Source organism: Schistocerca nitens, chromosome 6, assembly GCF_023898315.1.
Source record: "Schistocerca nitens isolate TAMUIC-IGC-003100 chromosome 6, iqSchNite1.1, whole genome shotgun sequence".
Classification (NCBI taxonomy): Eukaryota; Metazoa; Arthropoda; class Insecta; order Orthoptera; family Acrididae; genus Schistocerca; species Schistocerca nitens.
This window is the reverse complement of record NC_064619.1, coordinates 327,136,757-327,208,845: the sequence shown is the minus strand read 5'-3', so window position 1 is coordinate 327,208,845 and position 72,089 is coordinate 327,136,757.

The following is a 72,089-nucleotide window of genomic DNA, read 5'->3' as shown; positions in this document are numbered from 1 at the left end:
TTTCATATTGTTCATTTCGACTGTTTTTCTATAGCCGTTTGTTACCAGAATGTATGCTTGTTCTGTTTTCTGCACTTATACCAAGTACGGTTCAGGAGCCGTGTTACATTTTGACTGAGAGCAGTTACATTGCTTGTGCGTCATTCGAAACAGACAGTAGTAAAACATGTCAGCAGTTCGCAGCGTGCTTAGCTATGGCGATAATTGTAATGTGAAGAGGTTATACAGGAATGAGAGAAAATATTCATTAATACAGGTAACGTTGAGAACAAAATACTGTAATATAGGTAACGCTGTGAACAAGATAATGTAGGTAATGTCGTTAAGAAAATAACATAGGTAACATTATTTCGTGAAACGAGGCAGCATAGACTGAAAAAAACAAAGAAGTTTTCGTTTCATTTCCAGCTTTCTTATCTATTAGCAGCAACATACGAAAAAGGGGAACAAAAGACAGCTACGCAATCTGCATCGCAGGCGGCAATAGCCGCGCGCGTTGCGCGTAGCTGCCATCTTGTCACGGAGAATCTCCGATATAGCCCACGATTTTTTCAAGACTGAAAGGAGGTATCTCTCTCTCTCCACGGTTAAAAACAATTTCGATATATCAGGTATATTTCGTATGCGGCAAGGTATGTCCTAAAACCCGCAGAACGTAAACTGGTCAGCGACTACTTTTTCACTGCAAACTTGTCAAAATATGCGTGGTGTCGTGCTTTACTTCGAAGTATCACAACAACAGTAGGATATAACGAAAAGAAAACAAGTTCATTATCAAGCTGCAATGTTTGACTACAGGACGTGGAAAGATAATATTTTACTATCGAATAGTTTCCTTAAAATCTGATGAGAAAGACTGCATAGCGGAGAACACGCGTGACTTCTAAAAGAGCGATTTTTAATTTTTACGCGAAAACTAAAAGAATAACTAGGAGCTAACTACAGAGAAAGATGTAGATTTGCTTTATCTACGTTAAACAATTTTTTCTTTAGGCAAATAGGATTATTTGAAATTTCACTCCTCATCTATGGTGCAAGCCGACGGCCTCGACGCAGTGGTAACATCGGTTCCCGTCAGATCACCGATGTTAAGCGCTGGCGGGCTCGGCTAGCACTTGGATGGGTGACCATCTGGTCCGCCGAGCGCTGTTGGCAAGCGGTGTGCACTCAGCCCTTCTGAGGCACACTGAGGAGCTACTTGATTGAGAAGTGGCGGCTCAGGTCTAGTAAACTGACATACTGCCGGGAGAGCGGTGTGCTGACCACATGCCCCTCCATATCCGCATCCAGTGACACCTGTGGGCTGAGGATGACACGACGGCCGGTCGGTACTGTTGGGCCTTCCAAGGCCTGTTCGGACAAAGTTTTATCAATCGTGTCATACCTGTTGTTTGGAGAGACTTGCATCTCAGTTGCGGGTACCCAGACTGAGGGGGAAGCTTAACACACCCCACACGGCCCGTCGTGGCGGTTTCCTAGAGCGGATGGAATGGATCGGCGCCCTTGGCGAAGAATCAGTCGCTACCTGGAGACGTAGCTGCCATATGCCGACAGCAAAGTGGCTCTCTCCAGACGGCTGCCGTTTGGGAAGAATGGCTATGTCCGCTCCTCAGATCGCCAGTCTGTCAAGCCAGTGTCGCTTTCAAGGGTCAGCTGAGTCTTGTCAGACGTATGCCTCAGCTTCACGTGGTTTTCGTGTGTCGTGCCTTACCCAAAAACCCTTCGAATGTTATTACTTGGTGACATTAGACATATAACAATAAGATTCACATAATGAATATACACAGTAACCAAATTCACATAAAATGATCAAGCCAGAAACTATTAATCACGGCTCTGGGCCTTCAACAAATGAAAAATTGAATAAATGCTGTGGGTGTTCGACCACATAACCATGCTATTTGAGGGCTTTTAGGGTAACGCAAGACATATGAACCGCACTTGAATGCGAGGCATACATCTGACCAGAGTTAGCTGACCTACGAAAACGACACGGGCTTGGTGTCCACTGTAGAATGGACACCATAAGATCGTGAAAAAGATCTCAACAGATGGGTTGAAACGTCAATTGTTTGAAGAAATATGACGCGCCCTAACAACCCAGAAGATTTTAACTTCACTATGTACATAATTTGCCGGCCGGTGTGGTCATGCGGTTCTAGGCGCTACAGTATGGAACCGCGCGGCCGCTACGGTCGCAGGTTCGAATCCTGCCTCGGGCATGGATGTGTGTGATGTCCTTAGGTTAGGTAGGTTTAAGTAGTTCTAAGTTCTGGGGGACTGATGACCTAAGATGTTGAGTCCCATAGTGTTCAGAGCCATTTGTACATAATTTTATAAATTAGTGGATACGCAATTAGCATATGTATACCACATAATTTCGAGGTTACACCCTTTCTGAGGTATCTGCAGATGCTAGATGGAATTCCTTGCTCATGAATTATATCTCCTTACATCCGAACTCCGACTTCATTAAGTTGACCGTAATTTATTGATCCTTGAGAGCACTAAGTAACTGCTCTAATACTGCACTGTCGTCTTCCCACGTCTTCTCTGAGAATTGTACGTCATCAATGTACAGCATCACTCTGTTACTTAGCGTTTCTGGGATCATGGAACCCAGACCTCTACTGAAAGCAGCTGACGACACATTTAGTCCAAATGGCAACTTCCTAAACTGGAAGCCCCTCATCTCTTACACACACACACACACACACACACACACACACACACACACACACACACGCACAGAGAGAGAGAGAGAGAGAGAGAGAGAGAGAGAGAGAGAGAGAGAGAGAGAGAGGGAGGGGGGGGGGAAGAGGGAACAGAAATGAACAGATGTTCGTTAGGCTGCCAACATGCACATAAACAAACCAAACAGGAAGAGACACAAAGCGTACCACTTTAAATCAAAGGTTTGATGAAGTTTGTTTAAACGCATGACTCCACAATGATCCACGTCATTGCATTTGAGAGCTGCCAGATGTGATGAACTGTGATCACTGCACCATTGTGCGCCATTTGCATGCCATGGAGAAGGTTAAAAAGTCTGATGTATGGTTACCGGATGCTCTAATCTAAAATCACAAATATCAGTGGTGCACCTCTTCTTGCCCGTCATCACTTGGCTCGTGAGCACCGACCATTCCTATCCTGTATCGTTACTGCTGACGAGAAATGGTGTCTTTATGCTAACATAAGGAAAAGAAAGGAATGGTTGAGCCCAGACAAAGCAGCAACTTGCCGTACAAAGACCTACACGCATTCAGAGAAGACAATGTTATGCATCTGGTCGAACAGCGATGGTGTGGTGTTCTAGAAATTGCTTCCCCGAGGCATAACCATCACTGCTTACAGTTACTGTCAACAACTGAGACGTCATGCCCGATGCAGTCTAACAACAACGAGCAGGAAGACTGTATGAAGTGATGCCACGACCACCTGCATTCTTCTAGACTGGCAAAAAGCACTGTACAGGAGTTGAGGTTGAGTTGGGAAGTCATTCCACATCCACCGTATTCACTTGATCTTACGTCCTCACATTTTCATCTTTTCCACTCCCTGTATAAAAACCTTCAAGGAACATCCTTTTCGGATGAAAATACGCTCCGAACATAGCTAGGCGAGTTCTTCGCCTCAAAACAGCGTGATTCCTACAGTTGCAGAACGGGAATGTTACTCCAGCGTTGGCAGACTGTTGTAAATAGTGAAAGGACAACATATTATTGATGATTAATGTTGCTCTCATGTGAAACTGTTGTGTTTATTAAACATATGGAAAATTACTGCGAACTAATGCACCAACCCATTGAAACACATCGCAGCAAGAAAAAGGCGTTTTTAATTTACAAAACGAATATTTCTGTGCCTACTGCGAATGATGGTCACGCAAACATACTTTTTAATTGTACTATCAGTTCAGTCGCACTAACTTCTGGAGCAATTGAAGTATTTTGTTGTGATGATCCTTTGTCAACATTTGTGAACATTCAGTGGACGTCTACTCGTCATAAGCTGGAAACAAAAGCGAAACTAATGGCAACATTAAAGTTTAATAGCTTACCTTACATGGGTAGACAAATGCGATGCTGTAGAATATTTTTGGATTAGAGCTGCCTCAGCAAAATTCGTTAATTCGCGCTCACTGTTAGTCACTATTCAGGCAAGGAAGGACGTTCTCTGAATGGACTGTACAAGTGCGGCTACCTGCTACTGCCGGTTACCTGGTCCCGCAGTAAGGTGACTTATGGCTTTGGTGTAAGGCTGCAACAAAAGTTGTTATTTATTTCCTGCTGCTATGGTAAACGGCATGAAACGGAAGCAGTGGTTGGGAAGGGACTGAGGCAGGGTTGTAGCCTATCCCCGATGTTATTCAATCGGTATGTTGAGCAAGCAGTAAAGGAAACAAAAATTCGGAGCAGGAATTAAAATCCACGGAGAAGAAATAAAAACTTTGAGGTTCGCCGACGACATTGTAATTCTATCAGAGACAGCAAAGGACCTGGAAGAGCAGTTGAACGGAATGGACAGTGTCTTTAAAGGAGGATATAAGATGAACATCAACAAAAGCAAACCGAGGATAATGGAATGTAGTCAAATTAAGTTGGGTGATGCTGAGGGCATTAGATTAGGAAATGAGACACTTAAAGTAGTAGATCAGTTTTGCTATTTGGGGAGCAAAATAACTGATGATGGTCGAAGTAGAGAGGACATAAAATGTTGACTGGCAATGGCAAGGAAAGCGTTTCTGAAGAAGAGAAATTTGTTGATATCGAGTATAGATTGAAGTGTCAGGAAGGCGTTTCTTAAAGTATTTGTATGGAGTGTAGCCATGTATGGAAGTGAAACATGGACGATAAATAGTTTAGACAAGAAGAGAATAGAAGCTTTCGAAATGTGTTGCTACAGAAGAATGCTGAAGATTAAATGGGTAGATCACACAACTAATGAGAAGGTATTAATAGAATTGGGGAGAAGAGAAATTTGTGGCACAACTTGAGCAGAAGAAGGGATCGGTTGGTAGGACATGTTCTGAGGCATCAAGGAATCACCAATTTAGTACTGGAGGGCAGCGTGGAGGGTAAAAATCGTGGAGGGAGACCAAGAGATGAATACATTAAGCAGATTCAGAAGGATGTAGGCTGCAGTAGGTACTGGGAGATGAAGAAGCTTGCACAGGATAGAGTAGCATGGAGAGCTCCATCAAACCAGTCTCTGGACTGAAGACCACAACAACAACACATGGAAAACGTACTCTTGGTTAAGATATATGACCAACTACAGATGCAGTACATAATTTTATGTTATCTCAACGCCATAAATAGCCTTAACAGTTTATAACGACAATCGCAGAGGCATAGTGCTATTGGTGGGAGCTAAGCAAGCGAGTCCGCTGCGCACTATACCGTTGAGCGCACAAATACGGAAATCTAAGCAGTGTAGTACCAGTGACAATGTGTAACTCTGTGGCATAACATTTTTGCCTGAGGTTCCGAGGGAGAGAAGAACATAATACAGCTAGGTAGACCTATGATTGAATCATGTATCATAACAAGAAATCATGCATACGACAATGAAATGGCCATCTTTCAATAGCAACAAGTGGCTACCAGGATGCTCTAACATGCAAAAGCTGAATAAAGGAATTTTATTGAATTTTTACATCTTCTTAGTGATACAACAAAAACTGAAACAGCATCTAGAACAACCTTCTTTGTTTACGGGAGCGTAAAATCTAATAGAAAATGACTTACTGCGTCTGTGTCAAACACGCTCATGAATAAAATAAGAATCGAATTTTGTGTCAGTTATTCTGCGTGAAGTAATTGATGTATGTAATTTCTCGCAGGTCTCTTCAGTACTTGACTATATCAAAGCTGCTTTGAAATCGATGGAAGATTTTTAACGTTGTTGAACATGACCAGGGTTATGACAGAGTAGCGGTTACTTTGAATGTATTGCGGTTCAGAAAGGTTCTATTGCAAAAAATGGTTCAAATCGCTCTACCATGGGACTTAACATCTGAGGTCATCAGTCCCCTGGACTTAAAACTACTTAAACCTAACTAACCTAAGGACATCACACACATCCAAGCCCGAGGCAGGATTCGAACCTGCGACCGTAGCAGCAGTGCTGTTCCGGACTGAAGCGCCTAGAACCGCTCGGCCACAGCGGCTGGCCTTCTGTTGCAACGTTCGTTCACTGTTTCACTCAGAACCTGAATTCAGTGCTATCACAGGTCCTGTCACAGGTCATAAAATTCTGCACATTTTTCATCATTTTGAATGGTCTTGCTACGTTTTTGTCGAGAAACACAGTCCAGGACCAGAAAATAAACAAAAGTCTGCCGAAAGCGAGGAGTTTGGTAAGAACCTTATATCGTAATCGCCAACGGCCTTGCCGCAGTGGTCATATTGGTTCTCATCAGATCACTGAAGTTAAGCGCTGTCGTGCTGGGCTAGCACGTAGATGGGTGACCGTCCGGGTTTGCCGAGCACTCTGGCAAGTGGGGTGCACCATAGCCCTTGTGATCCCATTTAAGAAGCTACTTGATTGTGAAGAAGTGGCTCTGCTCACGAAAAATTACAACGGCCTGGAGAGCGGTGTGCTGACCACATGCCCCTTCATATGTGCATCCAGTGTATCCTATGGGTTGAGGGAGGCACGGCGGTCGGTAGGTGGCTTTGGCCCTTGAAGGTCTGTTCGGACTGTGTTTATATCGCAGTCAACTGGTCTGGCTTTAAAGAAGATAACAGATGCAGGTAAGTGGGACGAAGGAGCCTCTGCTGTTGCTTGCGGATTTGAAATCGTGATTCAAGATCTGAGTTTGTATCACTCTACGTACTTTTGCAGACATTCTTCGTTTCAGTGATGCCTTTTTTTGGTATATTGGAAGCCAGAGAGTACAGCATCAGCTAAGGCGAGACAAAAATTAACGAATTCCAGGATGCGTTGAAAACCAACCGTGACGGATTTGAAAGAATATGGGAAAGAGTCATTCATGGCCATGATTGACCCAGCAGTTAAATCTCCTTAAAAAGATTCTGCAGTCAGTTTGGAAACAGATATTGTAAGAATATACTGTAAGATTTTGGAGACAGTGATGAGATGGTTATAAGGTAGATTAAGTAACTTGGACTTTTTTGGAAATTTTAAATGTACGTACTTTTGATTAATATAAATAATGTTCCGTGGAAGTTGCACAGAATCACTAAAATATAGATGTGGATCATATATTTGTGAGCCAGCCCATAGGCGATTCCAAAGATTTGCTTCGGCCTCTTGGATGCGTGGCATTACTGCCCGCCAGGAGGCGGACGGACTACGCTATCGATAGTTGGTACTCGGGCTGGCTCGGAGGGAGTCTGCTGGCGTGCTATGCTGGCTGAAGTTTTACCCAGGCGTGAATGCTTTCGTTTGGAGTTGATGAAGTCCTGCCAGGCTCGGTGTGGTGTGGGGCCTGTACTGGGGCACGGTGTGCTGTATACCCAATGCAACAATGAGGTTTGGATGGCGCCGGCCGGTACAGGCCGAGGTGTGCGGTGATGTCTACGGTCCACAGTAAAAGGAGTTCGGCGGATTCAGTTTGGATTAATGGAGACGTCTGCTAAATCTTGTCTTCACGGCTGTCGAGCACTCGCATTGGTTGAATAACTGACTCATGGAACCTATTTGTGGAGCCTACAGCGCTGCGTTTTGTAAACGGCGAGAATCGACCAGTTTACGTGTAAATGAGTTCTTGCCTTTGCCACGAGATAACTGGTTTAAAATTGTGCTGTCCCTTAATGTCGTCAGCGGCAACGGCCTTGCCGCAGTGGATACACAGGTTCCCGTGAGATCACCGAAGTTCAGCGCTGTCGGGCGTGGTCGGCACTTGGATGGCTGACCATCCAGGCCGCCATGCGCTGTTGCCATATTTCGTGGTGCACTCAGCCTCGCGATGCCAATTGAGGAGCTACTCGACCGAATAGTAGCGGCTTCGTTCAAGAATACCATCATAACGACCGGGAGAGCGGTGTGCTGACCCCACGCCCTTCCTATCCGCTTCCTCCTCTGAGGACGACACGGCGGTCGGATGGTCCCGGTAGGCCACTCGTGGCGTGAAGACGGAGTGAGTGCTTAATGTCGTCAGTTTTTCACTTTAATTATAATGAACTGTTGGGAACTTTCAGCCATGTAATGTTACGACACCTTGTTGTACTGCTTGTGCAAAATTACTGATTTTTAAAAATGTTATTTTTTCTTTCGAAATCGTAAAGTAGCAGTGTCAAACTGCATTCAACTTTATTTGTCTGCTATTAATTTAAAACATATTTTTTTAAAAGTAATTCCTGCCCGTACTGTTCGTTGTAAACTGTTGTGTAAAGCTGATCTCAGTTGGCTGGTGTTGGCGTTCATTGGTGACCTGTAGCTGGTTGCTTTCGCAACTAGAATCATTTGTTAAATGCGGTGTTGTAACGAGTTAATTTCATGAATCCCCATTTGTAATAAATTTTGTAAATGTTTTATGTAAAACATTTCTCGAATTCAAAGTTCGCTTTCTCTACGTGTTCTATTTAAGGAGCTTGCACTACTGAGCCTGAGCATTTATTTCTGTGGTACTTTTCTGATTAATTCTGTGTTTATGTGTTTTGCATTAGGTAATTTAGTTGTGGTTGTGATTAATTGAAGTAGGTAAGTAATTTGAGAAATGTAACCAAAGCACAACTTAAGGTGATTCTAAAGCTTAAAGGACGATCACTGTTCGGAAAGTAAGGAGCGAAAGATCACGAAATGGAAAGCACACTGAAAAAATCGATGAAGCTTTGTACAGATGTGTTAGGAAGTGTCTGTAGCAAGCCTGTAGATTGCATCACCTCGCTGTTCTCAGTTCTGAGCGCACTGTGAGCGCGTAAAATCTCCGGAAAATAGTGTGCGATTAAATGGAACACGTGCAACCGTCCTTACGACTTTATTTATTATATGGGTACCAGTTTCGGTGCTTCGGTACACCCGCTTCAGGCCTTAACTGACGCTGAGGAGGGTTAACTCCAGTCGTATACACGATTCATCAGTGGCCAACTTCTATGAGCTGGCCTGAAGACGGTGTACTGAAGCACCGAAACTGATAGCCATATAACAAATAAAATCGTAAGGACAGCTGTAAGTGTTCATTTTATGATATTAGTCAACGGCCGAAATTCCTAAAGCCTCCAATCAGAAGGATGGACATACGGGAAAATAGTGTCTCCTGCCAAGTAAGGGCGGCTGCCGAGAGATTTCGCCTGACTTCAAGCAACCCAACATAACGTAACTGTCATGCATTTTCTTCTTCATGACAGTTCTCTGCCGCACGCTACAGGAACAGTGACGACTCTTCTGCAGCGTTTTCGATGGGAAGTGTTTGATCACTCACCATACAGCCCGGGCTTGGCTACCCTCGATTATCATCTCTGCTCAAATGAACCTCTGGCTATGAAGACAATGTTTTGTCGCAGACAACGAACTACAATCCAGCGCCTTCTGTGACGAGGGTAGTGGAAAGTTGGCACAACGCCACGGCATATGTGTAAATCGGAGCAACGACTGTGCATAGAAGTAGCTGAAAGGCGTAGCCAACTGTAGCAAATACGAGGGTTGGAACTGTCCTTCGAAATAGTCACCAGCGTTGTGTAGAACCCGTTGCCAGCGACGTGGAAGGCGTAGTATACCGTTGGCAGAGCCTGTTCTGTTGATGATGCGAATGGAGCGGTCTGCTGCATATCGAATCTCTGACAGTTCTGAAGCGAATGCCACGAAGTGGTTCCTTCATCTTTGGAATAAAATCAAAGTCACAAGGACTTAAGTCTAGGGTCATGGTGATGGTACAGTACTTCCCATCCCATCGACCGAACAGAGCAGCCACAGCTTGCACTGTATGCTCCCGTGCATTGTCGTGCAAAATGATGGGTGGGTTGCGCAGAAAGTGTCACCGCTTCTTTCGCAAAGCTGGTCGCAGGTGATGCTCCAAAGACGAACACTAATACTGTGTTGACCGTCTGCCGTGGAGGATCGTAATGCATTAGGATAACATCATCACAGTCGTACACGAGAATCGCCATATCTTTCGCCATACTGGGGCTCTGACACACTTCCGACTTTCGCGGCGACCCATAATGACACCATTCGTTGGACTGGCGTTTCAGTTTTGGCTGGTACCTTGTGGCCCATGTCTCGTCCAGTGTTACGATACGGCGTAAGAAAGCCTCTCCTTCGCGCTCATAGCGCTCCAAGTGCGTCTGAGCAGCGTTGTAACGCACTCATTTCTGCGACCCTCATGAATCGAAAACATGACTGCGTCGTTTCATGATTCGAGGGTCAGCAACTGATTTTTTTTATCAGTTGCTGACTCTCATGAATCGAAAACATAACTGCGTCGTTTCATGATTCGAGGGTCAGCAACTGATTAAAAAAATGGGGCCCCCCGGGGTCCCAAGGTCGCGATGGCGGCGTCACTGTCCCGCCGAGATAATTTGTCCTTTTAGGACAATTATCTGAGCAAGCACCCACGCCAGCAAAAGGTTGCCCGACACGTGTTGATAACAGGATTTGTTTTAACCGGCTGTACCCGAATTTTAGTATATAAGGAGGGTGATTTGGAGCACATCATGTCCTCTGAACCGATAACGTCGGCATCTACGAGCAGCAGCAGCAACACCACATTTGTAAGTACATTTCTGAATAATGGAGACGCTATATAATTTGGCCAAAGTAACAGTATGTGGTCAACTCGAAAATGCATTAGATGCTTTAGAATTAGAATTGCCATCTACTGTTGAAGATGATGTACTGTTAACATATAGAGTATCAAAAATGAATTATATCCTTACCAATTATAGATTGCCAGAATGTTATATTTTTGCTAGTAGTATAAATGTTCCAATGATACCTGATATTGTAGCTGACGCTATTCAAGCAGCTGGTAAAATTAAAAATGGTGTACCAGTTCCATGGTCTACATTATGCTTAATGACACTTGCCAACTTTGGTAAATGCAATGTCTGGCAATCAAGATTTAAAATTAAAGTGTGTTTTTATGAAATAGAATACGAAACTTAATATTTCACATTTGTGAAAATTGTTTAACGTTAATGATGTCTAGATGGAGAACATCAAAACTGTCTGATATTATTGCAAACATGAAAATTCATTTAGTTACTAACAGACCACATTTTGTAAATGGGGTAGTTTGCCCACCGCATATAACTATGCATGGCCATTGGTGTATGTTTTGCGTTAATACGCCATTATTCAGAAGTGTACGTTGTGGTGGAGCATTAGATGCTGTAAGTGATTCAGAGGAGGAAGATGTTGATTTGGCTGATATGTTGCTTGCAGACCTCTGATGGAGACCCTGGCCGACATCTCCCAAACGATCTTCACCCTGGTTCAAGCACACGTGACCAGTCCAACGCTGAAAATCTTCATCTGGATAACTACGAGATTACACTGCCAGTTGGGAGCCACCGATGGACCCTTAGGGACATACATATTCACCATTTTGAATTGTTTAGCGAACTTCGAAGATTCCTGTTCACAATTATCGTTTGGTTGCCAGAACTTTTGCGATTATCTGAAATCTCAGAAAGATGGTATTACACTGATGTCATTGTCATCAGAGGACCGGACGAGGTTGATGAATTTAGTAGACGAATTGCTTCTATCGCATCAGTCTACCCTGGAGAAATTATCCTATGGAAACATGATGACGACCACATCCACCTCGTCCACGATTGCATCTATTCCTCTAGACGATGTATATGCCGATTTAGGGTTGACCCCTTTATTGCCAGCAGAATTAAGAAATATCCCCGACGAAGGCGAGCAATCACAGCCATGTCAGACCTCGACTGGTTCAATATACTCATATATTTCTTCCTGCAAAAAAGGCCAAGTCGGGGACAAGTTTGGATTAGAGGAACCCATAAGAGAGTGCCTGGTGAGTCTGAAATTATACAATGGGTCAGTTTCATCCAGGGATCCCTCTCAGTATTGGAAAGGGAAAACCCTCGAATTAATGATCAGTTGCAACAAGAGCTCACCAGAGATGGCTCACGTAAATGGCCTCATACAAAGCGCAAGCCAATCTCTGACTACCAAAGGTGCAACCCTGAAACGACGGCAAAAAAGGTACTTTCCATATTAATGTCATACAATTGCATACCCCCTGAAAATATAGTCAGTGTAATACCATCTGGACACCATTATTATATAAATTTCATTGATCCTAAATTCAAGCGTTTTTTTGACATGGGCCTTGAGTTATACAAAAAAACTATAAATGAATTAGAACTCAAAGGTTTGGAGAATCTTTTGTGTTCTGGCTCAGAAGACAGTATATTTTACAGCCACTGTACAAATGTTTTTGAATATTATTATACTTTAGCAGATTCTCTTGCATGGCTAAATAAACTTTTGTTATTTCAATTTGATGATGACACAGATGAAGTGCCTAAATTTTTGTTAAATTTGGTATCATGGTTTAATAGACAGGGCCTTTACCAATGGCAGGATAATAATTATGTACAAAATAAAAAAAAATTAAACACTCTTTGTATTGTTGGCCCACCAAACTCTGGAAAAAATTGGTTTTTTGATTGTTTCATTTCACTTGGACTTAATGTAGGCCACATTGGCCGATGCAATAATAAGACGAATCAATTTGCTCTTCAAGACGCCGTAAATAGGCGTAGAATCATTGGAAATGAAATTTCATTAGAAGAAGGTGCTATAGAAGATTTCAAAAAAGTTTGTGAAGGAATTGCATGCAACATTCGTGTAAAATATAAAGGAGATGCTATTTTAAGACGTACTCCATTACTGTTAATTTCTAATTATCAGCCAATTGTATGTAGTCATCCAGATTTCAACAATGTCCGTGTGAGAACTATTAGGTGGAAAAAGTTTGATGAATTGAAAAATGCAATAAAAAAGCCTTATCTTTTAGCTTTTTTTCGTTATTGCAAATGTATAATATTCCTTATTAAATAAAAGACAAGAATTTGTACAATGTATAATTTTTATTCTCAATTAGTACAACAAATAAAAATAAATTACAATTGTTACATTTCAATTACAACTGTTTAATTTCATATTGCGCCTTATAAACAGATGATTCCTCATTCCTTTTTACATTAGATATATAAATCGTATCTGATACTTGAACATTTGATACAGTTGCTCTAGGGTAATGTGTCTCTAGACCATCTGCATACACTGAACATTCTGCAATAACTTCAAACAACATTTGAGTATCAGTATATTTTGTAACATCACTATTTAAACTGCTTGTGCTTAAAGCATATGTAGGATTAATGCCTACATGAAGGCTCGGTTGAACATTTGTATCATGAAGTCTAATATTATACCCCACAGAAGCAATATCAGCTTTTTCTATTAAATTATTATATCCAGATGCTTCTGCATTTGTCACTGGAGTAACAGCTCCTACTAATTGTTCTTCCATTCTTGCTGGTTCAAAAGGGGTTAAAGAAAAACTATCACATGACATAAAAGGATTACAGTGCTTATCAGCATTAATATTATACCTTTGAATTACATTTTGAGCAGTACTTGTAATAGGAAAAATATCAACATTGGCTACTTTTGGAATTTTGAGAAAACCCAATGTTGGTGTATAAGTATAGTCAACAATAACACTTCCTGTCCGTGCATCTGCATCTACTTCAGAAACACAAAACTGTACACATTTCCAACCCCAATTATGTAAACCCTTATCTTTTGAGCTAGAAACACACGCATAATAATATTTCAAATTAATGGGTTGTCCAAATTGATGTGCAGGCACTTTAGTAAGAAACTCTGCTTCATCATTTCTATAACCATACCATGACTTCCAAATGGAATCAAACTTTCGTTTATGATCTATGTCAGTTGTTTCCATAGGTGCATTTGCAGTAAATGCTGTAGGCTTTACATTAATACCCGGTATTTTCAAATTAATCCCTACACTTGTAATCATATTCTTATTTTGATTTAATGTTGCAAGTTCTGTATCACTTGAATTAGTCGGAAAAGCAATTTACTTTTACAGAACAATGAATAATTCTACTACCATCAGGTAATAAATCGAATTCAGAAGGTATCATATACAAAAATGGCCTATCAACGGGAATTTCTGCCAAAGGAGTAACCATGCATACTACACTTTCGCATACCCAGCCGTTCCTTCAGGATTCGAAGCACAGTCATATGCGCTAACCCGGCTTCGTGGGCGAGCTCACAAATCGTATGGCGTCGATCACTGTTCCCTTACGCGGCAACAGCAATGCACTTCTTCTTCAGAGACGCGAGGACCACCTGCCCGATGAATGTCTGCCACAGTTTGCCGACCTTCGTTGAAGGCTTTTACCCAACGTGCCACTGTTCTGTATGGCAATGCCGATTCCCCGCACGCCATTCAAGACCTTGATGACACTGTCGTGCTGTACGACCTCTGGCACATTTAATCTTGGTCCAACTCCCTTGTTCCTGTTTCGAAAACATAGTGACACCGTTACGTTAGACCGCTAGCTCACAAGTGACTGTGTTTTCCTCGATTGTGTGCAAGCAGATGACGGGCGAGTCCATTTGTTCGGAGGTCAACAACGTGTGCTATCAGCGACAATAGTAGATTCCATTGCACAGTGTCTCCACAGCAGTGTTGCCACTATTTAAGTTCCAACGTACGTAAAACAGTTTTGATTTTCACTGTGATTTTCATTTCGCGACCGATCGTTCCTTACTTTCCGAATAGCCCCTGTAAATCTACCACAGTTCATTTTGTTTTCTCCTATTTGAGATCACAGCTGTTGGATACGTGTATTTCCGGAGAAATGCGTGATGAAAGAGTTAATGATTTGATTTTTAGCCCTACAAATGGGCTCCAGACTGCATACTGTGACATTCTCTTTGAAGCTACTTTGAGTATTCTTGTACAATGCCTCAGCTGTGAGATACTTTTAAGCCATAAAAAGGATAAAAAACTACGTATTCATTTCAAAAACTCAGAACACTTCAAAAACTGTAGTATGTTGTCAAATGAAAAGGATCTCCTATGGCAGCTAAGGTCTGAGTTCTGATAATCAGCGATTTCGCCAAAAAGGTAATTTCATATTTAAAAATGACATTTTATTCTTCTGTAACTGCTTACATTAATGAAAAGTTCAGGACGTCATGTCTTCTGAAAAGTGATCATCATCATATCTTCCTTGGGAGTACTGAAGAAATAGGTTCCTCAGCACCAATATTTCTTCATCATTCATACTGATAAATGTTACTGGCAAAATTAGCAAAATACAACTACAAAGCTGCTGCTTGTAAATTTCGCTCCTGAAACTAACTACGCTACAGAGCTTCAGCTGCGTATTGCACAGAACTTCAGCTGCGTATTACAGTTGCTACAAAGTAAAAGTTCTGCTCGCCGTAATTCCTTCCTGCTTACGACGGCGGAGTGAAGTGACTTAAAGGCTTTCATTAGGCTGGGGGTGTGGGTGGAGGGAGAGGGCGGTAGCTGCGCTGAACGTGACCAGAAAACAGGTTGTCGGTCGGAAACTTGTGCCTTGGGTCCTATTGTTCCACTCACATACTGCGTGGTTCGCAAAAATAGTCGCTGGGAGAGCGACATCGTCTTCTCTTGCAGTCAGTTCAGTTCACGAGAATGTTCCGTGTGATACTACTTTCTGAAACGTTTGAAATGATGAATATTCATTGCCGTATCTTTGTCAAATGTCGCTTTAGTTTATCAGACGGTTACAAGAAATTCTCTCTCAAATCACTGTTTCTAAAGCCACTCTCCTAGTATCGGGTATCAGATATCTGCACTGTCCTTTTACAGCCACAATTCTATCAATTACGCGTGCAAATAAACACTGAGCTTCGAAAAATCACTATTAACTATCCCTTTGCTAATCACAAGTCACTGGAAATCATCTCTACCATGACTGCTGTGTACACTGTTATTACTTACGAGAAGAACACGGCAAGTGCCACAACCAGATTTTCCAGAAACCTCGCTCAGTGGAAGAATGGTCAAAATAAGCGAATATCTGTCTCAGCTTATCAAATGGTTCAAATGGCTCTGAGCACTATGGGACTCAACTGCTGAGGTCATAAGTCCCCTAGAACTTAGAACTAGTTAAACCTAACTAACCTAAGGACATCACAAACATCCATGCCCGAGGCAGGATTCGAACCTGCGACCGTAGCGGTCTTGCGGTTCCAGACTGCAGCGCCTTTAACCGCACGGCCACTTCGGCCGGCTCTCTCTGCTTATCCTGAGGTAATTTATCGTTTCTTAGAAACCAACGGCCAGAGTTTTCGAAGTACTGTGTATCTCCTCTTCTTGTGACTCTACAACGGAGTATTCACTATTATTAGCTGAAATTTATTGCTATACTCAATTGGACTTTCTCTACTCTCGTTTCCACAACCAATACCATATTTTCTCGTAAACCATTTTCCTACTTCTTCCCCTACAACAGTATTTCAACCCTCCATGATTATTAGATTTTCATCTCCCTTTACGTGCTGAATTAGCCGTTCAATATCTTCATATAATTTATTTGTCTCTTTATCTTTTCCATTCGACGTCGGTATGAATACATGAGCTATTGTTGTCGGCGTTGGTTTCCTGTCGATTCTGGTGAGAACAACCCTATGACCAAAGTGTTCACAGGAGCTTACTCTCTCGCTACCTTTCTATTCATAACGAATCTTACTTCTGTTATACCATTTTCTGCTGGTGTCGATATTACTCTATACTCAGCAGAAATCCTTGTCTTCTTTACATTTCACCTCACTGCCCCTCAGTATACACTCCTGGAAATTGAAATAAGAACACCGTTAATTCATTGTCCCAGGAAGGGGAAACTTTATTGACACATTCCTGAGGTCAGATACATCACATGATCACACTGACAGAACCACAGGCACATAGACACAGGCAACAGAGAATGCACAATGTCGGCACTAGTACAGTGTATATCCACCTTTCGCAGCAATGCAGGCTGCTATTCTCCCATGGAGACGATCGTAGAGATGCTGGATGTAGTCCTGTGGAACGGCTTGCCATGCCATTTCCACCTGGCGCCTCAGTTGGACCAGCGTTCGTGCTGGACGTGCAGACCGCGTGAGATGACGCTTCATCCAGTCCCAAACATGCTCAATGGGGGACAGATCCGGAGATCTTGCTGGCCAGGGTAGTTGACTTACACCTTCTAGAGCACGTTGGGTGGCACGGGATACATGCGGACGTGCATTGTCCTGTTGGAACAGCAAGTTCCCTTGCCGGTCTAGGAATGGTAGAACGATGGGTTCGATGACGGTTTGGATGTACCGTGCACTATTCAGTGTCCCCTCGACGATCACCAGTGGTGTACGGCCAGTGTAGGAGATCGCTCCCCACACCATGATGCCGGGTGTTGGCCCTGTGTGCCTCGGTCGTATGCAGTCCTGATTGTGGCGCTCACCTGCACGGCGCCAAACACGCATACGACCATCATTGGCACCAAGGCAGAAGCGACTCTCATCGCTGAAGACGACACGTCTCCATTCGTCCCTCCATTCACGCCTGTCGCGACACCACTGGAGGCGGGCTGCACGATGTTGGGGCGTGAGCGGAAGACGGCCTAACGGTGTGCGGGACCGTAGCCCAGCTTCATGGAGACGGTTGCGAATGGTCCTCGCCGATACCCCAGGAGCAACAGTGTCCCTAATTTGCTGGGAAGTGGCGGTGCGGTCCCCTACGGCACTGCGTAGGATCCTACGGTCTTGGCGTGCATCCGTGCGTCGCTGCGGTCCGGTCCCAGGTCGACGGGCACGTGCACCTTCCGCCGACCACTGGCGACAACATCGATGTACTGTGGAGACCTCACGCCCCACGTGTTGAGCAATTCGGCGGTACGTCCACCCGGCCTCCCGCATGCCCACTATACGCCCTCGCTCAAAGTCCGTCAACTGCACATACGGTTCACGTCCACGCTGTCGCGGCATGCTACCAGTGTTAAAGACTGCGATGGAGCTCCGTATGCCACGGCAAACTGGCTGACACTGACGGCGGCGGTGCACAAATGCTGCGCAGCTAGCGCCATTCGACGGCCAACACCGCGGTTCCTGGTGTGTCCGCTGTGCCGTGCGTGTGATCATTGCTTGTACAGCCCTCTCGCAGTGTCCGGAGCAAGTATGGTGGGTCTGACACACCGGTGTCAATGTGTTCTTTTTTCCATTTCCAGGAGTGTATCTAGATTAGGTCTGTGCATTTCCTTTTCCACATTTTCTAGCTTCCCTACTTTTGCCTTTCTACTCCCCGATTCGTAGAACGTTACCCTTTCATTGGTTACTCAATCTTTTACTCATGGTCACATCCCTCTTGACAGTTCCCTGAAGGAGATCCGAATGCAGGATTAGTCCGGAATCTTTTACCAATGGAGAGATAATCATGACACTTTTCCAGTTACCGGCCACATGTTTTGTGGATACTCATTATTTGTTTTTAATGCGGTGGTTCTCATTGCTATCGGCAATGCTCATTCTTCCGACTTTTAGGGATAGTTTCCTATTACAACGGCAAGGGAGTGCCCTGAACCTCTGTCCGCTTCTCATTTACAACGTCGCTGGTGGAAAGAGAGTTGACTTCTTAGGCCAGAAATCTTCGGTCGCCATTTGCTGATGATTTTTATACAAAATTCAAGCAGTGGCGAGGTTCGAACCGTGGAAACAGGACGGTTTGGTTACTAGTGAAAGAGCATATCCTCTTTTCACTTTTTATTTTTTTTAGTGGCTTTCGGGAGAGCCCATACAGCCATCTCAAAAGTGGAAGGACAGCGCAACACCTAGTCCCCGAGCGGAGAAAATCTCCAACCCGGCTGGGAATCCTACCCTGTTCCCCTTCTATTAGCAATCTGCTGCGCTGACCACGCTGCTACTGAGGCAGACTTCCTAGATCAGGCGATATGAAGAACTGTTTGAAAAATATCTGTGCGCGTATATTCAGTCAGATCTTCATACGATTGGCAGTGTTCCGGACTTTAAAATTGTAGGCTTCACAGAATTGAGTCACCCTATAGAAGTATCTGAATATAACAGCTGGTGGGGATATGAAGTAAAATGATGAAATATCTCAGTCGTAGGTAGATCTGGTGTCAGGCTTCGCTTTGTTGGTAGCATATTGGGAAAATACAGTTTACAAAGGAGACTAGTTACAAAATCCACGTGCGACCCATCATAGAACATTGCTCCAGTGTGTATGATCAGTAGTAAATACGAAGGGCGTTTGAAAAGTCCGTGCAAAAATAAAAACTACTTACGTGTTTGGGGTAAAACTTTTTAATTTTTCGACATAATCTCTTTTTATACTTATACACTTCGTCCGACGCTGTTCTAATTTGTTGATCCCTTTCGAATAATAGGAATTGTCAAAGTCTGCAAAATAGCTATTAGTTGCTGCAATCACCTCCTCGTCTGAATAAAATCTTTGTCCAGCCAGCCACTTCTTCAAATTGGGGAACAAATAGTAGTCCGAGGGAGCCAAGTCTGGAGAATAGGGGGGATGTGAAACGAGTTGGAATCTTATTTCCATTAATTTTGTGACCACAACTGCTGAGGTGTGTGCTGGTGCGTTGTCGTGATGGAAAATGACTTTTTGTGGTCCAATCGCCGGCGTTTTTCTTGCAGCTCAGTTTTCAAACGTTCCAATAACGATCAATAATATGCAACGGTAATAGTTTTACCCTTTTCCAGAAAGTCGATGAGAATTATCCCATGCGAATCCCAAAAGATAGTCGCCATAACCTTTGCGGCCGAAGGAATGGTCTTCGCCTTTTTTGGTGCAGATTCTTCCTGGGTAACCCATTGGTTGTTATTTGGTCTCAGGAGTATAATAATGTAGCCATGTTTCATCCACAGTGACGAAACGACGCTTTAAGTCCTGAGGATTCTTCCTGAACAGCTGCAAACCATACTTGCAATACTTCACACGATTCCGTTTTTGGTCAAGCATGTGCAATGGCGGAACCTATCCAAATGCTTATGCAAAATATTATGTACCCGTTCATTCGAGATGCCCACAGCACTAGCAATCTCACGCACCTTAACTCTTCTGTCATCCGTCACCGTATCATGGATTTTATCAATTATTTCTGGAGTCGTAACCTCCACAGGGCGTCCAGAATGTTCAGCATCACTTGTGCCCATACGGCCACTCCGAAAATTTTGAAACCACTTATAAATTGTTCTAATCGAAAGTGCAGAGTCACCGTAATGTTTATCAAACTTCTCTTTAGTCTCCTGAGACGTTTTGCCTTTCATAAAGTAAAGTTTAATCACCACACGAAATTCTTTTTCGTCCATTTTTTGACAATCACTCGACTTCCTTGGTTCACACGAATGCCGAACACAAAGAAATAGATCAATATGGCTCAAACGTGGTGTGAGTTCTTTCCAAAGATGCTACTAACTAAACATGACCTCGATACTCACCGTTGATGCCATCTCTTGGACTTTGAACGGACTTTTCAAACGCACCTCGTAGGACTAACAGGGGATATTGAATGTTTACGAAGAATAAAAGCATCACGAATGGTCACAGGTTTGTTTGACATGCGAAAGAGCATCATCGACGTGCTGAAAAAGCTGAACTGGCAGGGGCATGCGTATGGTTGTTAATTATGACGCGAAAGTTTCAAGAACCAGTATGAAATGAGGAATCTAGGAATATACAGCAGCCTCCTACGAATCACTCCCGTACTGACTGCGAATACAAGATTAGAATACTCGCAGCATGCACAGAGCCACTGAACCAGTCATTCTTGCCGCTGGAAGAAACCCTAGCAAGTGTTGCAATAGCATGCACATCACAGTGATTTGGATGCCGATGTAGAGGTTGCTGCTGACTCCAAATGAGTGACATATAGTAGCTAAATCAACTGATGCTATCCGGAGATGAGGGAAAGTGTCGTGGCGGTGACTCCTGGTTTTGGGGCATACAGACCCAGACTGTTCTTCGAATATCGGACTCAAATCTCTCGCCTGTACAGGATGTTTCAGGCCTTACTGACAAATTTTGAGGAATGACAAGTCACGTGAAGGCATCTTTTTTTGTTATTAAGGAGCATATAGTCTTCAACGCATCCCTAAGATTATAATAATGAGTTACTACAACTGTGCAGATGTTCCGTTTACTGTTATTAGACTTGTCTCGTATCAATTCCCATACAACTCTTGGGATTCTGTAGGATTAGGTAGAATGCATCATTGAGTCAGATAATGAATCAGTTCTAGTTGCCATTAGGGTAGCGCTGACGCCACTCTTGACATATCCCCTTAGAAAGTCGGATGAACACACTGGCAGGGCAACAGATCCTCCCTGCCTTATCAAATGTTCCAAAAATCGATAGTTAGCTGTGCTCACGCATCAAAGCTGAAGTGCGTGGGGCTCCACCATGGTGGGACCAGAGGCCTCTTGCTCACAGCAAGCGGTAGACGGTCCAGCAGTCCCGGTCGTGTGGTCTGCAGTGACTGTAGGATGTTACAGGTAATCAAGGTGGCAGTGTTACACGTCAAGGAAGGTGATTATCCACAATTCCTAACCACATGTTTATGGAGAATCTTAGTTCGTGTGATCCAACAGCAACAAAATGCAGGTTCGCATAGTCCCACATTGTTCCTGCTGTCGAAATATCACGTTGAAAGAAGGCCTCATGTGTACATAAAACATTTGTGTGGAAAGCAACATCATTCACTCTTTGGTGCGCGAACCACTGCCCAAACTGTACACGGCGTGTGTATTCAGCTGGTCCTAAAATCTCTACCATTAGATGAAGGTATGTGGTGTAGGTTGTAGTCCTGAAATACTCTCCGAACAGATTTGTAACCTGTCCCCATGGTATGCGTGATGCGTGACCATTCATAGCTGAATCTACAGATCAGTTCACCTTCCATATCTGGTGTCCTCACGTCAAGCTACCACCACCAACATGCTGAGGATGCAAACTGTCAGTTTCTCGTACGCGTCCATGAACTGCAGAAAGATATTGTGGTACAGGTGTCTTCTGTTAGGGAACAGTTTTCGTGGATACGATGAGCTGCTCTTCCACTTCCTTTCGCTTCAGCATAATGTTGATGACATTGCTGCTAAAGCAGAGTTACTAAAACCAGCCTTCCGAAATTCCTTCACCGAAGAAGACGAAGTAAATATTCCAGAATTAGAATCAAGCACAGCTGGAACAGCTTGCAACATGAGAAACTTAGAAGTAGGTAAGTAGTGAAGCAACTAAAATCATTGAAACGTGGGACTTGGGGAAAGCAGGAAAGGTGTGGACGGGGCATAGTCAGTTACCGTTGGTTGCACAAAAAACACATACACCTTATTTTTTTAAAAAAGACAGACTCTCAACAATAATTTTTAAAAGATTTTACTACACTGGCGGCTGAAAGCCTTATTAGAAGAATTGCAAGTTATTGTCGGCCGAAGGCCACAAGCAATGTTACACACAATCAACGGCTGAAGGCCTGATTAAGAAGGTTCAAAATTATTCGTCGGCTGAAGGCCAGAAGCAGTTTAAAAAATACACAATGGCTGAAGGCCTGAATTACCAATAAGGTGGACAATTACATGTAAAAATGCCAAAAATCCTTTTAACAATCTTAATAACTGTAACAAGTTATGTTGATGGCTGCAGGCCTTATTAAGAGAAAATTGAGAATAATTTGTCGGCTGAAGGCCACAATCAGTGTTACAAACAATTAACGGCTGAAGGCCAGAATTATAAGTGGGGAAGGCAATAGCATGTTAAAACATTAGGGTAAATTTTAAACACTTATGACAACTTGTCGAAATGAGATGGAGTGATCCACAGACAGTGCTCCCTGGATCGACCTGAGGAAGGTGACTACAGCTGTGTAAGCGGTGAGACAGGCAGCCAAGAGTTGTACTCACGTAACAGGTTGGCAACTCAAAATAGGGGCAGCTTAAGCGTCGACCGACCGACTAACCAATTCGCCTAACGTCCGATCACCAGTACCACGATGGAATATTTTTAGGTGAGGGTGAATAGACAGGGAGCACTACGTCTTCAGAAAACACCCAAGGCCGAAGGAAACACTAGAACCAAGGTAGACCTCGCCAAAAAAATATGCAAAGTACAATACAAGAGGCTGTCGAACTACACGCTGTGTCGGACAGCATCAACACGACAAGGAAAGGTACACTGCCGGAAAAGTACACTAACCTCCAGGGCAGGCAACTGGTGCCTTAACGGCCACAAGGGAGAAAATACCGCTGGTTGCACTTCACTAATAAGAATAATACTAAATTCAACGATGAATAACAAATAGAGAAAGACGACTGCAATTTTTCACTGCCTCGAAACACTTCACTCGTTATACCAGGCTTAGCAGCCCTGGGAGCAACAACCCGCCGACCACAGGTGAGATCTCAGAATGGTTGAGGTTGCATCAGCAGTTACCTCTCCACTCAACTTAAACATCCAGGGTTCGGTGTACAACGCAGTCGTCGCCCTCGGAGCTACCCCTCCTCGATCCGGCTGTGGCAGCACGCCGCCAGCGGCCCCAGCTGACCCTCACGCGGCACTCTCCTGCTCGTTGCTGCGCCCCAGCCGAACTGATGTCCGTTCACAACCCCTCATCAAATCCAGTACGCAGACAGCATTAAAATAACTGCTCATTCAAAACCACAAGATACACACGAATGCGGGACAACAATTCCACCAACAACTCACAATACTAAAAGCAGTCACTGTGAAACAACACGGACGAATTATAGGTTGGCACAAACACAGAGAAGCCAGAAGCGGTCGGAAGACCAAATGTACGCCGTCCGCTGCGACGACCGACCGAACGACCAACCAAAGGTCGTCCACACCCAAGTCAGGCACGGGAAAGATCCCAATATAAATCGTCAACTGACAACTTATTGGCATAAGGTTACTTCGACGGGTGGACACACACACACACACGCAAGTGAAAATTGCTCTATTCGAATATCACGGTCCATTCAACTAAAACTCACTGGATCCGGTCCTTCACGTAGTGGTGCACTCTCGCGACCACGTCCTTGCGTCGGACAGTGCATGTGTGTCGCCAGCGGTCGATCGAGTACTGGCTGTCCGGACCTCACTGCTGCTCCGTCCCAACTCACCTCGCTCGACACACGACGACCCGGAAATACTAGCGGCCGCTCCAAAGATGCTTTATCGATAAGCGCTACTGCTCCGACTCACGGAGAGATAAGGCGAGCAAACGTAGTGGCGCCAGTGAACACACTAAGAAAACGAGACGCCACTATCGCTATTACAAGATGCCAAGCTATGAAGGGCATCAACGCGAGCCGCACACGGCTCAATCATTTAATAAAAATAAGTCTTCCGGTACAGTATGTATACCAATTAGGTTTCTTTCAGACTATGCTGATGCAAAAGCTCCGTACTTAACAACCATATACTACCGCTCGCTCGGCGAAAGATCCATACGCAAAGACTAGACAGGTCACATCAATATTCAAGAGAGTCAATAGGAGTAATCCACTAGATTACAGGCTTACATGATTAATGTCGATATGCAGAAGGACTTTGAAACATATATTGTGTTCTAACATTGTGAATTATCTCGAAGAGAACGGTCTATAGACACACAGTTAACACGGGTGTAGAAAACATCGTTCTTGTGAAACACAATTAGCTCTTTACTCACACAAAGTGTTGAGTGCTGTTGAGCAGGGATTTCAAATTGATTCCGTATTTCTGGATTTCCAGAAGGCTTTAGACACCGAACCTCACAAGCGGCTTATAATCAGGTTACATGCTTACGGAATATCGTCTCAGTTATGTGTCTGGATTCGTGTTTTCTTGCCTGAGAGGTCACAGTTCGTAGTAATTGACCGAAAGTCAAACATAAGAGATTTCTGGTGTACGCCAAGGTAGTGTTACAGGCCCTCTGCTGTTCCTTATCTTATAAAAGATTTATGAGACAATCTGAGCAGCCGTCTGAAGTTGTTTCTAGAGGACGCTGTCTTTTATCGCTTAGTAAAGTCATCAGAAAATCAAAACAAATCGCAAATCTATTTAGCAAAGATATCTATATGGTGCGAAAATTGGAAATTAACCCTAAATAATGAAAAACGTGGCGTCATCAGTATGAGTGCTAAAAGAAATCCGTTAACCGTCGGTTACACGATAAATCAATCAAATCTAAAGGCCGTAAATTCACCTAAATACCTAGGAATTACAATTATGAACAACTTAAACTGAAAGTAACACATAGAAAATGTTGTGGGGGAGGTGAACCAAAGACTGCGGTTTATTGACAGAACACTTAGAAGATGCAACAGATCTACTGAAGAGATTGCCTATGCTACGCTTGTCCGTCCTCTTTTGGACTAGCCTACTGCTGCGCACTGTGGGATCCTTACCTCATAGAATTAAGGGAGTGTATCTAGGAAGTTGGAAGAAGTGCAGCACGTTTTGTATAACTGAAAAATAGGGGAGAGAATGTCACAGACATGATACGGTGTTTGGTATGGACATCATTAAAACAAATGTATTTCTCGTTGCAGCGGGATCTTCTCACGTAGTTACAGTCACCAACTTTCTCCTCCAAATACGAAAATATTTTGTTGTCACCGACCTACACAAGGAGGAACAATCATCACGTTAAAATAAGGGAAATCTGTGGTCGCTTTTTTCCGCACGCCGTTTGAGAGTGAAATAATAGATAATTACTGTGAAGATGGTTCGGTGAACTCTCTGCCAGGCACTTAAATGTGATTTGAAGAGTATCTATGTGGATGTAGATGTAGATGAACACATAATCATGCCAGTGAGATAATCAAATTCATAATCACCTTTCGTTGGAGGAAACGTGAATTCAGGACTAGTACGATGCACGACATTGGCGATACAAATTATAACAACACCACTTTAATGCAGTACTGGTAAGATGCACAACACTAAAAATACAATATTACAACAACATAAGCCGACTGCAGCACTGGTGAGATGCATCCCACTTACAACGCTAACAGTTACAGATAGCGTAGTTGCTCTTGTAAACAGAATCCCATATGAGCAAACAAGTGGAGTCTCTACCTGCAGTTACTCGTGCTTTGCCGGCCGGTGTGGCCGTGGGGTTCTAGGCGCTTCAGTCTGGAACCACGCGACCGCTACGGTCGCAGGTTCGATTCCTGCCTCGGGCATGGATGTGTGTGATGTCCTTAGGTTAGTTAGGTTTAAGTAGTTCTAAGTTCTAGGGGACTGATGACCTCAGATGTTAAGTCCCATAGTGCTCAGAGCCATTTGAAACATTTTTTACAAAATAAAATTATACGAATAATTTAATAACATTGGTCCTGTTCTAACGTCCGTAAGTGATGTAGATGACAGAGAATTATGTTGAATGATGTTTATTCGAGAAAGGACATCTCAAACAGATAGGAAGTAGTCATCAAATGAGTGTGAATTCCTAAGAGACCAAACTGCTGAGGTCATCGGTCCCTAGACTTACACACTACTTAAACTAACTTATGCTAAGGACAACACACACACCCATGCCCGAGGGAGGACTCGAACCTCCGGTGGGAGGGGCCGAAGTAGTAGTCATCAAATGCAGTAAAGTTACGTTGAGAGTGTTACAAGAACGGTAGCAAAAGCCCTCAACTAAATAGCCATCGAAGATACACGAAAAGTACCTCCATTTCGTAATCAAAATACACAAAACATTCACCAGATCAAAACAGTTCAGAGTTCAAAATGATGATTTACAAATTAACACATATGAGATGATGAGTAGAAACTCATACTCTGTCCATCCTTAATTGTGTAATATAAGCGGAAAAAGTTAAAAGTGCTACTCTGAAGCACATTCAGACTTCTCGAAATATAAAGTCCCCTGAGAAATTAAAACCACACAATATCACAGACAGGTCTGACCTCTTCAGAACGAGCTTCCAAGTGCGCTGAATCGCTCCCTTGAGCTCTTCATTCGAGAAGTCACAGTCTCCACTTGACTCCCAGAGTGTTCCACTATTGTCTGCTTTTCCATTGGCTGAAGTTCGTCGCCACCAAAAATACATCGTTCTTACGTTCTACAGACATGAGTTGACTCAGCTTGACCATTTTCTGGACTAAACTAATATATTACAGCAATATTTAAATAAAGAAATGTTATAAATATTTGGTCGCTCAGATCATTCACGATAATTATAAATAGAAGTTTGTTCATATACAAATAAGTTAGCATTCATATATCAGTGCACTCATGTTAAATGACAAAGAATTGTTGTTAAATGCTGCTTAAACAATTGCTTATGTCTTGTCAATTGCTGTGTCCAGTAACACATGTGATTGACTACTTTTACATTAGCACAGTTTTCTAATAGCAGCGGTATTCAACATTTAAATAACTACACAAGTATGTGAAGATATGACGTATTCATGATACATTCATTTACTGTGTAATCGTCGAGAATATGATGTTCTGACAAACATTTGTATAATAAAAGAGATATAAAAGACATGACAAGTCAATAAATAAAACATAAACCGATCAGTGTCTTTCATGGATGATAGCTATTGTGCAATGCTATCATCTGAGATATTATTTGTTGAAATAACATGAAGCGCTTAAAAGTTGTAAATTAAGAAGTTCATGGTGAAAATGTTTTTTCACTGTAAAATATTAACTACTTCAGCTTTAAAGATATTGAAATTACTGCTGTGTCTTGTGTCACTGGATGAGCTTCATTTTTCTGACATCGCAGATGTATTCAGATTTGCATTAATACTTGACTGTGAATTATAATAGATTCTCAAAGAGCTGTAAGAGGCCATCCTTCAGTTTGTTTGGCAATCTGTCATTTTTGATGCATCTCTTGCACAAAGGCCATGCGAGCACCAGAACTCCAGATTCTCACCTTTAGGATTTAGCCATTTTTGGCGACGATGTTCATCTTTGTAGCCGAACTCCCTCATACTGCTGATCTGGCCGAACATGCCACGGCTCGCACTGAGACCTAGGTCGCTAGCGTTCAGCCGTACAACAATTTCACCTCCCCTCATATCACCAAATTGTTCGCCTGTCTGCAGGTAATGTTACACACTGAATATACAGTATTACAACGCAAGCTGACTACAGCACTGATAAGATGCACTTCACTGAAAGCACAGTATTACAACAACACAAGCAGAATGCAGCACTGATAAGATGCACGTCACTGAAGACACAGTATTACAACGACACAAGCTGAAAGCAGCGCAGGCAATATGCACCCCCCCCCCCCCCACTCCCTTCTGAAGACACATTATTACAACAGCACAAGCTGAGTGACAGGACTGAGTCCAGAGAATAGCATCAATAGTTGCTGGGCAGTAGGTCGCATATCATGACCATATGCATAACTCGTAAAGGGTAGCCCAAAACACATATACTCCTTCATAAAAAAATTATCGTCTTTGTGTTAGGGTGTGAAACTCGCTGTCGGCAAGACACGTTGCCGGCGTCTTCAGTGGCATCATAACTCAGTGGAGTATTTTACGGATATGTGACAGAAGTGGAGACAGAATGATCATTCAACATTAATGATCATCTGTCGCCAACAGCAAGATCCTATCTGAAGCGTCCATCCTGTGACACAACAAGACATAAACGCGGGATTCCTTGTCTGCTTTAGTGCGTGCTCTGGTAGTTCATTTTGAGCAGCCTAAATACTACCCTATGGAGTGATGAATCTCAACACTCCATTGGCCTATTTCGAGGGTCGTAATGGATTATTATTCTGTGCTGTGCTTCAAGTCACTATCTGCATGATAGAGCATAGTTTTATGTTTGTCAAAGTCCATATCAGGTTCTACAAGCAGGCTGAAGAGGACATCGGAGTTAGTTTGTTGATATGCAAATGTCATACTAGGTGCTTAAAAGACGGGCCTCTCAATGCCCAATTTTTTCTAGGAGCTTGTGACGGAGACGTAACCAAGTCAGTATTTTAGCGTCCGTGATGAACTAGGAATTTCTTCTTCTTCTTTTTCTTTTTCCTCGTTTGTCGCTAGGCTGAAGCCTATTTCCTTCAGTACCCCTCAGTCTAGCCTGAGGCTATCGTTCCCTCTTGAAAACTGGAATTTTATATTATGAAAGTACAGGTTTCGAGCAACTGGACGACATGGCGCGATATCAAGACGCTGGACCCGTTGAATGGTTACCTTCCCCGTTGTTATCTTTTTGCTTTCTCTGCCAATCTACGTTAGAGCGTGCCGGTTGCGCGTCTGCCAAGGCATCTCACATACAAGGTGACAGGCCCGAAGTTAATATTTGATTGATTAGGTTATTATCATATTACGATTTCGCAACGGATAACGCGGGGGAGGGCTCAAGCAAACAAGTGGTTAAGTAACTAATTATCACGCTCTAACATGACCTATGTTCTCTATCCTTGTTAATATTCATTCCCGCCAGATTACCGTGACTACAATTTAGTACTAACATTGTTCTCTACACAGAATGGGGGTGTTACGATCAGTCAATGAATCCATGATATTAAATTCATATTACATTTTTTATTATTTACCCAGAAACTTTGCAAACGTTAGGGCCATTTTTTTACTCGCTACTTAAGCGATCTCATAATTGCAATTAACAAAGCAAAGATGAAAAAAATTCTATCTTATCTAGCACTGAAGGTGCCCATATTATCAGCACTCTATTCAACACTGTCCCGCACTGCAGGTGCTTATACTAGCAGAAACCTGATCTCATTTATAATATTGTGAACTGGGAAAGGGGAGGGATCTACGTTGCTGCATCTGTAGTCCGTCTGCTTGGACAATGTTTGAAATTCGCACTCCATGTTGTTACCTGGACCAAATCGTTATGAAGCCATGAACCGCACTTAGTTTCATCCATGGTCACACTCTCCATTACTTCTCAGCACCGTTCCCTTAAGTCAAAATTACAGCAAAGACTCTTGGCGGGTAAACGGGGGAAACAAAGCAGACACAAATATCTTTAGTATACAAAAAAAAAAAACAATTTCTTTAAAGTAAATCATCCTATAAAATCCGGCACACGCAAATTAACAATTTACAGCACACGCAAGCATCCTCACCTTTACTATTTTCAAGGACGAACTGGTACTCGCTGGCAGTGCAATTCGGCACCACGTGAGTGATCGACACTCCCGGCTAATTTTTTTGTACTCAACCCACTGTTCATTCTTGTTTTCAATCTATACAATTATTCACACGCACAACCTATTACACAAATCAAAAAAAGTTTTGCATCATCTCGGTCATTTCCGCCCTTTTCATTGCTCATGAAAACCACACATTGCATGTTGTACCACCATACAGCGAGACCTTCACAGGTGGTGGTCCAGATTGTTGTACACACCGCTACCCCTAATACCTAGTAGCACGTCCTCTTACATTGATGCCTGCCTGTAATCGTCGTGGCATACTATCCACAAGTTCATCAAGACACAGTTGGTCCAGATTGTCTCACTCCTCAACGGCGATTCGGCGTAGATCCCTCACGTAGTCCATAAACAGGCCTTTTCCATCTATTCCAGGCATGTTCGATAGGGTTAATGTCTGGAGAACATGCTGGCCACTCTAGTCGAGAGATGTCGTTATCGTGAAGGAAGTCATTCACAGGATGTACACGATGAGGGCGCGAATTATTGTTCATGAAGACGAATGCCTCGCCAATATGCTGCCGATATGATTGCACTATCGGTCGGAGGATGGCATACACGTACCTTACAGCTGTTACGGTGCCTTCCATGACCACCAGCAGCGTATGTCGGCCTCACACAATGCCACCCCAGAACACTCGCTGGACAGTGTGTCTAAGGCATTCAGCCTGACCGGGTTGCCTCCAAACACATCTCCGACGATTGTCTGGTTGGATGCATATGCTACACTCATCGGTGAAGAGAACCTGATGCCAATCCTGAGCGGTCGGGAGAGAAGTAGCGCATCAAGCAGCTTACTGCGCAGAGTTTGAGTTGTAACACGACGTCCTGTGGCTGCACGAAAAGCATTATTCAACATGGTGACGTTGCTGTCAGGGTTCCTCCGAGCCATAATCCGTAGGCAGCGGTCATCCACTGCATTAGTAGCCCTTGGGCGGTCTGAGCGAGGCATGCCATGGACAGTTCCTGTCTCTCTGTCTCCTCCATGTCCGAACAACATCGTTTTGGTTCACCCCGAGACGTCTGGACACTTCCCTTGTTGAGAGTCCTTCCTGGCAGAAAGTAGCAATGCGGACGCGATCTAACCGCGGTATTGACCGTCCAGTCGTGGTTGAACTACAGAAAACACGAGCCGTGTACCTCCTTCCTGGTGGAATGACTGGAACTGGTCGGGTGTCGGACCCTCTCCGTCTAATAGGCGCTGCTCGTGCATGCTTGTTTACATCCTTGGGTGGGTTTAGCGACATCTCTGAACAGTCAAAGGGACTGTGTCTGTGATACAATATACACAGTCTATCTTCAGGAGTTCTGGGAACCGTGCTGATGCAAAACGTTTTTTTTTTATGTGTGTATTTACCAATTAGGTAGGACATGGAGCCTCGTTTAGGTTGCTGCTTGCAAATGAGGGTAGTCATGAATCAAAAGATCCGTGCACAAAAGTTAGGAATTTGCCAAAAAATTACGTCACACGCTTAGAGCCTTAAGTAAATCACACAAAACACACGCATATACTAGCAGCTTTCACACGGAATCATCATCTAAATTTTTCATCAGCAGTTACGAACACGTGTTAAGCTAACTACGCGGGGTGAGGCCCCGTGTTACTTTAGCAAGACCAGTAAGAAATTTAAAATTGCAAAACGTTACTGCTAAAAGTCGAACTATATTGTTTTTGTAAATAGTCTTCACGGGTTTGCCGCCGGATCACGTTGTGCAAATTCCACAATATTTCCTCGGAGCAACTGTCCGACATCTTCAGGTGGTTGAACCTTGCTCGTGGCTAGGTACGACTGACGGTATGCCCGCACCGATGCCCCGTTTTTAGAACACGCGCGCGAAGAATGCGCAGCCGCGGAAATCGCGCATGCGCAGTGATTTGCCACATTAAAAGGAAATGCTACTGTGCTTCTCAGTGTTACCACGGACCTGTTATCGAAGAAACTTGATTTTCACGTCGTGATTTAATAGCATCCTATGCAGGGTTTCAGTCTGTGCTCAGTTGAAATCCCGTACCCTTGTTGATGAGATTATCTGCTGTACGGATACGCATTGCTTCCTTAATGACACAATCCCAGAAAGATGATGCAGGGGATAAAACTTCCCTCTTTTCATAAATCATGCGATGTCCTGCACTCAGGCAGTGTTCCGCAATTGCCGACTTTTCCGGTTGACGAAGGCGTGTATGACGCTGATGTTCGTCGCAGCTTTCTTGTACTCTGCCGCATGTCTGGCCTATATACGCTGCCCCACACTGACAAGGAATCTTGTACACACCACATTTCCTCAGTCCAAGGTCATCCTTAACCGAACCCAACAGGTTTCTCAGTTTTGCAGATGGTTGAAAACACACTTAATTCCGTATCTTCCGAGGACTCTTCCGATTCTTGAAGACATGGCACCAAAATACGGCAAAAAACCCAAAGTGGTCGGTGTCTTCGTATCTTCATCTACATCTACATCTACATTTATACTCCGCAAGCCACCCAACGGTGTGTGGCGGAGGGCACTTTACGTGCCACTGTCATTACTTCCCTTTCCTGTTCCAGTCGCGTATGGTACGCGGGAAGAACGACTGTCTGAAAGCCTCGGTGCGCGCTCTAATCTCTCTAATTTTACATTCGTGATCTCCTCGGGAGGTATAAGTAGGGGGAAGCAATATATTCGATACCTCATCCAGAAACGCACCCTCTCGAAACCTGGCGAGCAAGCTACACCGCGATGCAGAGCGCCTCTCTTGCACAGTCTGACACTTGAGTTTATTAAACATCTCCGTAACGCTATCACGGTTACCAAATAAGCCTGTGATGAAACGCGCCGCTCTTCTTTGGATCTTCTCCATCTCCTCCGTCAACCCAATCTGGTACGGATCCCACACTGCTGAGCAATACTCAAGCATAGGTCGAACGAGTGTTTTGTAAGCCACCTCCTTTGTTGATGGACTACATTTTCTAAGCACTCTCCCAATGAATCTCAACCTGGTACCCGCCTTACCAACAATTAATTTTATATGATCATTCCACTTCAAATCGTTCCGCACGCATACTCCCAGATATTTTACAGAAGTAACTGCTACCAGTGTTTGTTCCGCTATCATATAATCATACAATAAAGAATCCTTCTTTCTATGTATTCGCAATACATTACATTTGTCTATGTTAAGGGACAGTTGCCACTCCCTGCACCAAGTGGCTATCCGCTGCAGATCTTCCTGCATTTCGCTACAATTTTCTAATGCTGCAACTTCTCTGTATACTACAGCATTATCCGCGAAAAGCCGCATGGAACTTCCGACACTATCTACTAGGTCATTTATATACACTCCTGGAAATGGAAAAAAGAACACATTGACACCGGTGTGTCAGACCCACCATACTTGCTCCGGACACTGCGAGAGGGCTGTACAAGCAATGATCACACGCACGGCACAGCGGACACACCAGGAACCGCGGTGTTGGCCGTCGAATGGCGCTAGCTGCGCAGCATTTGTGCACCGCCGCCGTCAGTGTCAGCCAGTTTGCCGTGGCATACGGAGCTCCATCGCAGTCTTTAACACTGGTAGCATGCCGCGACAGCGTGGACGTGAACCGTATGTGCAGTTGACGGACTTTGAGCGAGGGCGTATAGTGGGCATGCGGAAGGCCGGGTGGACGTACCGCCGAATTGCTCAACACGTGGGGCGTGAGGTCTCCACAGTACATCGATGTTGTCGCCAGTGGTCGGCGGAAGGTGTACGTGCCCGTCGACCTGGGACCGGACCGCAGCGACGCACGGATGCATGCCAAGACCGTAGGATCCTACGCAGTGCCGTAGGGGACCGCACCGCCACTTCCCAGCAAATTAGGGACACTGTTGCTCCTGGGGTATCGGCGAGGACCATTCGCAACCGTCTCCATGAAGCTGGGCTACGGTCCCGCACACCGTTAGGCCGTCTTCCGCTCACGCCCCAACATCGTGCAGCCCGCCTCCAGTGGTGTCGCGACAGGCGTGAATGGAGGGACGAATGGAGACGTGTCGTCTTCAGCGATGAGAGTCGCTTCTGCCTTGGTGCCAATGATGGTCGTATGCGTGTTTGGCGCCGTGCAGGTGAGCGCCACAATCAGGACTGCATACGACCGAGGCACACAGGGCCAAAACCCGGCATCATGGTGTGGGGAGCGATCTCCTACACTGGCCGTACACCACTGGTGATCGTCGAGGGGACACTGAATAGTGCACGGTACATCCAAACCGTCATCGAACCCATCGTTCTACCATTCCTAGACCGGCAAGGGAACTTGCTGTTCCAACAGGACAATGCACGTCCGCATGTATCCCGTGCCACCCAACGTGCTCTAGAAGGTGTAAGTCAACTACCCTGGCCAGCAAGATCTCCGGATCTGTCCCCCATTGAGCATGTTTGGGACTGGATAAAGCGTCGTCTCACGCGGTCTGCACGTCCAGCACGAACGCTGGTCCAACTGAGGCGCCAGGTGGAAATGGCATGGCAAGCCGTTCCACAGGACTACATCCAGCATCTCTACGATCGTCTCCATGGGAGAATAGCAGCCTGCATTGCTGCGAAAGGTGGATATACACTGTACTAGTGCCGACATTGTGCATGCTCTGTTGCCTGTGTCTATGTGCCTGTGGTTCTGTCAGTGTGATCATGTGATGTATCTGACCCCAGGAATGTGTCAATAAAGTTTCCCCTTCCTGGGACAATGAATTCACGGTGTTCTTATTTCAATTTCCAGGAGTGTATATTGTGAAAAGCAGTGGTCCCATAACACTCCCCTGTGGCACGCCAGAGGTTACTTTAACGTCTGTAGACGTCTCTCCATTGATAACAACATGCTGTGTTCTGTTTGCTAAAAACTCTTCAATCCAGCCACACAGCTGGTCTGATATTCCGTAGGCTCTTACTTTGTTTATCAGGCGACAGTGCGGAACTGTATCGAACGCCTTCCGGAAGTCAAGAAAAATAGCATCTACCTGGGAGCCTGTATCTAATATTTTCTGGGTCTCATGAACAAATAAAGCGAGTTGGGTCTCACACGATCGCTGTTTCCGGAATCCATGTTGATTCCTACATAGTAGATTCTGGGTTTCCAAAAACGACATGATACTCGAGCAAAAAACATGTTCTAAAATTCTACAACAGATCGACGTCAGAGATATAGGTCTATAGTTTTGCGCATCTGCTCGACGACCCTTCTTGAAGACTGGGACTACCTGTGCTCTTTTCCAATCATTAGGAACCCTCCGTTCCTCTAGAGACTTGCGGTACACGGCTGTTAGAAGGGGGGGCAAGTTCTTTCGTGTACTCTTCATTTTCCTCCAAAGACTGAACTCGCCTGGGCCTGAATGCATTACGTATCTGTCTCTCAGAATAACCGTTTTGTCGGAACACTGTCTTCAAATGTTGTATTTCACTCGACAGGCTCTCAGGATCAGATACCACATGTGCTCTATGAACTAACGTACGTAATACACTACCGCCTTGTGCAGGACGATGGAGCTTGTGGCCTGTAGATATACACTCCTGGAAATTGAAATAAGAACACCGTGAATTCATTGTCCCAGGAAGGGGAAACTTTATTGACACATTCCTGGGGTCAGATACATCACATGATCACACTGACAGAACCACAGGCACATAGATACAGCCAACAGAGCATGCACAATGTCGGCACTAGTACAGTGTATATCCACCTTTCGCAGCAATGCAGGCTGCTATTCTCCCATGGAGACGATCGTAGAGATGCTGGATGTAGTCCTGTGGAACGGCTTGCCATGCCATTTCCACCTGGCGCCTCAGTTGGACCAGCGTTCGTGCTGGACGTGCAGACCGCGTGAGACGACGCTTCATCCAGTCCCAAACATGCGCAATGGGGGACAGATCCGGAGATCTTGCTGGCCAGGGTAGTTGACTTACACCTTCTAGAGCACGTTGGGTGGCACGGGATACATGCGGACGTGCATTGTCCTGTTGGAACAGCAAGTTCCCTTGCCGGTCTAGGAATGGTAGAACGATGGGTTCGATGACGGTTTGGATGTACCGTGCACTATTCAGTGTCCCCTCGACGATCACCAGTGGTGTACGGCCAGTGTAGGAGATCGCTCCCCACACCATGATGCCGGGTGTTGGCCCTGTGTGCCTCGGTCGTATGCAGTCCTGATTGTGGCGCTCACCTGCACGGCGCCAAACACGCATACGACCATCATTGGCACCAAGGCAGAAGCGACTCTCATCGCTGAAGACGACACGTCTCCATTCGTCCCTCCATTCACGCCTGTCGCGACACCACTGGAGGCGGGCTGCACGATGTTGGGGCGTGAGCGGAAGACGGCCTAACGGTGTGCGGGACCGTAGCCCAGCTTCATGGAGACGGTTGCGAATGGTCCTCGCCGATACCCCAGGAGCAACAGTGTCCCTAATTTGCTGGGAAGTGGCGGTGCGGTCCCCTACGGCACTGCGTAGGATCCTACGGTCTTGGCATGCATCCGTGCGTCGCTGCGGTCCGGTCCCAGGTCGACGGGCACGTGCACCTTCCGCCGACCACTGGCGACAACATCGATGTACTGTGGAGACCTCACGCCCCATGTGTTGAGCAATTCGGCGGTACGTCCACCCGGCCTCCCGCATGCCCACTATACGCCCTCGCTCAAAGTCCGTCAACTGCACATACGGTTCACGTCCACGCTGTCGCGGCATGCTACCAGTGTTAAAGACTGCGATGGAGCTCCGTATGCCACTGCAAACTGGCTGACACTGACGGCGGCGGTGCACAAATGCTGCGCAGCTAGCGCCATTCGACGGCCAACACCGCGGGTCCTGGTGTGTCCGCTGTGCCGTGCGTGTGATCATTGCTTGTACAGCCCTCTCGCAGTGTCCGGAGCAAGTATGGTGGGTCTGACACACCGGTGTCAATGTGTTCTTTTTTCCATTTCCAGGAGTGTAGATCTGTGTGCGTTGGCTTGCGGTAGACGGTGTGTCCCAAGGTTCCATCTACTTTCCTTCGTACCAAGACATCAAGAAAAGGTAATGTACCATCTTTTACCACTTCCATTGTGAAGTTTATATTCGGATGGAGCGAATTCAGACGCTGAAGAAACGTAGGTAGAGTATCAAGTCGATGTGGCCACACCACAAATGTATCATCCTCATACAGCAGTAAACAAGAGGGTTTGAGAGTGGCTGACTGTAGGGCCTTTTCTTCAGAGTCCTCCATAAAATAATCGGCCACCACAGGAGACAGAGGCTTCCCATGGCGACACCGTCCTCTTGTTCAAAAAATTGGCCTTGAAATAGGAACTATGTTGAAGTAAGAACGTGTTTGAATAATGCTACTATGTCCTCCTCAAACTTTTTGCTAATGAGCTCCAAAGAATCCTGAAAGGGCACCTTTGTAAATAAAGACACAACATCGAAACTTACTAACAGATACGATGATTTCAATTTAAGGGTTTTCAGGCGACCCGTGAAATCTTCAGAGTTTCGAATGTGATGGTCGCACTTGCCTACGAGAGGTCCCAGTAGTGATGTCAGGTATTTGGCAACAAAATAAGTAGGTGCTGCTATGTTACTTACAATGGGACGGAGAGGCACCCCATTCTTATGGATCTTGGGTAGGCCGTAGAGTCTAGGAGGAACTGCAGCCTGTTGAGGCAAATCTTTAGCGACTTTCGCTAGAATCGAGCTCTTTCTGATGAGTTCCACAGTTTTCCTCTGGATTCTACCCGTCGGATCACTTTTTAATTTACTATATGCAGGATCGTCGAGCAGTTTGTATATCTTGCTGTTATATTCTGTGTTTGAGAGAAGCAGAGTAGCATTTCCTTTGAATGTGGCAAATCACTGCGCATGCGCGATTTCCGCGGCTGCGCATTCTTCGCGCTCGTGTTCTAAATACGGGGCGTCGATGCGGGCATACCGTCAGTCGTACCTAGCCACGAGCAAGGTTCAACCACCTGAAGATGTCGGACAATTGCTCCGAGGAAATATTGTGGAATTTGCACAACGTGATCCGGCGGCAAACCCTTGAACACTATTTACAACACATCCGCCGGGAAAGCTTGAAGAGACACATATTATTTTTGATACTTTTGCTGCTCTCGAGTGCTTAAGGCACTAACTGATTGCATTATTACAAATGGATATCTTGGGCCCCCTTGCTCACCTCTGGAAAAGAAACCTTTACCGAAAATTTTAATTTTAACAGTCATAATTCCTCAAAAAAATGAATGGTCGTAACGACATGCTAACTACTTCCATCCTGAAAAAGAACGGATTAATAACAATATAATAAATTATACTTCATCCCACAAAGAATTTGGCGCAAAGACGGAGATCGCTCTCGATTCTGTCCGCTCAGTTCAACAGCTTCCCCCAGAGTATCCCTGTCATGGCGACCCTCATCGGTCGTTCTCCTCCGCCCTGGAGGGAAGGGAAACCTGTTGCCAACCCCGAACTACTTCTGACAAACAGGTGCATCATCGCTGCCTTTACAGCCAAATTTATGTTGGCACTAACCAACCTGCACAGTGACCACATCTCTGCCTTGCCACTACCAGCAAATGAACTCTTAATACAAACTCAGGTTAATTAACCCAAGGCAACGTAGAGGGATTAAGGAAATGAAGATTTGTGTAGTTATGAATTAAATGAACAGGTAGTCCAGTTTCTCACTCGAGTTGTAACATTTCTTAAATTTGGAAAAATGATGAAAGTATCTTGAACATCATAATGCTACGGAAGAAGCTAATTATAATGAGATGGCACAAGCTGTTCCCTCTCACTGTTTTCAGGAGGATGTTGATTCATAAGCCTACCGAGTAATTTAGATTAACGTGAATGCTAAGATGGTTCCCCTGAAAGGGTATAGTCGATTTATATCCTTATCCATCCCCAATCCCAGCTTATGTTCAGTTTCTAATATCCTCGCTGTCGCCAGGACGTTAAACCCTAATCTTCCAATCCCTTTTTTACAGTGCCCTGGTCAGATTTAAAACTGTTGCCAATAGGGAATAACGATCTTGCACAGAAGACTACTGTGGAGAATCTATCTCTCCTTCTTTCCTATGCTGTAGATTAGTGGTTCCCATTAGGTGGTCCGTGGACCCCCAGGGGTCCGCGAGCTATGCCAGAGGGATCCACAAGATGCTATTAGAATAAAAAATATATTAAATATATTTCGTATGAGAACAGATTTTTTGTTTTGGCCGCTTCCTGCATGAGCAGAGCTTTAGCGAACGCTAACTTCTGCGTCTAGCGTCTTCCTAGAGCCAGCTGACACTAGCACACTCTAGCGCAAAACTAGAATTAGATAGAGGCAAATAGTTCTGCTGTATCCCGCTAGACTGCGTGCGCTGCCTCTTAGTGTTTTCTTATTTTTCACACATGTCTGTTCAATGCAATCTCAACTGTAGTACACTTGAAAGACCAATACGCTCAGTTTTAATTTTTTCCTGTTATTTTCAGTTCATACTCAATTTTTATTTTTTTTAAGGAGTTTGTTATACTAAACACCAAGATGTGAAGACAAAGATTTTGAGCAATAATCAAAACTTTAACAACAACAATGATGGCTAAATTGAAAAAGTTTTAACCTCACTATTTTTTCGATAATGAATATGTCAATGTTTTTTCTAAGTTCCAAAAACAGAAAACGTATAAAAAGACTCTTAATCTGGCTTTTTTAGGTACTTGATACTGTGATATGACAAGGTACCAATCATGCTCGATGAGGGGGTCCTCGAGAAAATTTTGTTGGGAACCCCTGCTGTAGATAATTCATTATATGGGGAACGTATTAAGTTTTCGTCGCCAGTATTTGGGAGACAAATTATGGCCTTTACAGCAGTCGGATAAGAATAAGAAAACACCATGAGAAATGCGTGCATGAGCATGTGTGCAAATGATAGCCAAGCTTGTAGTCTGCACTGTTGTATCTGAGCACGATCAGCATCTGTGCAATCGTCATCAGAACAGTGTTTTGTGTAATCGTAAGTGTGTTATGTTGGAGCTAAGTGAATTCGAACGTGGGCAACTTGTTTGCGCTCGTACTGTGAGTGGTTCCGTAAACAAACTAGCCGAAGTGTTTGCTGTTTCAAGAGGTACCATATCGAAGGTTTATACAGCATACACGGAAATCGGAAAAAATATCGTCTGCTAGGTCACAACGCGGACAGAAGTGTGGGTTGAGTGGTGGTGAAGAATGGTAATCGAAATGCACTGTAGGGAAAAATAAGAGGACGACGGCTGCAAAAGTCACTGCAGAACTGAATATCGCACTCACGAACCCTATCACCACCAAAACAGCGAATAGAGATTTCCATAAGCTAGGAATTGCAGGGCGAGGTGGGATTCTAAAACCACTCATCAGTGATGCAAATGCGCGTAACAGGAAAACGAGATGCCGAAGCCATAACATTCGGACCGCGGAGCAATGGAAGAAAGTCATTCCGTTGGATGACTCTTGTTTTACACTGTTCCCAACCTGTGGCCGAGTTTACATCCAAAGCTTGAAACATGCCGGTTGTTCGGAGATGACTTGGGCAGCCACATAGTGATATTCCATGGGTGCCATGGGTGCTGTGCGAGGTCGCATTACTGCCAAGAATTATGTGACCGTTTACTCTGATGAGGTCCATGTTCGGCTAGAATGTTTGTTCTCCAGTGGTGATTCTGTGTTCCAAGACGACAGGGCCCATGCTCACACAGGTCACACCATCCAGCACTGGATTTGTGAGCACGAGAATGAATTGTTGCATCGCCCTTGGATACCGGTCACCAGATCTGAATGTTATTGCACCCCTAGCCGGTTACTTTGGAGAGAAATGTGATATCCACTTGCATGATCGTTACCTGCGTTTGCCACTATTTTGGAGAAAGAATGGCATAATATTCCCGTGAAAACCATACAGGACCGATATTTATCCATTCCGAGGCGACTAGAAGCTGTCTTGGATGTCTACGTTTTTCCTACAACGTATTAGGCATGATAATGTGTTGAGTTTGTGGCGTTTCCTTATTTTTGCCTCCCCGGCGTAGAGTTGGCCATCAGATGGTACCCCGCGCCGTTGATAACAGTGTTTCCCGGAGAGAACGAGCGTCTTTACTCATGTTGTTGCTTTGGTGGCTCAATGTGGTGCAGGATATGTTTCTTCTTTACTCATCCTTATTTACAAGAAGTAGCTTGTTCGCTACGGTGAGGTTTACTCTTACAGCCCTGCGGGAGAAGTTTCAGTACAAACCAACAAATGTATTAACTTCTCCCACGTACCTGTCACATAATGATCACGGCGGTAAAACGAAAGAAATTCGTACTTATGGTGACGCTAACGAACAGTTGTTGGTCTTCGGAAAAATCGCCTTTCGCTGAGGGAAATCAGCGATCGATTTGTTACCGAGCTCTGTTTATTTCAGATACAATCAGAATCTGAAAGAATCGTAACCAGTTTCAACAACAGTCGTCTGCAGGTACTATTTTTAAGAGCTGCTGTATCTTATGAGCGCCCTTCAACTCGATTTTTACTCAGTTTACATTTGTGTTTGGCTCTTCTAGTTCTCTGGGATGAATTACTAATCTCTATTGTTATATATTTTGGAATTACGCTTAAATTGAAAAAAATCTTGTTGAAGTTAGTTGTAGTGTTGTTCGGAAGATCCGTTAGTGTTAGCTTCAGAAAAGCTTGGCGAGGCAGTACTTGGAAGAAAGGACTTTCAGTAAAGGAGATCGGTGAGTGGCTTATTATGAAGTTTCGTTTATTTAAGATACAGTCATAACCAGTTTCAGACTACAGTGGCCATCTTAAGATGCTGGTGCATCTAGCACAAAGAGTAAGGAAAGCAAAGCGCACTTGTTAATATCTACATAATTCCCTTATTTTTGTTATTATGTTTAGTTTGACAACACAGTAACGAACCTGTTGCTCACCAAAAGGTACCGACCGGCCGCCGTGTCATCCTCAGCCCACAGGCGTCACTGGATGCGGATATGGAGGGGCATGTGGCCAGCACACCGCTCTCCCGGCCGTATGTCAGTTTCCGAGACTGGAGCCGCTACTTCTCAATCAAGTAGCTCCTCAGTTTGCCTCACAAGGGCTGAGTGCACCCCGCTTGCCAACAGCGCTCGGCGGACCGGATGGTCACCCATCCAAGTGCTAGCCCAGCCCGATAGCGTTTAACTTCGGTGATCTGACGGGAACCGGTGTTACTACTGCGACAAGACCGTTGGCACAATAGGTACTATAAGCTGGCTACAATATTGTGAACTAAAACTTGCACATACATACAAGTTGAAAATAATTACTTATGGTCTGAAATATCTACGTGTACACTCCGCAAGCCACCGTATGGTGCATGGCGGAGAGTACACTGTACCACTATTAGTCATTTCCTGTTCCACTCGCAGATAGAGCGGGGGAAAAACCAACGACTGTCTTCATGTCTCCGTATGAACCCCAGTCTCTTTAACCTAACCTTTGTGGTACTTACGGGAAATATACTTTGGCGGCAATAGAATTGCTCTGCAGTCAACTTCAATTGCTGGATCGCGAAATTTTCTCAGTAGTGCACCTCGAAGACAGCGTCGCCTTCCCCCCCGTGATTCCCATTCGAGATCCCGAAGCATTGCATGTTGTTTGAACCTACCGGTAGCAAATCTAGCAGCTCGTCTCTTCCTTTACTTCGACCTGCTACGGAAGCCAAACACTCGAGCAGTAATCAACAATGGGTCATACTATTGTCCTCTATACGACCACCTTCACAGATCAACCACGCTTCCATAAAATTCTGCCAATAAACCGAAGTTGTCGATTCCCCTTCTCTACAACAATCCTTACATGCTCATTCAATTTCGTATCGCTTTGCAACGTTACGCCTAGATATGTAATCGACGTGGCTGTGTCATGCGACACACAGATAATGCCATATTCGAACATTATGGGTTTGTTTTTCCTGCTCATCCACATTACCTTACATTTTTTTTCGTTTAGAGTCAGCTCCCATTCATCACACCAACTACAAATTTAGTCTAAGTCATCATGTACCGTCCTACAATCACTCAGGGCTTGTACCTTCCCGTACACCACAGCATCATCAGCCAAAACTTCAGATTGCTGCTTATCCTGTTGGCCAGATCATTTATGTGTCCAGATTGTACCCTTGTCTCTGATGAACACACATCGTCGAGAACGACATACTGAGTTCTGTTACTTAAGAAGTCTTCGAGCCATACAAATACCTGTGAACCCAATCCATATGCTCGTACCTTCGTTATCAGTCGGCAGTGTGGCACCGTGTCAAATGCTTTACGGAAATCTATGAATATGGGATCGGCCTTTGTCCTCGGTACATGGTTCGCAGGATCTCATGTGAGAAAAGGGCAAGCTGAGTTTCACACAAGCGATGCATTTTTAAAACCGTGCTGATTTGTGGACAGAAATTTTCCCCTCTCAAGAAAATTTATTATATTCGAACTGAGAATATGTTGAAGGATCCTGCAGCGAACCAGTGTTAAAGATATTGGTCTGTAATTTTTGGGTCCGTTCTTTTACCCTTCTTATATACAGGCGTCACCTGTGCTTTTTTATAGTCACATGGGGCTTTGATCTTGGCGAGAGATTCGTGAAAAAATGCAAGCTAAGTAAGTGGTCAGTGCTGCAGAGTATTCTTCGTAAATCTGAATTGGTATTCGATCAGGACCTGGTGACTTGTTTGCTTTCATCTCTTTCAGTGTTTCTCTATGCCAAAGATACTTATTAGCATGTCATCTATCCTGGAATCTGTGAGATAGTGAAACGACGGTATCTTTGTACGACTTTCCTGCATGAAAGATTTTTTAATGCGAAATTTAAAACTGAAGCTTTATTTTTGCTATTTTCTACTGCCACACTTAGATGGTCAACGAGTGACTGGATAGAAGCCTTAGACCCACTTAATAATTTTACGTAGAACCAGAATTTTCTTGGGGTTTCCGAAAGATGTTTTACTAAAGGATGACGTTGGTAGTTGTAAGCTTCGCGCATCCACTTTTTAACAGACGCACGAATTTCTATTAACTTTTGCCAGTCCTCATTTGCGCGTTCTCTTTTGAGCCGAGAGTACAGCAACCTCTGGTCCCTCGACAATTTTTCGAATTTCATTGTTAAATCGCGGTGAGTCTTTTCCGTCCTTAATCCACTTACTGGGCACGTGCTTCCCAGAGCATGATCTATAATCCGTTTGAACTTTGCCAGTAATTCTTATATGTCCATCGTACTGGAACTACATGATATCAATTCATTGTCTAAGTGGGATGTTAATAAATTTTTCTGTCTGCTCTTTCTAGCAGAAATATACCCCACACAGAAGAAAAAAAAACTTTAAAGGATAACGAGACCGGAGGAGAACAATGATAGGGAGGTCAAGCTTACGCCAAAGTGCAACAACTGGATGAAAACGATTTAAATCGTGATGCCTTACCGAATATGAACATTAATTGTAAACTGTGTGCTCCTAAGTAGATTCTGTAACACCCGAAAGCGTGAAGAACTGCCGGTTGCTCATCATTGCTTAACAACACTCAAAGCTCTGTTATCTGATCAGTAAGTCCAAGTTGCGTCAGGGTCACACCTACCTTGGAATTTTAAAAGTACTTACGAAAGGTAAATTCAAAGAGAACGCCCTAGTGTTCCTTATATACCAGATTCTACCGACTTCATGGGCTTGTTGAGCGGTTTCATTCAGAATTCTAATATGGATGCCATGTTGCATGGGAAATTAGTGACTCAAAGAATGTGAAATCAGTTAATGAATGATGGTAGGCATACTGAACTGGCTGAAGAAACGCAGTATTCATACATTCAAATGCACTAACTTTAATGCTTTTTCACAGTGCTTCAAAAAGCACACGACGAAATACTCCACACGAAGGTAAACACATCGTTTGAAAGGCATCAGTCAATTCATCTTTCGTTTATTTTGTAGTTTCAAAGAGTTCTGCAGAGTGCCTTTTCTCTGGCTGTGTCTCCTGATATTTTCACCATGCCAGGGAGAACGACCATACTGCGAACGGACATTGAGTGTGTGCTGGATTGAGTGAATGTGGGTGTGTTTCACAGCAGAGGCCTGATAACGGCAGTTGAGTTTGTTTCAAAGCTGGTTTGAGGCACCACTCGGACAGAAAGTTACACGCACACTTGTGCCAATGGGCGCCATCGTGATTGGCTAATTCAGATCCACGCGCCAGGGACTAATTTGTTCAAATTTTGACGTTGAAACGATGTAAAAATTTTAGGATGTGGAAACAAGCGTAGTCTCTCTCGTCTCCTCATTGGAGAAGGCGTCTGGTACCACTGAAAAATTCCTCTTGTTGATTGGGCAGTTCGTCCCATTCCAAGTTTTTTTGCGGACTATGTGCGCAGAGGTGAGGTAGGTTGGATTTTGTACACAGTTTGTCGTATAGGAGTCACTGGGCTAGTGTGTGGTGAGTATGATGTATCGCCCCTTCTGCAATTAGACTCCGATTTTGGTTGGGAATCAGCTCAGATTTTTCGAGTAGGGGGATTTCTGTAATGTTAAGCCATGTCTTAGAAACAATGTGGGGTTCTCGTGACTGATAATTTTACTCTTATTCAACAAAATTCAGATAGGGCAGAACTTGTTCTTTAATCATTGATGATTCACTTTACGTATCGTGATTCAGAATGCGTTCCATGTCTCCTGCGAGGACAAGCCAGTTTTGAAGACCCAACGTTTTCTAGAAAATGATGAATATTATATTTGGTTATTCTGCGAATGTTTCAGTGTTTGGATCTGAACATACGTGTGTCCATGTATTGACCCGGTCTAAAACTCGCTGAATAATGATGATTAGTACAGTTCGCTCGTACGGAACCATGGTGTTAATATTTTTTATGCGTCACATGTTTAATGAAGTCCAGAAGTACGCTCCACTTTGAGAGTAAGTATCCTTTAATTACCAATTGAGTTCGTTAAACAATTCCCCAATGTGCGTACCAGCACGCACTCTTTCCCCCTGGGGTCACTAACCTGATTCTTCTGCAAGAGAAGGATACTAGAATGCATTTACAAAAGTTCAGTTCCTGGTTTGTAGATTTTCGTTGTGATATAACCTAGTGCGAAGTTCAATTAACATTTCTGAGACTCAGATGGCTTGGCACTTAGGGGGAAAGTTAAGAAGCACTCTTTTTTTTTTCAACTCGCAGCTACGAAAAGTCCATATTCTAAAGATCCTCCTCCCCCAACGTATCGACTACTGATACAATGGGTGTCTTTCTTTTGCATTAACGATGGGTTAAGCTGCGTGCAAGACACTTCAGGTTTAGGATGCCTATCACTGAAAAGTGTTCCAGATCTCATCTGCTATGTAAAATGTGTAAGTCGAACAGAGACTCACGTCCACCACGCGAAATAACGAACTTGATAATCCTGTAAGGCCCATTTTAAAATGAAACTAAATTCAATCTGTGCAACGATATGCAGTTCAGTATATTATCTCGATGGGTGCTGCTCAAAAGCTTCCACCTTATGCACTAGACAAAGGTCTGAACAGTTACTTGATACGGCTTGCTGCGACTGACGACCGACCAAGAGTCAGCGTGTTGGCTTCTTCGAACAAAGATCAGCCATACGGGAACGCCGAATACTCGGATGAGTCCTACCTCGATCCGCTCGACCGGAATGCTGGGAGGAGGCAAAAACTACAGCGTTGTGTTCTGATTGGCTGACTAAGGTTCAAACACCTCAGCGTTTTAGAAGAGATCATCGCCTTTCAGTATTAACCACGTATATTTAAAGTGTACATTATTTAAATAATAAGTAGAATCAGCAAAAGTTTCTTTAAAGGTTTAAAAATCTTAATATGAGGGTCACTCCAAAAGAAATGTACACTATTTTTGTAAAAATACAGTTTTAATTCTGCATGTGTGAAAGTTTTACAGTGTGTAGATACATCCTTCCCGCTTGTTTTCAAACTTAGTTCAACCTGTTCCCGTGAGTGGCGCCATCACAGCATGTCTTCAAGATGGCTGCTACACTTGACATTCGTCAGAAGCAACGTGCTGTCATAGAATTCCTGGGCTGTGAAAACGAGACAGTGGGAAACATCCACAAGAGGTTGAAAAAGGTGTATGGAGATGCTGCTGTCGATCGCAGTACAGTTAGTCGGTGGGCAAGCAGGTTACGTGATGAAAGCGGGCACAGCAATATTGAGGATTGTCCTCGCAGCGGCAGGCCTTGTACTGCACACACACCAGACAATGTGCAGAGAGTTAACAAATTGGTGACTGCTGACAGACGCATCACAGTGATCGAATTGTCACGCTACGTTGGGATAGGGGAAGGAAGTGTTTGCAGAATACTGAAAGTGTTGGCGTTAAAAAAGGTTCGTGCCAGGTGGGTTCCCAGGATGTTGACAGTGGCTCACAAAGAAACAAGAAAAACGGTATGCAGTGAACTTTTGGAACAGTACGAGAATGGTGGAGATGAATTTCTTGGAAGAATTGTGACAGGTGATGAAACATGACTCCATCATTTTTCACCAGAGACGAAGAGGCAATCAATGGAGTGGCATCACGTAAATTCACTCAAGAAAAAAATTCAAAACCACATCTTCTGCTGGAAAAGTTATGGCTACAGTGTTTTTCGATTCCGAAGGACTCTTGCTTGTGGACATCATGCCAAGTCGAACCACCATAAATTCTGATGCATATGTGACGACACTGAACGAACTCCAAGCTCGACTGAGTCGTGGTCGACCATGTCGGCAAAAGCAGGATGATTTGTTGTTGCACGACAATGCACGGCCACATATCAGTCAAGAAACCATGGAAGCGATCACAAAACTTGCATGGACAACACTGAAACACCCGCCTTACAGTCCTGACCTGGCTCCATGTGACTATAATCTCTTTGGGAAACTGAAAGACTCTCTTCGTGGAAAAAGGTTTGAAGATGATGACTCCCTTGTGCACGCTGCCAAACAGTGACTCCAACAGTTTGGTCCAGAATTTTACCATGCGGGTATACAGGCCCTGGTTCCAAGATGGCGTAAGGCAGTTGAGAGGGATAGAAATTATGTAGAGAAATGAAAATATTGTTGCTAAAGGATGTATCTACGCACTGTAAAACTTTCAAACATATGGAATAAAAGATGGATTTAAAAAAAAATTGTGTGCATTTCTTTTGGAGTGACCCTCGTATATGCTTCACTCTCTTTTTTCCAATTGTAGCTCTTGAAGATGGCCATTGTAGGCCAAAACCTGTTTTAATTGTGTCTTAGAAGGTGAGTGGTCTCAAATGAACAGAAGTTCGTAATGAGTTGTCTCGTGCACCAGACGCGTACGGAACTGGAACGCAATAAAATGTAGTTGGCCCATTGTGTACTGACCTCTTCACGGAGTATAGTGGCTACAACTCTACTGGCGTAGGTGTAGGAGAATGAATTTCCGACAGAGGTATCTCTATCTGCGATCAGAAGACAGTCTGAAACATCGAAGAACGACAGCGACAAAAGCGCTGTCCTCAAAGTTACGAGCGCAAAAGTATGAGAACGACGTCCACTCCGAGTGGCCGAGTAAGGCGTCAGGAGGAGGAAACTGCGAGCTAACGCGTCTGTTTGTTTCTTCCTCAGTACAGCGTTTGCTCTGAGAGACGCCATGCTGGAATTGCCGCTGTCATCCCGCTTGGCTCTTCCGCGGAATTAAACGACTCGCTCGTGCTTATAAAGAGAAGACGTCTGCAAATTCAAAGCACAGTCCACAGCATCCACTCGGTAAACAGATTCGTATTTTTGAGACGTACTTGTCTTTTTTGCGCGTCTTTCGCGTGATAGCTTGCACCAATTAAGTGAGGAGCCCTTGCTGGCGGAGAGGACGAGCTGGAGAGAAGCCAGAGCTTTTATCGCTGCTATGTAAACCGACACGATGCTTTGCAGCACGTCCCCGCTAACTAGATCGCTCAGCAATTAACACCCAGACTCCCTTCTGTACCCAATTTCTTACGGTCTTCTCGCTCACTAGTCGATTTTACCGCTTCATATTGCAGTATGCGGTAAAAATTTGCTGCAAGAGGGTCGGAATTCTGTGCTGACTGATTTACGAATGAGCTACCTTGCCGTTAACAATATTCTGAACTGTCTTGTACCAAAGTACCTTTCAAAGCCATTGTTATTCCTGTAACGTAAGGAAGGAGGATCGTTAAGTGAATCAGTATTATACACCCTCTGCTGTATCACAGATGACAAAAATCATGGGATACCTCATAACATAGTGCCGGACATCCTTTTATCTGGCGCAGTGCAGCAAGTCGACGTGGCATGGACACAACAAGTCGTTGGATTTCCCCTGCAGAATTACTGAGACAGGCTACCTCCGTAGCCCTCATTAATTGCGGAAGCGTTAGCGCACTATTTTGTGCACGAACTGACCTCTTGAATGTGTCCCATAAATATTAGATGGCATTCATGTTGGGCGATCTGGGTGGTCAAATCATTCGCTCGAATTGTCCATAATGTTCTTCAAACCAGTCGCGGACAATTGTGATCCCGTAACATGACGCACCGTCATCTATAAAAATTCCAATGTTGTTTGGTTGCAAATGGTCTCCAACCAGACAATCAGTCATTTCCAGTCAATGATAGGTTCAGCTGCACGGTGGAGCCAGTCCATTTCACGTAAATACAGCCTACACCATTACAGAGCCACCACCAGCTTGCACAGTGCCTTGTTGACAAATTGGCTCCATGGCTTCGTGGGGTCTGCGCCACACTCGAATCCTACCACCAGCTCTTACGAACTGAAACCGGCACTCATCTGACCTAACCAGAAGCCATGCTGCAAGCAAAGGCACTCGCGTCCGTCGTCATTAACGCCATTGACGCCAAATTTCGCCATACCTTCCTAACGCAATGGTTCGCCTTACGTCCACATTGATTTCTGCTGTTATTTCGGGCAATATTACTTGTCTGTTAGCAATGACAACACTATGCAATCGACGCTGTTCTTGGTAGTTAAGTGACGACCGTCGGCCACTGCGTTGTCCGTGATGAAAGGTAATGCCTAAAATTTGGTATTCTCGACACACTATTGACACTGTGGATCTAGGAATTATGAATCCCCCGATGATTTCCGAAACTGAATGTCCCATGCGTCTAGTTCCAACTACCACTCCGTGTTCAAAATCTGTTAATTCCAGTCGTGCCGCCGTCATCTCGTCGGAAACCTGTTCACTTGAATCACTTGAGATAAAGACAGCTCAGCCAATGCACTGCTCTTTTATACATTGTGTACGTGACACTACCGTCATCTGTGCCTATATATATCGCTATCTCATGACTTTCGTCACCTCAGTGTGCATTGAGCACTACCTGTGAACAGTTTCTTTTATAAATGGATAGCGTCGACTGAATTGTCACACTTTGGCCTGTTATTGTAAAATCTGACTCGGCAAACTCTGCGACTACATGATGCGTTTTTGAAGTAGGGAAGAAAAATTAGGTTTTAACGCCATGAACATAAAGAGGTCGTTAGTTACGGAGCGAAAGCTCGGACAGGACAAGAATTAGGAAGGACACTGGCTGTTTTCGTTTCAAACGAAAAATTACGGCATGTGTCTTATTTTATTCGAGGGAAACCGGGAAGACATAAAACTGGGCCATCGGACAGGTATTTAAACCCCACTCGTCGACAACTGGCTTGGATGCCTGACGTGGATACCTGTCGTGGACTGGAGGGGAAAGTCGGCGCACGAGAGATGGGACTTAGCTTCTCCAAGGTAGCGATGAATTGTGGATTTTCCCACACGGTCGTGTACCATGAGTATTAGGAATGCGATAAAACATCAAATCTCTGACATCTCTGCGGCCAGAAAAAGATCCTCCAAGAACGGGACCAAGGAGAACTGAAGAGAATCGTTCAAAGTGACAGAAGTACAACCCTACCGCAAATTGCTGCAGATTTCAATGCTGGGCCACCAACAAGTGTCAGCAAGCGAACGATTCAACGAAACATCATCGATATGAGCTTTCAGGGCTGAAGGCTCGATCGTGTACTCATGATGACTACGCGACACAAAGCTTTACACCTCGCATGGGCCGATCAACACCGACATTGGACTGTTGCTGACTGGAAACATGTTGCCTGGTCGGAGGAGTCTCGCTTCAAATTGTATCGAGCGGATGGGCGAGTGCGAGTATGGAGACAACCTCATGAATCCATGGACCCTGCATATCAGCAGGGGACTATTCAAGCTGGTGGAGGCTTTGTAATGGTGTGGGGCGCGTGCAATTGGAGTGATATTGGACCCCTGATACATCTAGGTACGACTCTGGAGGTGACACGTACCTAAGCATGCTGTCTGCTCACCGGCATCCATTCATTCCCATCCTGCATTCCGACGTACTTGGGAAATTCCAGCAGAAGGATGCGACAGCCCAAACGTATTGGTACAGAGTGGCTCAACGAACACTCTTCTGAGTGTAAAAACTCTCACTGGCCACCAAACTCCCCAGACATGATCATTATTGGGCATATTTGGGATGCCTTGCAAGTAGCTTTTCTGAAGAGATTTCCATCCTCTCGTACTTATTTATGGACAGTCCTGCAGGATTCATGGTGTCAATTCCCTCTAGCACTACTTCAGACCTTAGTCGATCCCTTGCCACGTCGTGTTGTGGTACTTCTGCGTGCTCATGGGGGCCCTGCACGATATCAGGAAGGTGTACAAGTTTCTCTGGCTCTATAATATACACTCCTGGAAATGGAAAAAAGAACACATTGACACCGGTGTGTCAGACCCACCATACTTGCTCCGGACACTGCGAGAGGGCTGTACAAGCAATGATCACACGCACGGCACAGCGGACACACCAGGACCCGCGGTGTTGGCCGTCGAATGGCGCTAGCTGCGCAGCATTTGTGCACCGCCGCCGTCAGTGTCAGCCAGTTTGCCGTGGCATACGGAGCTCCATCGCAGTCTTTAACACTGGTAGCATGCCGCGACAGCGTGGACGTGAACCGTATGTGCAGTTGACGGACTTTGAGCGAGGGCGTATAGTGGGCATGCGGGAGGCCGGGTGGACGTACCGCCGAATTGCTCAACACGTGGGGCGTGAGGTCTCCACAGTACATCGATGTTGTCGCCAGTGGTCGGCGGAAGGTGCACGTGCCCGTCGACCTGGGACCGGACCGCAGCGACGCACGGATGCATGCCAAGACCGTAGGATCCTACGCAGTGCCGTAGGGGACCGCACCGCCACTTCCCAGCAAATTAGGGACACTGTTGCTCCTGGGGTATCGGCGAGGACCATTCGCAACCGTCTCCATGAAGCTGGGCTACGGTCCCGCACACCGTTAGGCCGTCTTCCGCTCACGCCCCAACATCGTGCAGCCCGCCTCCAGTGGTGTCGCGACAGGCGTGAATGGAGGGACGAATGGAGACGTGTCGTCTTCAGCGATGAGAGTCGCTTCTGCCTTGGTGCCAATGATGGTCGTATGCGTGTTTGGCGCCGTGCAGGTGAGCGCCACAATCAGGACTGCATACGACCGAGGCACACAGGGCCAACACCCGGCATCATGGTGTGGGGAGCGATCTCCTACACTGGCCGTACACCACTGGTGATCGTCGAGGGGACACTGAATAGTGCACGGTACATCCAAACCGTCATCGAACCCATCGTTCTACCATTCCTAGACCGGCAAGGGAACTTGCTGTTCCAACAGGACAATGCACGTCCGCATGTATCCCATGCCACCCAACGTGCTCTAGAAGGTGTAAGTCAACTACCCTGGCCAGCAAGACCTCCGGATCTGTCCCCCATTGAGCATGTTTGGGACTGGATGAAGCGTCGTCTCACGCAGTCTGCACGTCCAGCACGAACGCTGGTCCAACTGAGGCGCCAGGTGGAAATGGCATGGCAAGCCGTTCCACAGGACTACATCCAGCATCTCTACGATCGTCTCCATGGGAGAATAGCAGCCTGCATTGCTGCGAAAGGTGGATATACACTGTACTAGTGCCGACATTGTGCATGCTCTGTTGCCTGTGTCTATGTGCCTGTGGTTCTGTCAGTGTGATCATGTGATGTATCTGACCCCAGGAATGTGTCAATGAAGTTTCCCCTTCCTGGGACAATGAATTCACGGTGTTCTTATTTCAATTTCCAGGAGTGTAGATATAGTAGGGGTGAGTGAAGTGAAATGGAAGGAAGAAAAGGATTTCTTGTCAGTTGAGTATAGGATAATATCAATAGCAGCAGAAAATGGGATATTGGGAATAGGATTCGTTGTGAATAGGAAGGTTTGGCAAAAAGTGTGTTACAGTGAACAGTTCAGTGATAGGGTTGGTCTTGTCTGAATTGACAGAAAACGAATGATAGTTAAGGTATACGTGCTGATATAGCAAGCTGAAGATGAAGAGATAGAGAAAGTATATGAGGGTATTGAAAGGGTAAAGGTCACGTAAAGGGAGACGAATATCTAGTAGTCATGGTAGACTGGAATGCAGTTGTAGGAGAAGGAATAGAAGAAAAGGTTACGGGAGAATATTGGCGTGAGACAAGGAATGAGAGAGGAGAAAGACTAACTGAGTTCTGTAACAAGTTTCACCAAGTAATAGCGAATACTCTGTTCAAGAATCACAAGAGGAGGAAATATACATGGAAACGGCCGGGTGAAATGGGAAGATTTCAATTAGATTACATCATGGTCACACAGAGATTTCGAAATCAGATACTGGATCGTAAAGCGTATCGAAGAGCAGATATAGACTCATATCAGAATATAGTAGTGATGAAGAATAGGCTGAAGTTTAAGACAGTAGTCAGGAGGAATCAGTACGCAAAGAAGTGGGGTACAGAAGTACTAAGGAATGACGGCATATGCTTGAAGTTATCTAAGGCTATAGATACAGCAATAAGGAATGGTTCAGGAGGCAGTACAGCTGAAGGGGTACGGACATCTCTAAAAAGGGCACTCACAGTAGTTGGAAATAAAAACATAGTACAAAGAAGATAACTGCGAAGAAACCATGGGTAACAGAAGAAATTATTCAGTTGATCTATGAAAGAAGGAAGTATAAAAATTTCCCGGGAAATTCAGGAATACAGAAATACAAGTCGCTGAGGAATGAAATAAATAGGAATTGCAGGGAAGCTAAGACGAAATGGCTCCAGGAAGAATGTGAAGACATCCAAAAAGAAATTATTGTCGTAAGGACTGACTCAGCATATACTAGTACTACTACTACGTAATCAGGCCCAGTGGACCGCACGCATCTACAAGTTTCCTCCTCCACTGTATTCTGTCCATTGCTGCTATCCGCCATTCGTCCACATCTATTGACATTTGTTTTAAATCTTTATGGAGTCCATCCCTCCAACGCTTCTTGGGTCTCCCTGGCGGTCTCTTTCCTGTAGGGGTGAAATCCAGGAGCTTCCGAGGCCATCTGTGATCCTCCATCCGGGCCACATGGCCAGCCCACTGCATTCGTTTGGCTTTGACAGCTCCTGCTATGTTGGGCTGCTGGTATAGTTCCTCAAGCTCTTGGTTGTATCTGATCCTCCATTCCCCTGTATCTGCATCCAGAACCGGACTGAAGATCTTCCGAAGCACTTTTCTCTCAAAGACAAGGAGCTTATGGAAGTCCTGTTTCCGGATACTCCATGTCTCACAGCCAGATAGAACAACAGGCTGGATCAGGGTTTTGTACAGTCGAATCTTGAACTGTCTGGAGAGAGATTTGGACCGAAACAGTTGTGCTAGGCTGTGGTAAGATCGGTTTCCTATTTGTATTCTGGCATTGATCTCTGCTTCACATGACGAGTTCTCAGCATATAGAAAAGCAAAAACAATCTTCGCTGACATTACAAGCAAGGATGGTAACATTAAGAGTGCAACTGGAATTTCGTTGTTAAATGCAAAGGAGAGAGCGGATAGGTAGAGAGTGTACATTGAAGGCCTCTATGAGGGGCGAAGATTCGTCTGCTGTGATAGATGAAGAGACAGGATTTAGAAGAGATAGGGGATCCAGTATTAGAATCAGAATTTAAAAGAGTTTTGGAGGACTTAAAATCAAATAAGGCAGAAGGGATAGATAACATCGCCTCGGAATTTCTAAAATCATTGGAGGATGTGGCGACAAAACGACTATTCACGTTGGTTTGTAGAATGTATGAGTGCAGTGAAATACCATTTGACTGTAGGAAAAATGTCATCCACACAACTCCGAAGACTGCAAGAGCTGCCAAGGTACGAGAATTATCGCACAATCAGTTTAACAGCTCATGCATCCAAGTTGCTGACAAGTATAATATACAGAAGAATAGAAAAGGAAATTGACGCTGTGTTAGTGACGATCAGTTTGGTTTTTGAGAAGGAAAAAAGGCACCAGAGAGGCAATTCTGTCGTTGCGGTTGATAATGGAAGCGAGAATAAAGAAAAATCAAGATACGTTCATAGGATTTGTCGACCTGGAAAAAGCGTTCGACAATGTAAAATGGTGCAAGACGTTCCAAATTCTGAGAAAAACAGGGGTAAGCTATAGGGAGAGACAGGTAATATGCAATATGCACGAGAGCCAAGAGGGAATAATAAGTATTGACGACCAAGAACGAAGCCCTCGGATTAAAAAGGGTGTGATTCAAGGTGAAAGGATACCATTGATATGACCTGCTGATGACATTGCTATCCTGATTGAAATTGAAGAAGAATTACATGATACGCTGAATGGAATGAACACTCTAATGAGTACAGAATATGGATTGAGGGTAAATCAAAGATAGACGAAAGTATGAGAAGTAGTCATAATTAGAACAGCGAGAAAACATCAGGACTGACGGTCACGAAGTAGATGAAGTTAAGGAATTCTGCTGTCTAGGCAGCAAGGGATATATAGAAAACGCTGAGGAGAAGAGCTAACAGAATGGTAGGACATCTTTTAAGGCATCACAGAACTTCTATGGTACTAGAGGGAGCTATAGAGGACAAAAAGTGTAGAGGAAGACAGAGATTGGAACACATCCAGCAAATAATGGAGGACTTAGGCTGCAAATGCTGCTCTGAAAAAAAAAAAAAAGTTCAAATGTGTGTGAAATCTTATGGGACTTAACTGCTAAGGTCGTAAGTCCCTAAGCTTACAAACTACTTAACCTAAAGTATCCTAAGGACGAACACACACACCCATGCCCGAGGGAGGACTCGAACCTCCGCCAGGACCAGCTGCACAGTTCATGACTGCAGCGCCTAAGACCGCTCGGCTAATCCGGCGCGGCTGCTCCTCTGAGATGAAGAGGTTGACACAGGAGAGGAATTCGTGGCGAACAGCATCAAACCTGTCATAAGATTGTTATCCCCCGCCCCCCCCCCCCCCCCCCAAAAAAAATAAAATTATATCTCTCAGCATTGATTTCAACTTGCTGATATTGGTACGAGCCAGATGATTTTGTACTGCCTTGATGCACTGAGGCATGGGGCGGACGCCTGGAGCCCTGAAAATGTGCCTGATGCATTTAACTTGACGAACAAAGAAACAACATTTGCGCTAGTTGCATTTTAGATTGATCTGTTGGAGGACAGTGAACAGAGCGTTCAAGTTGGGCAGGTACTGGGCATTTTTGCCTACGGTGAGAATGTTGTGTAAATAATTGGTTATCCCCATGTAACTGCTCCTTCTATTGAAAAAGTTCGTTGATGAAGTTCGTGCTCCGACCAGCTAGCGGTAGAATGTCTGTATACTGTCTGATGAGGAACATTACAAAAGAAGTCTGTCCTGCTGCACTATATTCACGCTGAGTGCGTATTAATTGTACCGGCCAGCTCAAGTAATCGTATGCTCCCCGACGTGTACGAGCACAGCTAAACATAGATGCATACAAACTGCTATTATTGCACTAATCATGGTTACAGTCTATATACAGCAATAGTTTCTCCAATAAAGTTTTCAGTTTACGTAAGCTAAACAGTCTGAATCAGTACGACAACTTTTTTAGAGCTACAAAGAATATATATATATATATATGTATATATATATATATATATATATATATATATATATATATATATGATCAAATTGTAAATTTTCAGAATCAACATGTGTGAGCTGACAAGAATCCACACGGAATTGTGCAATCACGTCATCAAGACAGATTTTCTGTGAACGTTTGGGCCGGCATTGTTGGTGATGTCTTGATTGGGCCCCATGTTCTTCCACCTAAAATCAAATAAGGCAGAAGGGATAGATAACATCGCCTCGGAATTTCTAAAATCATTGGAGGATGTGGCGACAAAACGACTATTCACGTTGGTTTGTAGAATGTATGAGTTCAGTGAAATACCATTTGACTGTAGGAAAAATGTCATCCACACAACTCCGAAGACTGCAAGAGCTGCCAAGGTACGAGAATTATCGCACAATCAGTTTAACAGCTCATGCATCCAAGTTGCTGACAAGTATAATATACAGAAGAATAGAAAAGGAAATTGACGCTGTGTTAGTGACGATCAGTTTGGTTTTTGAGAAGGAAAAAAGGCACCAGAGAGGCAATTCTGTCGTTGCGGTTGATAATGGAAGCGAGACTAAAGAAAAATCAAGATACGTTCATAGGATTTGTCGACCTGGAAAAAGCGTTCGACAATGTAAAATGGTGCAAGACGTTCCAAATTCTGAGAAAAACAGGGGTAAGCTATAGGGAGAGACAGGTAATATGCAATATGCACGAGAGCCAAGAGGGAATAATAAGTATTGACGACCAAGAACGAAGCCCTCGGATTAAAAAGGGTGTGATTCAAGGTGAAAGGATACCATTGATATGACCTGCTGATGACATTGCTATCCTGATTGAAATTGAAGAAGAATTACATGATACGCTGAATGGAATGAACAATCTAATGAGTACAGAATATGGATTGAGGGTAAATCTATGATAGACGAAAGTATGAGAAGTAGTCATAATTAGAACAGCGAGAAAACATCAGGACTGACGGTCACGAAGTAGATGAAGTTAAGGAATTCTGCTGTCTAGGCAGCAAGGGATATATAGAAAACGCTGAGGAGAAGAGCTAACAGAATGGTAGGACATCTTTTAAGGCATCACAGAACTTCTATGGTACTAGAGGGAGCTATAGAGGACAAAAAGTGTAGAGGAAGACAGAGATTGGAACACATCCAGCAAATAATGGAGGACTTAGGCTGCAAGTGCTGCTCTGAAAAAAAAAAAAAGTTCAAATGTGTGTGAAATCTTATGGGACTTAACTGCTAAGGTCGTAAGTCCCTAAGCTTACAAACTACTTAACCTAAAGTATCCTAAGGACGAACGCACACACCCATGCCCGAGGGAGGACTCGAACCTCCGCCAGGACCAGCTGCACAGTTCATGACTGCAGCGCCTAAGACCGCTCGGCTAATCCGGCGCGGCTGCTTCTCTGAGATGAAGAGGTTGACACAGGAGAAGAATTCGTGTCGAACAGCATCAAACCTGTCATAAGATTGTTATCCCCCGCCCCCCCCCCCCTCCCAAAAAAAAAAAAATTATATCTCTCAGCATTGATTTCAACTTGCTGATATTGGTACGAGCCAGATGATTTTGTACTGCCTTGATGCACTGAGGCATGGGGCGGACGCCTGGTGCCCTGAAAATGTGCCTGATGCATTTAACTTGACGAACAAAGAAACAACATTTGCGCTAGTTGCATTTTAGATTGATCTGTTGGAGGACAGTGAACAGAGCGTTCAAGTTGGGCAGGTACTGGGCATTTTTGCCTACGGTGAGAATGTTGTGTAAATAATTGGTTATCCCCATGTAACTGCTCCTTCTATTGAAAAAGTTCGTTGATGAAGTTCGTGCTCCGACCAGCTAGCGGTAGAATGTCTGTATACTGTCTGATGAGGAACATTACAAAAGAAGTCTGTCCTGCTGCACTATATTCACGCTGAGTGCGTATTAATTGTACCGGCCAGCTCAAGTAATCGTATGCTCCCCGACGTGTACGAGCACAGCTAAACATAGATGCATACAAACTGCTATTATTGCACTAATCATGGTTACAGTCTATATACAGCAATAGTTTCTCCAATAAAGTTTTCAGTTTACGTAAGCTAAACAGTCTGAATCAGTACGACAACTTTTTTAGAGCTACAAAGAATATATATATATATATATATATATATATATATATATATATATAGAGAGAGAGAGCTATATTTTAGAGCTACAAAGAATATATATATATATATATATATATATATATATATATATATATATCTCGGGGCGGTTAGTAGACCCGCAACCGAGCGCCTCCCCAGGTGGCGGATAGGGGAATGCCTCCTAGATATAGGTGGTACCGAGGAAATGAAATACTCGGGGCGGACCAAAACTACTAGTAGCGTCTGTTCCCACAGTGGGCGGCTACAAAAGGCGTCTGCTCCACATGTCAGTGGCGGCCTCAACCAACCTCCTGATCTGGAAAGTCAGGTTGTAGTCGGCAGCATGCCATACATCCAACTACTAAACATCATGATGGTACAACGAGAAATATCTCACTACCCCGGGCCCCAGTCAATAGACTGGGATCGTCGTGAGCATCGGATTCCGGGGGCTCACGGACATCATGAGAAGAATCGGAGCTTCTCAAACTCCCTCAAGACCAAACGCAAACACTACATCGGCACACTCAACGTGAACACACTGATGAAGACAGGAAAGATGAAACAACTGACAGACACTCTCGAAAAATTTCAAATCAAAATATGTGCACTGCAAGAAACACGATTCACAGACGAAGACCATTTCAACACGGAGAATTTCAGAATATACAAAGGAAAACCATCGAGACAACTGAAAAACCTAAGGCTTTTTGGCACAGGATTTGCAGTACACAGGTCCATCACGGACAGCATAATCGACTTTTCGTCACCAAACGAAAGAATCAGCACCATCACAGTGAAATCAGCCAATAAATCCTACACAATAATCAACGCACATGCACCAACTAATGACTACAACAGGAAAAATCCGGACGAAATTGATGACTTCTGGACGACAATGGAAGAAACTATCAGAAAAATTCCTGCACATAGAGTCAAAATAATACTGGGAGACTTCAACGCCAAACTCGGAAAAGAAAAGATATACAGACATATCACAGGAAAACATACTCCACACAAGGATACCAACAAAAACGGAAAACATCTGATAGACTTCTGCAAAAGCCACGACCTCGCCATTATGTCAACAAAATTCAAGAAACCAACACGAAAACTTACCACATGGAAATTCCCCAGCGGAAAGCAAGAACTACAAATCGACCACGTAATAGTGCAGAAAGACTCACAAAAAGAAATTTTGAACATAGACACCCGTAAAGGCTACTTCGACTCAGACCACCACCTACTACAGATCAGGATTCGTCTTTTGCCCAAGAAAAAGCTCCAGAAGAACAAAATTGTTCGACCAGATCCAGAATACGTTACTTTAAACCAGACACAAATATTACACAAAATTAAAATGGAGAAAACGACAGACTGGACACAACTTTCACGAAGAATCCGAGAGGCCATGAAACTAGCACAAGCACCACGAACACGGAAACACCGTTGGTGGAACCACACATGTGACCAAGCTATTGACCAACGAATCAGTGCATGGAAAAAATTTAGTTGCCATAAATCCCAAGAGAATTGGATGAACTTCTTGAAAACACAGAAGCAATCAAGCAAAATCATTCGCAGTGAAAAACGACAGTATGACAAACGGCGACTGACAGAGATCGAATCGGACTTCATGAAGAACAATACAAGAAACTTCTACAGAACGTTCAGAGAAAATATGACTGGATATCAACCACCCAACTTGTGCTTCAGAAGACCGGATGGAACCCTAGAAACCAATACCAAAAACAATTGTGACATTCTGGCAAAGTACTTTGAAAAACTGCTCAACACGGACCCCCCCCATGGAAGAAATAATGACAGAAACGAGCACATACAATCCAGATAGTGAACCTCCAACTCTAGAAGAAGTTAAAGAAATAATAAAGTCACTCAAGAATCGTAGAGCACCAGGAGAAGATGGCATCATCGCGGAAATCTGGAAGTTACAAGACCCAGAACTCACCAAAGACATCCACAGGATCTTGGAAGACATCTGGAAGACCATGAAAATTCCTGACGACTGGAAAACTGCCCTGATACACCCACTACACAAAAAAGGTGACAAGACTAACCCGAACAATTACAGAGGAATATCCCTATTACCGGTCACATACAAGATCCTCTCTAAAGCTTTACTGAACAGACTAGAATGCCAAACCGACCACTTGATTGGGGAATACCAAGCAGGCTTCCGTAAAGGGCGGTCTTGTGCGGAACAAATTTGGAACCTGAAAATGATTTTACAACACAAACAGAACCTGATCATTACCTTTGTTGACTTCAAAAAGGCGTACGACTCTATCGACCGGAAAACTCTCTTCAAAATTCTAGCAGAATACAAAGTAGACAACAAAACACGGGCTATCATAGAGCAAACTTTAACCAACACGACCTCCAAAGTAAAGTTCTGTGGGGAACTATCAGAGCCCTTTGAAATTCGCACAGGTGTCCGACAAGGCGATGGCCTCTCACCTCTCCTTTTCAATCTGGTGGTAGATAAGGTCATAAAAGAATGGGAAACATCACAACAGGGGATAACCTTAGGAAACCTACAGATTAAATGCCTGGCTTTTGCAGACGATTTGGCGATTGTCACGAAAGGTATAAAGGAAACAAAAGACGCTATTGAAAAACTGCACGAAATCGCTGCCAAAACTGGACTACAGATCTCTTACGAAAAGACACAGTTTATGAGCACAAAGAAACTCTCATCTCTGAACACAAAGTATGGCACGATTTACAAAACGGCAAACTTCAAATACCTCGGTGAAACACTACAAATGAGTGGACATAACAGAGACTCAAACGAAGAAAGAAAGACTAAACTGGACAAGGCATACAAAGTAGTGTGGAATCATTACAACAAGAAGTCTATCTCACAAAAAGCCAAATTACGACATTACGACACGGTGGTGCTCCCCGAGGCACTATATGCAGCAGAGACCACACTAATCCTAGGGCATACACGTATCAATTAGAAAAAGTAGAACGGAAAATACTTAGGAAAATATTTGGCGCAACTAACAACAATGGAATATGGATCAAGAAACCTACAAAGGAACTGTACAAACATACGGAGACAATCACAGAAAAGATTAGAAAACGCAGACTACAATTCTATGGACACCTATACAGAATGCCATCACATAGGCTGACCAAACAGATCTTTGACTGGGTAACCACTAGAAACAACAAATGGGTGGCAGAGGTAGAAAACGATCTGAACCAGCTCAACATAACAGCAGACACAATAAACGACAGAATAAAGTTCAGAAACATCATTAAGAAAAGTAAACTACATGAGATACAATGCGACAAACGAACAGGCATAAAATGGACCGAAGAACGCAAGCAAGATCACAGCCAGAAGATGAAAGAAATATGGGCAACCAAAAAGGCAATCAAGATGAAGCCGAAGACACAAAGCCGACAAGAAGCATGGACAGAGGACCGGAAACAGAAACACAGCGAGCGAATGAGGGAAGTTTGGGCAGCAAGGAAGGCAGCAAAAGGAACTGGCCATGTAGTTTAGTCCAAATGCGCTCTTTAAGGGCAAAACACCAATAATAATAATAATAATTATATATATATATATATATATATATATATATATATATATATATATATATATATATATATATATGATCAAATTGTAAATTTTCAGAATCAACATGTGTGAGCTGACAAGAATCCACACGGAATTGTGCAATCACGTCATCAAGACAGATTTTCTGTGAACGTTTGGGCCGACATTGTTGGTGATGTCTTGATTGGGCCCCATGTTCTTCCACCTAAGCTCAATGGAGCACGTTATCATGATTTCATACGGGATACTCTACCTGTGCTGCTAGAACATGTGCCTTTACAAGTACGACAAAACATGTGGTTCATGCACGATGGAGCTCGTGTACATTTCAGTCGAAGTGTTCGTACGCTTCTCAACAACAGATTCGGTGACCGATGGATTGGTAGAGGCGGACCAATTCCATGGCCTCCACGCTCTCCTGACCTCAACTCTCTTGACTTTCATTTATGGGGGCATTTGAAAGCTCTTGTCTACGCAACCCCGGTACCAAATGTAGAGACTCTTCGTGCTCGTATTGTGGACGGATGTGGTACAGTACGGCATTCTCCAGGGCTGCATCAGCGCATCAGGGATTCCATGCGACGGAGGGTGGATGCATGTATCCTCGCTAACGGAGGACATTTTGAACATTTCCTGTAACAATGTGTTTGAAGTCACGCTGGTACGTTCTGTTGCTGTGTTTTTCCATTCCATGATTAATGTGATTTGAAGAGAAGTAATAAAATGAGTTCTAACTTGGAAAGTAAGCGTTTCCGGACACATGTCCACATAACATATTTTCTTTCTTTGTGTGCGAGGAATGTTTCCTGAAAGTTTGGCTGTTTGTAACACCATGTATATATATATATGCAACTCTCTGTTATTAATCTGTATCGTTGCACTGATAAAATGTTTCGTTAGCATGTAATATTATTTGGTTTGAAATAAATGTCAAACACGGTAGATTCAAGTTATGCTGGTTTATTATAGTCTAACCACATCACTGTCTTAAAGAAGTAACCTTTCTCCAAGCTGGGTTCAATTAATTACTTAAATTTCAGTGAAAGAGTTTGCAATAAGATCCAGATTTCACCAGATGCTTTAACGAAATCTAAGTATTCGATACGAATATTCACTTCCTTTTTCGTTAAATTACTAACAGTCTATCACTTTGGGACAAAATTCAGTCTTCCATTGATAATAATCAATTTAAAACAAATTTCGGTTCTTTTTTTATCTTTACGTAATGATATACCCAAAGTTGCTGATCTTCCTATTTCAAGCTTAATGATTTCTAGCGGATCGCAAATCTCCAAAATTGAAAAACAATCTCGTATCGCCTACGTACAAGAGCACACGTTAAGTTACGACACGATCAAGCAAGCGCTAGAAGCACATTAACAATGTATAACTTTATCTTCTGTGTTCCGCGGTGTCCTCAAAGAATACTCACAAGGAGTTCTACTCCGTGATCTATAAGTACACTACTTTGCGATCTACATTTATTTTAATTTAATACAAAAGGGATTCTATTTTACTTTCTTTTGCAAAAGTACTAAGTTACTTTATGCTGGATTTCTTTTCTTTTTTTTTACATTGTTTCTCTTCAGTATACTTGCTATTATTCAAGTGATGCTATCACAATGGGACTTTGTTTTCTTTTTTTATGAAATTTGGTTCTTGGATTTGGGGCCTGTATTGGGTTTTGGATACTATTTTTATATTCTCATCTTTGCGTCCAAAGGAAGCGGCGTTAAACCCAGCGCTGTGGCGCTGGCTCTACCAAAGGAAGTCTGTTGTACTGGAACAGCCTGAAGGGAATGTTGATGAGTAGGCTTTCTTGGCTCTTTCGTCCAGTGGCAGCTGGAGATATGTGTCCCTCACGTCAGTTTTTGCAAACATTTTTCTGAACGATAGACAGGCCACGATATCCTCCACCTTAGGTATCAGCTACGCTTCAATGACTTATTGGGCATTGACGGTCGTCTTGAAATGTCCACAAATCTGTGTACTGATTTATCAACCATGAGAACAGGTGAGGCCCATCGGCTGTTGGGGGCTGGAGTGAGGATGTTCTTATCTTGTAGGTGCTGTAATTCCCCCTGAAGCTTATCCCCGTGCGCAAAATCAACATCTCTATCCTCAGAAAACCTAGGCGTTGCCGGTGGAAGAAGTGCTACGTGAGCATTGCAGTATCTAACACCCAAAGAGGGTTGTGAAAATATAGCTCTGAATTCTGAAAAAAAAAAATCATTGAGGTACGGGTTTGCACCCAGGGAGTTGACTGTGGGGGTGGAGTCATGAATTTCTAAACGAAGAACATGAAAAAGGTCTATGCCTAAGAGACTGACTGCTCTCAGGGCATCCACCACCAAAAACCTGGCCTTGATGTTCTGCAACCGGTGTTGTACTTGGGCCGTAAACTGTTCGTTTATTTTTGTAAAGTCACTGCTGAAACTTCACATAAAATGATTTCCAATCAATAATGCTCACTGCTGACCGTTATCTATCGGCAAGAACATGGATTTGTTATTTATTTTGATAGTTAATGAGAGACTTCCTTTAGAATATGGGAATACTAATGGAATGTATGCTATGTCTGCGTACAGTTCATCCATGTTGGTTGGTTGGTTGGTTTGTGGGGGTTAAAGGGACCAGACCATCCATGTTGTCTGCCATGTGGGTGCAGTCGACTGACATTTTCAGATGTGATTGACACATTTAGGTCCTATATGGGGATCACCCGCAAGAGGTGGCCTTTGCTCGCCGGTAATGGCACTGGTGTCGCTGATGATTGATGAAACGCTAGCTTCTGGAAGGAAGCTGCTGGGGATGGCACTGGAGTGCCATGTCTTTGCCTGACGTTTGTAGGTCTGTTAGGGCAGTTATCTGTAATTTGATTTGAGGACTGCTTGTTTCCTGAGTTGCAAACACTTGTGAGGAGCCCTGTATGGTAGCCGAGGAGTGAAGAGATTGTTTGAATGTCCTGGTGATGGGAAGCCAAGTTTGTAGAGATGGCTCCTTTCGTTTCAAGAGATATGTTCTTAGTTCGTCGTCCAGGGCACACAATAAAATCTGATATCTAACCTAGGAAGCAGCATATGATTGTCTGCACTCGGAGTTTCTGCATTGAAAACGATAGCACGAAATCTGTACGCAAACTATTAATTTTCTGTATGACTGTCCATGGAGCTTATGGCAACTAAGAAGCTTCTGGCAGACTGCTACCACATGCACTTCAAAGTATTTAAATAAACCGGTCCTAAACTTGTCATACGTAAGGGCATTCGGTTCCACTTCCGGATTTAGTTATTTGAATAGGTAATAAATGTCCAGGCCTACATAAGCAAAAAAGGAAGCGAGCCACTGGTCGTCACCTGAGTCGTGTTGATCCAGGAAATGCTGCTCCAGGCAACCAACGTAATTTGCTCACGGTTCGACCTGGTAAGCTAGTGGCGCCAGTTGGAAACGCTTGACCATGGAGCCGATCTCCGAGAGGCAGGAGGAGAGTTCTGGAGGCGACATGGAGATGTCCACCAGAAGTTCGATCAGGAGTTCGTGAATGCAATTCATCTGCTGGAATAGTATCATCATCTCAGGAGAGGAATCCACAGGTTCCATCATGCTGTAAGCAACTTCATAACGGGGATACGGTCAAGTGGGAAACACATGGAAGCACTGACTTCCTGGATCAGACACATGCAAGAGTCTGACATGAACGCAAACCCTCAACGCAAACTGATATGTCCGCCGATTGTGGCACATAAAATATTCAGATAGCCATGATTGAACAAGATTATTTATCCAAGATTAATAGTGTGCCTGCTCCAATGTGTATTGAAACAAACATATAAATGTCACTTCTTGAAATAGAACAATAACACTACTGGTGGCTGAAGGTCGTTAGATTGTCATTGAGTCTAAGATAACCAAATATACACTTTATAAAACTCGAAGACCCATAGAGAGTAAAATTGTTTGTCCGACATATAGCCGTTTGAAAGTCAAACAGGGATAAATTTACAAGTCCACAATCTGCCACGCCATCTGCCACTTTCTTCAGAACACTCTGAAGTGCGCCGCTGGCAGCTCTCGAGGTCGCGAAGTCAGACGTGAACAGCAGCGATATCATAGATGTGGTTTTGAGTGAGAATCCTCATTGATGGAATCCTTGTAGAATCGGCAACTGGCTCAGGAAAACCCACTCAAAGTTGTCTGGCCTGGCCCAAGCACTGCCCTAAATACCACTCTGTACTAGGATACAGCCGGCCCTATTTTAGACCACGTGTCTTGGCGAAGAGAACAGGTCCATGTAGCCTGCAGCCTCTAGTAGCGCTGGGTTCGCCTCCCGGTGGACGGTCGACTCGCATTCGGAAGGACGACCGTTCAGACCCGTGGCCGGCCATCCTGATTTAGATTTTCAGGCAAACGCTTCAGGAAAATGCCGGGACGGTTCCTTTGAAAGGGCACGGCCAATTTGCTTCCCCGTCCTTCCATAACCCGAGCTTGTGCTCTGTCTCTAATGATGTCGTTGTCGACGGGACGTTAAGCACTAATCTCCTACTCCACCTCCTCTTCCCATTCTTCCCAGGGACGGTCAGAGCATGGCTGTCCGTCTTCCCTAAAGCTGTCCCTAGTGCGTTAGGTATCAAAGCACTGATTTGATGTTGGCTTTAAGCCTGGTACACGAAAAACAGAGTGTCATTCCGCTACCTAAACACAACTTGTTCGCCAATTCATAACCACTCAAGTTTCACTTGTGGCAATCATCATTTAAAGACATGCTAATTGACAAGCAGATTCCTGTACTCTATGCAGTATGAATTCCAAAACTGCAACCGTATAATTTAAAGTTCAATATTGAACACCATCTACAGCTAAGAAAATGTTAAAATTGCAGTCGGCAATCAGAGTTTGACTCCAACTTGACTCAGAAATTTTATGAGGGCAAACGGATGTTAAAATATTCACTTGGCAACTTGCCACCCAGAAACTAACACTTTACCTTAATATCAGGTCCATAATGTGTTACCTTAAGACCGCTTTAACCAAACTGGACTTTCGAATCCTTTGGTGACTAGACCTTAACTGTTCATCAACTGAACTTGACGAAATCTTTCCACAGAGACTCTGCTCGAGCGCCCATCCGCTCGTGCCAATGAGTTCCCCCACCATAAACGCACAATTTACTTGTCACTGTTATTGTTGTGGACTTCAGTTTGATGACTGGTTTGATTGAGTTCTCCATGATACTCTGTCCTGCGCAAGTCTCTTTCGTCACCGTATAGCTATTGCAACCTACATCCTTCTATTCTGCTTACTGTATTCACCCCTTGGTCCCCCTCTACAATTTAACCTTCCACATTTCCCTCCAGTACTAAATTGACGATCCTTTTGTGTTACCCGATCCCTTCTTATAGTCAGGTTGTGCCACAACTTTCTTTTCTCCTCAGTTTTATTCAGTACCTCCTCATTAGTTACGCGATCTACCCATCTAATCTTCAGCATTCTTCTGTAGCACCACATTTCGAAAGCTTCTATTCTCTTCTTGTCTAAACTATTTATCGTCCAAGTTTCACTTCCATACATGGCTGCACTCCATACAAATACTTTCAGAAAAGACTTCCTGACACTTAAATCTATGTTAACAAATTTCTCTTCTTCAGAATCGCTTTCGTTGCCATTACCAGTCTGCATTTTATATCTTCTATACTTCGACCATCATCAGTTATTTTCCTTCCCAAATAGCAAAACTCATCTATTACTTTAAGTGTTCCATTTCCTAATCTGATTCCCTAAGTATCACCTGACTTAATTCGACTATATTCCCTTATCCTCGTTTTGCTTTCGTTGATGTTCATCTTATATCTTCATTGTAAGACACTGTCCATTCCGTTCAACTGCTCCTCTAAGTCGTCTGCTGTCTCCGACAGAATTACAATGTCATGAGAAAACCTCAAAGTTTTTATTTCTTCTCCTTGAACTTTAATTCCTACTCCAAATTATTCTTTGGTTTCCTTTACCGCTTGCTCAGGGTACAGATTGAATAAGATCGGGGACAGGCTACAACTCTCGCTTCCTTCTCAGGCACTGCTTGTCTTCCATGCCCTTCGACTTTTATGGCTGCCATATGGTTTCCGTACAAATTGTAATTAGCCTTCCGCTCCCTGTATTTTACTCATGCTATCTTCAGAATTTCGAAGCATGTGTTCCTGTCAACAATGTCGAAAGCTATCTCTAAGTCTACAAATGTTATAAACATAGATTTGCCTTTCCTTAACCTGTCTTCTGAGATAAGTCACAAGGTTAGTATAGCCTCATGTGTTGCTACAGTTCTCTGGAATTCAAACTAATCTTCTCCAAGGTCGGTTTCTTTCTACTTTTTTCATTCTTGTGTAAAGAATTAGTATTTTGCAACCATAACCTATTAAATTTATAGTCCGACAATATTCACACCTGCCAGCAGCTGCTTTCTTTAGTACTGCTATATTCTTCTTGAAGTTAGAGGTTATTTCGCCTGTCTCATACATCTTTCTCACCAGATGGAAGAGTTTTCTCATGGCTGGCTATCCCAAAGCAATCAGCAGTTCTGCTGGAATGTCATCTACTCCTGGGGTCTTGTTTCGAATTAAGTCTTTCAGTGCTCTGTTAAAATCTTCTCACTGTATCGTATCTCCTATCTCATGTTCATCTATGTTATTTTCCATTTCTATAATATTGCCTTCACCTCCATTACATAGACCCTCTCCCCTTCCATCCTTCAGCTTTCCCTTCATTTGTTTTTAATCTGGGCTCTTGATATTTATATAGTGGTTCTCTTTTCTCCAAAGGCCTCTTCAGTTTCCCTATAGGTGGCATCTATCTTTCCTGTAGTGATATATGCTTCTAAATTCTTACATTTGTTCTCTGGCCATTACTACTTAGTCATTTTGCTCTTCCTGTCAGCGTCATTTTTAGACGTTTGTGTTACCTTTCGCCTGCTTCATTTGCCTCATTCCTTCCATGAGTTAAATTCAATATATCAGGTATTTACCTATATGACCCTCTGCTGCCTTCACTATTTCATCTCTCTACTAAAGAATGATCCCAGAACCAGTTTGTGAGTCGAAACAATTAACTTACATACACTAACAATTTGTAAACTAGTCTTTGACACACTCACTACTTACACATACTGTTGTTTATTACTAGGGTAATCCCAAAAGTAAGGTCTCCCATTTTTTTATAAGTACATAGACCTGTTTATTTCTACAATGCTTGAACATTTAGCTATTTTTCGACATTATCACCATTTCTGTCGATGCACCTTTGTAGACGCTGTGGCAGATTTTGTAGCCCATGTCATACCAGCTCACCGCCATGCTGTTAAGAAAGTTATGAATTTCTTCTTTCAACTCGTCGTCGGAGCTGAATCGCTTTCCGGCCAAATGTTCTTTTAACTTAGGGAACAGATGATAGTCACTGGGCGCCAAGTCAGGGCTATAGGTAAGTAGGTGATTATGTTCCACTAAACTGTTGCAGGAGAGCAACGGTTTGCCGAGCGATGTGTGGGAGAGCATTGTCATGAAGAATGTGTACGCCCTTGCTCTCATTTCTTTTCTCCGGTTCTGAATTGCCCGTTTGAGTTTTTTCAGAGTCTCACTGTACCTGTCAGCGTTAATTGTGGCCCCAGCTCTATACCTCCGACGACGAGGTGAACGAAGAGGTTCATAACTTTCTAAACAGCATGGCGGCGAGTCGGTACGACATGGGCATACAAAAACTGCCACAGCGTCTACAAAAATGCATCGACAGAAATGGTGATTATGTCGAAAAATAGCTAAATGTTCAAGCTGTAAACTGATGTAAACTACTGTAGAAATGAACAGGTCTATGTACATATAAAAAAATTGGAAACCTTACTTTTGGGATTACCCTAGTAAAACTGCAACAACGGAATGGTCTGAATCATTTAAAAATCGGAGGATGTGTGGATCAGTGGAACTGTTTACAAGTGATTACGATTGCTGATAGATGGCTTTTGTGTTACCGGAAAGGCCAGTGTTAGCCACAATCAGCCAGTGCAGAGCCGTCAAACGTAGTGGAAACGTGTAACCAAGTTCCGGTACGCCAGGTCGACGGCAAAGAATGCAATACCATTATGTGAGTAAGATTGAGCGGGGCGGAATGATTGGTCTCCGCTAAATGGTTTCGTTGTACTGTGAGATTGCGACTCGCAAAGGACACGCTACTGTGACAGTGATGCATGTGTGGAATCAATGGATAGACGAGGCTGGTACTGCACCACACAAGGCGACAACAGTGCGCGATGACCGCCATATTTTCCGCATGACTGTAAGCGCCAGCGCAACTTTGTCTGGTGTTGGCTCGACGTTGGAACACTGCTATGGGTGTGCACATGTCTGCGTGGGTGGTTCGCTGCCGTTTGCTGAGGGCTGAACTGGTGGCACATTGCGTCGGCGTCAATGGTATGTTGAGTGGCAAAATAAAATGTTTTCGGACGAGTACCATTTCAGCTTTTCTTACGGTGATGACTGCAAACGTGTTAGACGCTACCTTGGTGAACAGAATAGGGGAGATTGCATTTTTGAGCTGCGCAGTGGACAAACTAAGTATAATGGTTTGGCGCGCCACTCGCTACAAAATGCGATCTCGCATCCTACTAGTAAATACACTCCTGGAAATTGAAATAAGAACACCGTGAATTCATTGTCCCAGGAAGGGGAAACTTTATTGACACATTCCTGGGGTCAGATACATCACATGATCACACTGACAGAACCACAGGCACATAGACACAGGCAACAGAGCATGCACAATGTCGGCACTAGTACAGTGTATATCCACCTTTCGCAGCAATGCAGGCTGCTATTCTCCCATGGAGACGATCGTAGAGATGCTGGATGTAGTCCTGTGGAACGGCTTGCCATGCCATTTCCACCTGGCGCCTCAGTTGGACCAGCGTTCGTACTGGACGTGCAGACCGCGTGAGACGACGCTTCATCCAGTCCCAAACATGCTCAATGGGGGACAGATCCGGAGATCTTGCTGGCCAGGGTAGTTGACTTACACCTTCTAGAGCACGTTGGGTGGCACGGGATACATGCGGACGTGCATTGTCCTGTTGGAACAGCAAGTTCCCTTGCCGGTCTAGGAATGGTAGAACGATGGGTTCGATGACGGTT